General features: G+C 37.1%; 4 protein-coding genes across 6 annotated transcripts in view; 3 read left to right on the forward strand and 1 right to left on the reverse strand.

Moving 5' to 3' along the window:
- Window positions 1–3,621, forward strand: part of LOC113359273 — a 4,127-nt gene extending 506 nt beyond the window's left edge. The window contains exons 1-5 of the mRNA XM_026602937.1: window positions 1–46; window positions 200–298; window positions 563–793; window positions 2,653–2,764; window positions 3,254–3,621. The exon at window positions 1–46 is cut by the window's left edge and continues 506 nt beyond it. Coding sequence (XP_026458722.1) covers window positions 1–46; window positions 200–298; window positions 563–793; window positions 2,653–2,764; window positions 3,254–3,621 — 856 coding nt within the window. The remainder of the gene's footprint in view (window positions 47–199; window positions 299–562; window positions 794–2,652; window positions 2,765–3,253) is intronic.
- A 22,198-nt stretch (window positions 3,622–25,819) lies between these two features.
- LOC113355810 lies at window positions 25,820–28,870 on the forward strand. 3 transcript variants are annotated; one of them, XM_026598760.1, is made up of 5 exons: window positions 25,820–26,827; window positions 27,591–27,852; window positions 27,951–28,041; window positions 28,284–28,350; window positions 28,595–28,870. In XM_026598760.1, exons 1-5 carry the CDS (start codon window positions 26,819–26,821, stop codon window positions 28,646–28,648), a joined length of 483 nt encoding a protein of 160 aa, XP_026454545.1. In that variant the 5' UTR covers window positions 25,820–26,818; the 3' UTR covers window positions 28,649–28,870. The 3 variants fall into 3 exon arrangements, with proteins under 3 accessions (XP_026454545.1, XP_026454543.1, XP_026454544.1); XM_026598758.1 differs by having other exon boundaries at window positions 25,828–26,827; window positions 27,596–27,852; XM_026598759.1 differs by lacking the exon at window positions 25,820–26,827 and adding an exon at window positions 27,017–27,154.
- A 4,441-nt stretch (window positions 28,871–33,311) lies between these two features.
- On the forward strand, window positions 33,312–36,309 carry LOC113355811 (EIN3-binding F-box protein 1-like). Its single transcript, XM_026598761.1, has 2 exons — window positions 33,312–33,719; window positions 33,833–36,309. Exons 1-2 carry the CDS (start codon window positions 33,695–33,697, stop codon window positions 35,662–35,664), a joined length of 1,857 nt encoding a protein of 618 aa, XP_026454546.1. The 5' UTR covers window positions 33,312–33,694; the 3' UTR covers window positions 35,665–36,309.
- Window positions 36,310–38,075: 1,766 nt separating this feature from the next.
- LOC113361129 (60S ribosomal protein L30-like) lies at window positions 38,076–40,733 on the reverse strand. The gene is made up of 5 exons (XM_026604479.1): window positions 40,599–40,733; window positions 40,388–40,493; window positions 40,167–40,268; window positions 38,497–38,565; window positions 38,076–38,405 (listed from the first exon to the last, which is right to left on the reverse strand). Exons 1-5 carry the CDS (start codon window positions 40,617–40,619, stop codon window positions 38,365–38,367), a joined length of 339 nt encoding a protein of 112 aa, XP_026460264.1. The 5' UTR covers window positions 40,620–40,733; the 3' UTR covers window positions 38,076–38,364.
- Window positions 40,734–72,089: the final 31,356 nt, after the last annotated feature.

The raw sequence follows: 72,089 nt of genomic DNA on the forward strand, positions 1-72,089 counted from the left end.
AAAGCGAAAGCTTAATGTGCATAAGCGTGCCTTTCTTGCTGAACATGTGAGTTTTGTCATTCAAAATAAGACTCCACCTAAGTTTAGAGACCCTGGTTGTCCCACAATCACTTGCATGATAGGTGACCATACGGTCAATAAGGCGTTACTGGACTTAGGGGCAAGTGTTAACCTACTGCCATATTCGGTGTATGTGCAGTTGGGTCTTGGAGAGTTAAAACCAACACCTATAACTCTGCAATTAGCCGACAGATCCATCAAAGTGCCACGTGGTGTGGTAGAAGATGTTCTAATCAAGGTTGATAAGTTCTATTTTCCTGTGGACTTCATTGTATTAGATACTCAGCCTGTGCAGAACCCAGACTGTCACATTCCTGTCATTTTAGGACGTCCTTTCTTGGCGACGTCCAATGCAATCATTAACTGTCGTAATGGAGTGTTGAAATTATCGTTTGGTAACATGACTGTGGAGTTGAATGTTTTTAATGCTATCCAACAACATTTAGATCTTGATGATGATAATGATGTGCATGAAATCAACATGATTGAAAGTTTGATTCAGGGTTCGCTGTCTAGTAGCATGTTTGTTGACCCTTTGCATGCTTGTTTGAATAATTTTAACTTGGATCTATTTGATGATGAATACATAAGTGAAGTGAATTCTTTGCTTGAATATGCACCTCTCATGGACACCATCAAATGGAAAGTTATAGTGGAGCCACTTCCACTCTCTGAATCCATGTCTGTCCCGTCTCTTGTTGAGCCACCAAAGCTCGAACTGAAAACATTGCATGTACTCTTAAATATGCATTTTTGGGATCTTCTAATACTTTTCCTATAATCATTTCATCTGCCTTAGATACAGAACAGGAGAGTAATCTTTTAGAAGTACTTAAGGAGCATAAAGAAGCATTAGGATGGACCATCTCAGACCTTAAAGGCATAAGTCCCATTGTGTGCATGCATCATATAAATATTGAAGAAAATGCTAAACCATCTAGGGAAATGCAGAGGAGACTCAACCCTAACATGAAAGAAGTTGTTAAGGTTGAGATTCTAAAACTTCTTGATGCATGTATCATATACCCGATCTCAGATAGCAAATTGGTTAGTCCCATTCAGGTTGTGCCGAAAAAATCAGGTGTTACCGTAGTTCAAAATGATAAAGATGAGTTAGTTCCTACTCGAGTAACCACGGGGTGGCGAGTTTGCATTGATTATAGGAAGTTTAACACAGTAACAAGGAAAGACCACTTCCCTCTTCCATTCATAGACCAAATGCTAGAACGGTTGTCTAGGCATAAATACTATTGTTTCTAAGATGGTTTTTCTGGTTACAACCAGATTCATATTGCACCTGAAGATCAGGAAAAGACTACATTTACATGTCCTTTTGGAACATTTTCTTATTGTTGCATGCCCTTTGGGTTGTGTAATGCACCCGCCACATTTCAACGTTGTATGATGAGCATTTTTTCTGATATGATAGATAATTTCCTTGAGATCTTTATGGATGATTTCTCTGTGTTTGGATCTTCTTTTGATGAATGTTTGAACCATCTCACTCATGTGTTGATTAGATGTAAAAAAGAAAAATTTGGTTTTGAATTGGGAAAAGTGTCATATATGGTGAACTCAGGCATAGTTCTAGGACACATCATCTCTGAAAAAGGCATAGAAGTAGATAAAGCTAAAGTTGACCTCATTCAACACTTGCCGCAACCTCGCTCTGTGAGGGAGGTTAGATCATTTTTAGGCCATGCTGGTTTCTACCGTAGATTCAATAAGGATTTCAGTAAGATCTCAAGGCCACTGTATAATCTACTTGGTAAAGATGTTGCATTTGTATTTGATGATGCTTGTGTGCGTGCATGGGAAGTACACAAAACTCTTCCAATTTCAACCCCTATAGTCCGACCACCTGACTGGAAATTGCCATTTGAAATCATGTGTGACGCGTCTGATTTTGTTGTTGGTGTTGTTTTAGGACAGCGCGTTGATAGACTTCCATATGTGATATACTATGCTTGCAAGACTTTTGATGATGCTCAACTTAATTATACAACTACTGAGAAAGAGTTGCTTGCTGTTGTTTTTGCATTGGACAAGTTCAGGTCATACTTGATAGGGTCTAAAGTCATTATATACACTGATCATGCTGCCCTGAAATTCCTTCTTTCTAAGAAGGATGCTAAAGCTCGTCTCATCCGATGGATATTGTTATTGCAGGAATTTAATCTCGAAATTCGAGATAAGAAAGGTTCTGAGAATGTGGTTGCTGATCACTTGTCTAGATTAAATATTGAGTCTTTTGATGAGTACGTGCGGACTAGAGAGTCTTTTCCTGATGAAAAATTAATGCTTGTGTCTGAGTATCCTTGGTTTGCTGACATTGTGAACTATCTTGCCACGGGAAGAATGCCTTCGCATTGGTCTAGACAAGACCTGTTTAAGTACTGCCCTGACCAAATCATTAGGAAATGTGTCCCCAACAGTGAACAAAAAGATGTGATATCTTTTTGTCACGACCAAGCATGTGGTGGACATTTCAGTACCAAGAAAACTGCTGCAAAAGTCTTGTAGAGTGGGTTTTATTGGCCACCGTTATTCAAAGACTTCCATGCTTATTGTATTTCTTGTGAACGTTGTCAGAAACTAGGAAGTATTTCCAAGAGAAACATGATGCCATTGCACCCTATTTTGATTGTTGAACTGTTTGATGTTTGGGGAATTGATTTCATGGGTCTGTTTCCCAATTCTGAAGGTAAGCTATACATCCTTGTTGTTGTTGATTATGTTTCTAAGTGGGTAGAAGCAGTTGCGACCAAAACAAATGACTATAGGGTGGTTATGGCCTTCTTAAAAGAAAACATATTTTCTCATTTTGGGATACCTAAAGCTATAATTAGTGACGGTGGTTCACACTTTTGTAATAGGTCTTTTGAGTCATTAGTTCGCAAGTATGGCATAACTCATAAAGTCGCAACCTCATACCATCTACAGACCAGCGGCCAAGTAGAGGTTTCTAATAGGAAAATTAAGCATATTCTAGAAAAGACTGTTAACACGTCTAGGAAAGATTGTTCATTACGATTGAATGATGCTTTATGGGCCTATAAAACAGCATATTAAACCCCTATTGGCATGTCTCCGTACAGACTTGTGTATGGAAAACCTTGTCATTTACCTGTTGAACTAGAACATCGAGCATATTAGGAAGTTAAGAAACTTAACTTTTCTCTTGATAAGGCAGGTACCCAACGGAAACTCCACCTCAACGAGTTGGAAGAATTAAGGAGTGATGCTTATGACAGTGCAAAGATGTACAAAGATAGAATGAAGGTGTTCCATGACAAGCGCATTTTGCGCAAGTCATTCACACCTGGCCAGAAAGTTTTATTGTACAACTCACGTTTGCATATTTTTCTAGGTAAATTGCATTATAGATGGACAGGCCCATTCATGGTGCGAACAATATTCCCTCATGGAGCTGTAGAAATCGAAGATGTAGCAGCTAAGAACGTCTTCAAGGTCAATGGGAAGAGACTGAAGCCATTCCTTGAACCAATCCCACCTGAAATTGAGACAACTGATCTGGAGGATCCTGTCTATCTGGATTGAAGTGGTTCACCCTTGTACATACCAGGTTTAAAATTCTATTTTTTGTCTTTTGCTTTCTTTAGGTTTCAGTTTGATAGGCTAGTTTTTGTTGTATATAATCTCTGTTTTGTTTTTGTGATATCTACCTTGCTGCTCGACTATCTGGTTTGGCAAACACTTTTTGGATCTGGTACTTTCTAACCTTTCTTTATCTTCATAAACTTCATGGAATGTTATAACTTTGTGAATCCTTGGAAACATTGAGGACTCTGTTTAACATAGGTTTGGGGGTACAAGTAGATATCACATGATCTTTGTAGAAATTTGGTATGTTTGAATCTTGTGAATTGATAACATCTTAGAAAAAAAAATGAAAAATGGATCTCATTTACCTTGAATTGTGATACCTGTGCATGTATGAAATCTTAGGATTCTTAGTATAGATGATGAGGCACCCCTGATTCTAGCACAATTCACATGTGATTTAGAAATTTGCACATGCACGATCAACCAAGCGTGTATAGCCTCGATGTTTCATAGGTTAAGTAGGCTGCCAAATCTAGAATACTTAATGAGACTCGACTAGCTTGTTCTTTGGTTGGCTGGGATAGAAGATGGAGGATGCGTTAAGAAAAGCAACCATTGAATTTGACCGGGTGCATCGAAAAGGGCCACCTCTTGCTAAAAGTGTTATGTATTTTTCTGTTCTTGTAAATTTGTTGTGTCATCTTATGTTTGTATCTATGTTATTCCAAAATCAGTTCAAAAGAAAGAAAGAAAAAAAAAGTACTCATTCTCTGTTATTATGCTCTACATCAGTAAAAATGTCAAAGTGTCTCTCTTGCCTCAAAATGAGAGTAGTCAATTGATGAGTGCCAAATATTGTATATATTTATCCCTTTTTGTTGGCATTTAACTCATCCTTTGCGCATTAATTCTACATTTTATCCCATATTCTGTATTTTCATTGTTTTCAAGAATAAATATTTTTCTTACTTAATTTTGCATTTTTAGGTAATAAATAAAGTCTGGATGACTTGCGGAGCGGAAAAGAGCTGAAGAGTAGTGAAAAGCCGGGAGGAATTACGCAAGGAAGCCGCAAAGAATGGAGCGCACGTCCAAAAAGCTGGAAATGGGCTCAAGAAGGAAGAATTGTTCTTAAAGAAGATATGGGCTTGGCATACCCAAAGCCCAAAACCCTTACCCAAACCCATTTTCTATATCCAAACCCGCCTCCATTCTCAGCCGTTAGATTGGATCCATCTCATCATCCAATGGTCGCATCTTCATCGTGCATCAAAATCTGAAGTCCCTGCAAAACACCACAGTGCCTAAATTCCAAGCCTTCAGATTAGATCACATTTAGATCCTACGGTCGCTTCTTTGCCTGCGCATCAAACCTCGATACTTCCGCTTAACACTACAACACCTAACTCCATCTTGCACCGTTAATTTTGATGTATTAAACATCTAACGATCGATACATGCTCCGTTCAATCAAGCCGTTGGATCTATCTACCATCTTCACATCCCACGGCTTCGTATTGCTAGACATCAAAACTCTATGAACCCGCATCACACCGAAATAACCCTAGGATATATAACCCAAAAAAACAAAAGAAACCCTAATCATTTCTTCTCCTCTTTCTTCACCTCTACCCGCACCACCACCTTCTCCACCTGCTCTGACCTCGCCACCACCACTCCCTACGCCATCAAACCAACCCTAAACCTAAGCCCATCATCACCATCACGTGCTATCTCTTTATCAACCACTAATTTCTCCAATTTCTCATCTCTCTTCTCACTGAAACCCTAGGTGAGAAATTGGGGATATAAGTGATGTTAAAGCAACAATTGGAGGCGTGGGGAGCATGAGAATACGAATAAGAAGCATGGGTAGACGATTGATTCGTCTCATCACAGTTGGTGAGTAAAAAAATCAAAACCCTAATTTTACTGTTAATTTGGGGATTTTTGGGATTGAGCTTGCATGTACAAATTGAAGGCATGGGTTGCATCAGGAGAAGAATAAGAGGCATGGGTTGACGTATATTAGGGATGCTATCAGTAGGTTAGGTGAGTCAATTTCACTTTTTTGGTGAAACCCTAATTCTCTGATATTTTGGGGATTTTTAGTTTTTTTGCTTGCTTGTATAAATAGAAGGTGTGGGTGTGAAATTGGCTTATGCTGGACTAGCCAGTGTCCAGAACTTAGTTCTGTTAAATGTTCATTTTGCTGTTCACTGTTTATCCATTTTAATGTTTTGATTTTCTCCATTTTATGTCACTGTGATGTTGTTATGTGTTGTTCCTGTTATGAACTCCATTGTGTTATGTTGTTCTTTGCTGTCACTCCCATACCCCTGTTATGCTATGTTTCTGTAAGCTTGTATCATGTTTCTGTATATGTTCTACTTTAATTTCCTGTTGATGTTTGTGTTCCATGTAATGTTAATGTACCTGTTATGTGATGCATGTTTAGTGGAATGTTAGGCTAGAAACCTCAGTGCACTGATTTGATTGAGCAATGGGAGAAATTAGTGCTCATAGCAAGCTAATTCTCTTTCCATTCCATTTGTATGCTTAGGATGCATTGTTTTGATTGAGCAATGGGAGAAATTAGTGCTCATAGCAAGCTAATTCTCTTTCCATTCCATTTGTATGCCTAGAGCCACTGCCTTGGCCTTGCATTGTCATCACTGTTAGCTTCACCATCTCCCCTGCCCTTGGCTTAGGCCTTGGTTCACTTCCATTGTTGTTGTTTAGTTCTTTGCTGTTTAGTCATTGTCTTGTTTAATTTTTTTCATTGTCGTTGCTTCTTTACATTTTATTTATTGCATTGTCTTTGCTTCACTGCCATCTCTTCTTTCTTCCTTGCCTTGTTCTGCTGCCTTGTATTCCCCTTGGCTTGCTGCCCCCCTTCCACTGCTTGTGCAGCTGTGTGCACCACTGCTTCTGATGCTGCAGAAGTCACCACTGCTGCTGCTGCTTCCTCTCCTAGGCCCAGACCACAGTTCAGGTTAAGACCTAAAGCCTAGCTAATCTAAAGGCCCAGCCAACTGAGCCCAAAGCTCAGTTCACTCCAAAAAGCTAAGGCCCAATTCACTGTGAAAGCCCAGCTCAACCCAAGGCTCAAATCACATCACAAGCCCAGTCCAATTCAGTCAACTTTGGGCTTAATCAAAAGCCTAATTCAGAGACCAAAGCCCAGTTCACAGTTCATCATTCAAAGGCCCAAAGCCTAGTGCACTTCAAGACCAACTGAGCCCAAGCTCAGTTCATTTCATTGTTAAAAACAAACCCATTAGACCCAATTTACTCAAAGGGTATTCAAAGCCCAACAATAGCCATTTAGAGCCCAAAATAGCTAAACACTACAAAACACACCCAGTCTCTGTGGATCGACCCGTACTTGCACGAGCTACAACCGACGACCGTGCACTTGCGGTATTACTGTAGGCCCGCGTTTCTTCGCTTCATTTTTATACACTCCTCCGGGCCCACCAAGTTTTTGGCGCCGCTGCCGGGGATTGGTGCTGTGTTTTTCTTGTTGTTTTATTAGCTATTTTTGCATTTCACTGCATAGCATTTGCATCTGCATCTGCTTCACTTCATTTGCTGTTGGACCTGCTGTTCTGAACCTGTTTTTCCTCTGCTGGGACGCCACCAAGGAAAAGAACCAAAGCCCAACTGGGTTTTTGCAACAATATCAGAGCAGCTGGGCTGTGCTTAAAAGGTAACCCATTTAAGAGAACCCGAATTGTGGGCTTCCAATTTTTTAATTGTGGGCTTGTAATATTAAAGCCAATTTTTGGGCTTCTCTTATTTTCTGTTGGGTTTGTAATAATTTATTTGTGGGCTTGTTTGTTTAATTTGTGGGCTTGTTTAAATTCTTTCATTGGACTTGTATTTTGGACTCTGGGTTTAAACCCAGCTGAGCTTGTAACCGATTGTGGGCTTGTTTCCACTCAAGAGTGGACCTCGAAACCAAAGTTTTAAAACAAACGTCGGGCCTTAACCAACTGGGCCAAATTAAATTTTCAAAATTAAAACTTAGTGTTTCGTGGGCCGCAGCCTTCCATTCCATTAGAGGACAAACAGTGGGCTTGCTCCCATTCAAAAACCAAATTTTATTTTCTTTTAAAAAAAATAAAAAAAAAAAAAAAAACCAAAATTTTTCTTGCTCCCATTTTAAACCAAATTTTTTCTTTATCCCATCTTAAACCAAAGTTTTATTTTTTCTCCCATTTCAAAACCAAATTTTCAAATGTCTCCCACCAAAACCAAATTTTTCCCAAAAATCCAAACCCATTAAAACCAAATAGTGGGCTTTGTGTCTTTTCAATATGGGCCAACCTCGTGCTCTCCATGAATACATGTATCCATAATAAAAATTCCATTATCATGTATTGTATTACCTCAAACCAATAACCCTTTTAAAATAAATGCAAGCATGATACAAATACTTCCTATATTTCGAGGGTTCGATTCTGAGAACCCCTATACTCATGTAAAGAGTTTGAACAAATTTGTCGGACTATGCAACCTGATCATATGTCCGAAGACTCTCTGAAATTGTGTTTGTTTACATTTTCTTTAAAGGAAAGGGCCAAAACATGGTTTTACGGTTTGAGACCACAATCAATCAACACTTGGGACCAACTCACAGATCTATTTTTCAAAAAATTCTTTCCACATCATAGGACCATCGCTATTCGTCAAAGTATCAATTGTTTTGTCCAATTGGATGAGGAAACTGTTTTTCACTATTTTGAACGTTTTAATGATTTGTTGAGTGAATGTCCGCACCATGGATTTGAGAAGTGGAGACTTGTCGTCATCCTCTATGAGGGACTAGACTTTAAATCTCGAACCATGGTTGAGTCTATGTGTAATGGTGAGTTTATTGATAAATCTGTGGATGATGCATGGAATTTTTTAGCCGAGATTGCAGAGAAAACCCATCAATGGGAATCCGTTAGGGAAACAGGAACAACACCACATGATATGAGTCACCCCCATGAATTAGAGTTTTATTCTTGTAATAGCTCCGACCTTAGGATTGAAAATTATCCTAGATTGCAAAATCCCTATCATGATGATGATGATGATATGATGTTATGTTAGAAGAACATGTCTATACTGAAAATATTATGGAACCTTTGGGTTCAAATACATTAGGCTTCTCTGCCCCGACCTTAATGCATGATATTTCTTCTAGTATTCCATGTGATGTTTCCCCTGATGTGCCGATACACGAGAATAAATCTGTTGATGATGTTGATGATTCTGATTGTGATCTTGCCAATTTGATTGATGATTGTGAGCATGATGTGACATGTGTAGATGAGTTAGGAGATTTTGATTTGATTGATAATAATATACCTATTCTTCTACCTAAGTCACAATCTGATGGCCTTCCACCCAACCTAGATTTGGTTTGTACCCATATTGTCAAACCGATTTTTCTGAAAATTCCTAATCTAGGATTGGAACTGTATGCTTCCCAAGTCCTTTTGGACTATTTTGCTTCTAAGTATAATATCTTTGAGGAACCACAGTTGGAAATTGCATGTTTGCCCGTCCCTAGCACAGTTCACTTTGAGCTAGACCTTGTGCATGATGAACCCCCAAAACTGCGAGATTTTGTTTCCAAAATTTTATCCGTTGAAAAATCCAGGTTTGGGGGTAGCTCATTTTGTTTCACAGTTTCACTTGCGTTTATTTCCTGTTATTTTGTGTGAAGCTGTTGAAACCTCTACACTTTGTCTTTTGGGTTGATCCTCAACTCTTTAGATTGTTGGTGTATGGTGAATTTTTTGTATATAATCCAGTAGATAAATTTCTTAAAACCCTTTTTATTCCTTTTGTATATATTTTGCTAATCCAATATGATCTCGGCTGAAATATGTTGGATTCTTGCCTTGAATAACGGAGAGTTCTAATATTGCTTTCGCCGAAATCGGGTATTCTCTTTCCTTTTTCTCTACTCAACATGATCCTCTTCATATGTTGTATTATAATTTTGTTCATATTTTGAAACATTGAGGACAATGTTTAGTTTAGGTTTGGGGGTATAGAGTAGATACCACGATAATATGCCATAATTGAAAACAAAACTCCATCTTTTTGAAAAAAATTGAAAAATTCCAAAAAAATTAGAAAAATGATAAAAACATAAAAATGGAGCTCATTTACCTTGAAATGTTGACTCTTGTGCAAATATGTAATTATTAGGAGTCTTAGTCTAGATATTTAGGCACCCTGATTCTAGCACAATTCACATAGTGATAAGAAATTTGCACGCGCACGATCTACCAATACATGTATGGCCTCGATCTTCAAGGTGTTTGATAGGAAGTTACGATTGCCAATCACTTTAGAATACTGAACGAAACTTGACTAGCTTGTTCTTTGGTTGGTTGGGATAGAAGGTGGAGGTTACATTAAGAAAGACAACCATCGAATTTAACTGGGTGCATCAAAAGGGCTACCTCTTGCAAAGTGTCATGTAATCTTTTGTTTCCTTTTGTATATGTATCAAAAGTGTTTCCTTCTCAAAAAAAAAAAAAAAAAAAAAAAAAAAACGATGTATATATTCAGAAAAAAAAAAATCAAGTATTTATCAATTCCATCATCTCTTGTTCCAAAAATAAAAGAGAATAGTCAATGTAAATAAGAGTCATGTAAATAGTCATTTTGTTGTTTCATTGTAATAAGCAAGGAGGGTGTATGCCATTGATGTACAACGCGAGTAATTGTGAAATACCTCCAACTCATTCACAATTCTCGTAAAGTCCGGACAGCTAGCTAGATTTCGACCTTGGTTCTTAGCCTGAGAAACTATCTCTTGGTGATTAGTAGTCATAACTTCAGATCTTTCTTTACACATGTGTAGATACACTTTACACTCTTATCACATGTCTTTTTTGTTATCAGTGCTAGGATTGTGCCTTGATAGCTAGATTGACATCTCCATTTTGCTGTGAGCTTAACTGACTTGCACATGTCACATTTGATGGAATCTGAGCTTATATTTTGACCTAGAACTTTGTAGGTACGTTCTAAGCAAACCTTCACGACTTCAACTCGTCCACTAGGGACACTTAGTGGTTTAAAAGGCTTAGTGCATACGCTAAATGCATTCGAGAGACCAGCGACAGTGGTATAGTTAGGATTTCCTTAGTTTTGTTTTACTTGAGGACAAGTAAAATTCAGGTTTGGGGGTATTTGATGAGTGCCAAATATTGTATATATTTATCCCTTTTTGTTGGCATTTAACTCATCCTTTGCGCATTAATTCTACATTTATCCCATATTCTGTATTTTCATTGTTTTCAAGAATAAATATTTTTCTTACTTAATTTTGCATTTTTAGGTAATAAATAAAGTCTGGATGACTTGCGGAGCGGAAAAGAGCTGAAGAGTAGTGAAAAGCCGGGAGGAATTACGCAAGGAAGCCGCAAAGAATGGAGCGCACGTCCAAAAAGCTGGAAATGGGCTCAAGAAGGAAGAATTGTTCTTAAAGAAGATATGGGCTTGGCATACCCAAAGCCCAAACCTTACCCAAACCCATTTTCTATATCCAAACCCGCCTCCATTCTCAGCCGTTAGATTGGATCCATCTCATCATCCAATGGTCGCATCTTCATCGTGCATCAAAATCTGAAGTCCCTGCAAAACACCACAGTGCCTAAATTCCAAGCCTTCAGATTAGATCACATTTAGATCCTACGGTCGCTTCTTTGCCTGCGCATCAAACCTCGATACTTCCGCTTAACACTACAACACCTAACTCCATCTTGCACCGTTAATTTTGATGTATTAAACATCTAACGATCGATACATGCTCCGTTCAATCAAGCCGTTGGATCTATCTACCATCTTCACATCCCACGGCTTCGTATTGCTAGACATCAAAACTCTATGAACCCGCATCACACCGAAATAACCCTAGGATATATAACCCAAAAAAACAAAAGAAACCCTAATCATTTCTTCTCCTCTTTCTTCACCTCTACCCGCACCACCACCTTCTCCACCTGCTCTGACCTCGCCACCACCACTCCCTACGCCATCAAACCAACCCTAAACCTAAGCCCATCATCACCATCACGTGCTATCTCTTTATCAACCACTAATTTCTCCAATTTCTCATCTCTCTTCTCACTGAAACCCTAGGTGAGAAATTGGGGATATAAGTGATGTTAAAGCAACAATTGGAGGCGTGGGGAGCATGAGAATACGAATAAGAAGCATGGGTAGACGATTGATTCGTCTCATCACAGTTGGTGAGTAAAAAAATCAAAACCCTAATTTTACTGTTAATTTGGGGATTTTTGGGATTGAGCTTGCATGTACAAATTGAAGGCATGGGTTGCATCAGGAGAAGAATAAGAGGCATGGGTTGACGTATTAGGGATGCTATCAGTAGGTTAGGTGAGTCAATTTCACTTTTTGGTGAAACCCTAATTCTCTGATATTTTGGGGATTTTTAGTTTTTTTGCTTGCTTGTATAAATAGAAGGTGTTGGGTGTGAAATTGGCTTATGCTGGACTAGCCAGTGTCCAGAACTTAGTTCTGTTAAATGTTCATTTTGCTGTTCACTGTTTATCCATTTTAATGTTTTGATTTTCTCCATTTTATGTCACTGTGATGTTGTTATGTGTTGTTCCTGTTATGAACTCCATTGTGTTATGTTTGTTCTTTGCTGTCACTCCCATACCCCTGTTATGCTATGTTTCTGTAAGCTTGTATCATGTTTCTGTATATGTTCTACTTTTAATTTCCTGTTGATGTTTGTGTTCCATGTAATGTTAATGTACCTGTTATGTGATGCATGTTTAGTGGAATGTTAGGCTAGAAACCTCAGTGCACTGATTTGATTGAGCAATGGGAGAAATTAGTGCTCATAGCAAGCTAATTCTCTTTCCATTCCATTTGTATGCTTAGGATGCATTGTTTTGATTGAGCAATGGGAGAAATTAGTGCTCATAGCAAGCTAATTCTCTTTCCATTCCATTTGTATGCCTAGAGCCACTGCCTTGGCCTTGCATTGTCATCACTGTTAGCTTCACCATCTCCCCTGCCCTTGGCTTAGGCCTTGGTTCACTTCCATTGTTGTTGTTTAGTTCTTTGCTGTTTAGTCATTGTCTTGTTTAATTTTTTTCATTGTCGTTGCTTCTTTACATTTTATTTATTGCATTGTCTTTGCTTCACTGCCATCTCTTCTTTCTTCCTTGCCTTGTTCTGCTGCCTTGTATTCCCCTTGGCTTGCTGCCCCCCTTCCACTGCTTGTGCAGCTGTTGTGCACCACTGCTTCTGATGCTGCAGAAGTCACCACTGCTGCTGCTGCTTCCTCTCCTAGGCCCAGACCACAGTTCAGGTTAAGACCTAAAGCCTAGCTAATCTAAAGGCCCAGCCAACTGAGCCCAAAGCTCAGTTCACTCCAAAAAGCTAAGGCCCAATTCACTGTGAAAGCCCAGCTCAACCCAAGGCTCAAATCACATCACAAGCCCAGTCCAATTCAGTCAACTTTGGGCTTAATCAAAAGCCTAATTCAGAGACCAAAGCCCAAGTTCACAGTTCATCATTCAAAGGCCCAAAGCCTAGTGCACTTCAAGACCAACTGAGCCCAAGCTCAGTTCATTTCATTGTTAAAAACAAACCCATTAGACCCAATTTACTCAAAGGGTATTCAAAGCCCAACAATAGCCATTTAGAGCCCAAAATAGCTAAACACTACAAAACACACCCAGTCTCTGTGGATCGACCCGTACTTGCACGAGCTACAACCGACGACCGTGCACTTGCGGTATTACTGTAGGCCCGCGTTTCTTCGCTTCATTTTTATACACTCCTCCGGGCCCACCAAGTTTTTGGCGCCGCTGCCGGGGATTGGTGCTGTGTTTTTCTTGTTGTTTTATTAGCTATTTTTGCATTTCACTGCATAGCATTTGCATCTGCATCTGCTTCACTTCATTTGCTGTTGGACCTGCTGTTCTGAACCTGTTTTTCCTCTGCTGGGACGCCACCAAGGAAAAGAACCAAAGCCCAACTGGGTTTTTGCAACAATATCAGAGCAGCTGGGCTGTGCTTAAAAGGTAACCCATTTAAGAGAACCCGAATTGTGGGCTTCCAATTTTTTAATTGTGGGCTTGTAATATTAAAGCCAATTTTTGGGCTTCTCTTATTTTCTGTTGGGTTTGTAATAATTTATTTGTGGGCTTGTTTGTTTAATTTGTGGGCTTGTTTAAATTCTTTCATTGGACTTGTATTTTGGACTCTGGGTTTAAACCCAGCTGAGCTTGTAACCGATTGTGGGCTTGTTTCCACTCAAGAGTGGACCTCGAAACCAAAGTTTTAAAACAAACGTCGGGCCTTAACCAACTGGGCCAAATTAAATTTTCAAAATTAAAACTTAGTGTTTCGTGGGCCGCAGCCTTCCATTCCATTAGAGGACAAACAGTGGGCTTGCTCCCATTCAAAAACCAAATTTTATTTTCTTTTAAAAAAAATAAAAAAAAAAAAAAAAAACCAAAATTTTTTCTTGCTCCCATTTTAAACCAAATTTTTTCTTTATCCCATCTTAAACCAAAAGTTTTATTTTTTCTCCCATTTCAAAACCAAATTTTCAAATGTCTCCCACCAAAACCAAATTTTTCCCAAAAATCCAAACCCATTAAAACCAAATAGTGGGCTTTGTGTCTTTTCAATATGGGCCAACCTCGTGCTCTCCATGAATACATGTATCCATTAATAAAAATTCCATTATCATGTATTGTATTATCTCAAACCAATAACCCTTTTAAAATAAATGCAAGCATGATACAAATACTTCCTATATTTCGAGGGTTCGATTCTGAGAACCCCTATACTCATGTAAAAGAGTTTGAACAAATTTGTCGGACTATGCAACCTGATCATATGTCCGAAGACTCTCTGAAATTGTGTTTGTTTACATTTTCTTTAAAGGAAAGGGCCAAAACATGGTTTTACGGTTTGAGACCACAATCAATCAACACTTGGGACCAACTCACAGATCTATTTTTCAAAAAATTCTTTCCACATCATAGGACCATCGCTATTCGTCAAAGTATCAATTGTTTTGTCCAATTGGATGAGGAAACTGTTTTTCACTATTTTGAACGTTTTAATGATTTGTTGAGTGAATGTCCGCACCATGGATTTGAGAAGTGGAGACTTGTCGTCATCCTCTATGAGGGACTAGACTTTAAATCTCGAACCATGGTTGAGTCTATGTGTAATGGTGAGTTTATTGATAAATCTGTGGATGATGCATGGAATTTTTTAGCCGAGATTGCAGAGAAAACCCATCAATGGGAATCCGTTAGGGAAACAGGAACAACACCACATGATATGAGTCACCCCCATGAATTAGAGTTTTATTCTTGTAATAGCTCCGACCTTAGGATTGAAAATTATCCTAGATTGCAAAATCCCTATCATGATGATGATGATGATTATGATGTTATGTTAGAAGAACATGTCTATACTGAAAATGTTATGGAACCTTTGGGTTCAAATACATTAGGCGTCTCTGCCCCGACCTTAATGCATGATATTTCTTCTAGTATTCCATGTGATGTTTCCCCTGATGTGCCGATACACGAGAATAAATCTGTTGATGATGTTGATGATTCTGATTGTGATCTTGCCAATTTGATTGATGATTGTGAGCATGATGTGACATGTGTAGATGAGTTAGGAGATTTTGATTTGATTGATAATAATATACCTATTCTTCTACCTAAGTCACAATCTGATGGCCTTCCACCCAACCTAGATTTGGTTTGTACCCATATTGTCAAACCGATTTTTCTGAAAATTCCTAATCTAGGATTGGAACTGTATGCTTCCCAAGTCCTTTTGGACTATTTTGCTTCTAAGTATAATATCTTTGAGGAACCACAGTTGGAAATTGCATGTTTGCCCGTCCCTAGCACAGTTCACTTTGAGCTAGACCTTGTGCATGATGAACCCCCAAAACTGCGAGATTTTGTTTCCAAAATTTTATCCGTTGAAAAATCCAGGTTTGGGGGTAGCTCATTTTGTTTCACAGTTTCACTTGCGTTTATTTCCTGTTATTTTTGTGTGAAGCTGTTGAAACCTCTACACTTTGTCTTTTGGGTTGATCCTCAACTCTTTAGATTGTTGGTGTATGGTGAATTTTTTTATATAATCCAGTAGATACAATTTCTTAAAACCCTTTTTATTCCTTTTGTATATATTTTGCTAATCCAATATGATCTCGGCTGAAATATGTTGGATTCTTGCCTTGAATAACGGAGTTCTAATATTGCTTTCGCCGAAATCGGGTATTCTCTTTCCTTTTTCTCTACTCAACATGATCCTCTTCATATGTTGTATTATAATTTTGTTCATATTTTGAAACATTGAGGACAATGTTTAGTTCAGGTTTGGGGGTATAGAGTAGATACCACGATAATATGCCATAATTGAAAACAAAACTCCATCTTTTTGAAAAAATTGAAAAATTCCAAAAAAATTAGAAAAATGATAAAAACATAAAAATGGAGCTCATTTACCTTGAAATGTTGACTCTTGTGCAAATATGTAATTATTAGGAGTCTTAGTCTAGATATTTAGGCACCCTGATTCTAGCACAATTCACATAGTGATAAGAAATTTGCACGCGCACGATCTACCAATACATGTATGGCCTCGATCTTCAAGGTGTTTGATAGGAAGTTACGATTGCCAATCACTTTAGAATACTGAACGAAACTTGACTAGCTTGTTCTTTGGTTGGTTGGGATAGAAGGTGGAGGTTACATTAAGAAAGACAACCATCGAATTTAACTGGGTGCATCAAAAAGGGCTACCTCTTGCAAAGTGTCATGTAATCTTTTGTTTCCTTTTGTATATGTATCAAAAGTGTTTCCTTCTCAAAAAAAAAAAAAAAAAAAAAAAAAAAACGATGTATATATTCAGAAAAAAAAAAATCAAGTATTTATCAATTCCATCATCTCTTGTTCCAAAAATAAAAAGAGAATAGTCAATGTAAATAAGAGTCATGTAAAGAGTCATTTTGTTGTTTCATTGTAATAAGCAAGGAGGGTGTATGCCATTGATGTACAACGCGAGTAATTGTGAAATACCTCCAACTCATTCACAATTCTCGTAAAGTCCGGACAGCTAGCTAGATTTCGACCTCAGTTCTTAGCCTGAGAAACTATCTCTTGGTGATTAGTAGTCATAACTTACACATGTGTAGATACACTTTACACTCTTATCACATGTCTTTTTTTTGTTATCAGTGCTAGGATTGTGCCTTCGATAGCTAGATTGACATCTCCATTTTGTTGTGAGCTTAAACTGTTTTGCACATGTCACATTTGATGGAATCTGAGCTTATATTTTGACCTAGAACTTTGTAGGTACGTTCTAAGCAAACCTTCACGAGACTTCAACTCGTCCACTAGGGACACTTAGTGGTTTAAAAGGCTTAGTGCATACGCTAAATGCATTCGAGAGACCAGCGACAGTGGTATAGTTAGGATTTCCTTAGTTCTGTTTTACTTGAGGACAAGTAAAATTCAGGTTTGGGGGTATTTGATGAGTGCCAAATATTATATATATCTATCCCTTTTTGTTGGCATTTAACTCATCTTTTGTGCATTAATTCTACATTTTATCCCATATTCTGTATTTTCATTGTTTTCAAGAATAAATATTTTTCTTACTTAATTTTGCATTTTTAGGTAATAAATAAAGTCTGGATAACTGGCGGAGCGGAAAAGAGCTGAAGAGTGGTGAAAAGCCGGAAGAAATTACGCAAGGAAGCCGCAAAAAATGGAGCGCACGTCCAAAAAGCTGGAAATGGGCTCAAGAAGGAAGAATTGTTCTTAAAGAAGATATGGGCTTGGCATACCCAAAGCCCAAAACCCTTACCCAAACCCATTTTCTATATCCATACCCGCCTCCATTCTCAGCCGTCGGATTGGATCCATCTCATCATCCGATGGTCGCTCCTTCATCGCGCATCAAAATCTGAAGCTCCTGCAAAACACCATAGTGCCTAAATTCCAAGCCTTCAGATTAGATCACATTTAGATCCTACGGTCGCTTCTTTGCCTGCGCATCAAACCTCGATACTTCCGCTTAACACTACAACACCTAACTCCATCTTGCACCGTTAATTTTGATGTATTATACATCTAACGGTCGATACATGCTCCGTTCAATCAAGCCGTTGGATCTATCTACCATCTTCACATCCCACGGCTTCGTATTGCTAGACATCAAAACTCTATGAACCCGCATCACACCGAAATAACCCTAGGATATATAACCCAAAAAAACAAAAGAAACCCTAATCATTTCTTCTCCTCTTTCTTCACCTCTACCCGCACCACCACCTTCTCCACCTGCTCTGACCTCGCCACCACCACTCCCTACGCCATCAAACCAACCCTAAACCTAAGCCCATCATCACCATCACGTGCTATCTCTTTATCAACCACTAATTTCTCCAATTTCTCATCTCTCTTCTCACTGAAACCCTAGGTGAGAAATTGGGGATATAAGTGATGTTAAAGCAACAATTGGAGGCGTGGGGAGCATGAGAATATGAATAAGAAGCATGGGTAGACGATTGATTCGTCTCATCACAGTTGGTGAGTAAAAAAATCAAAACCCTAATTTTACTGTTAATTTGGGGATTTTTGGGATTGAGCTTGCATGTACAAATTGAAGGCATGGGTTGCATCAGGAGAAGAATAAGAGGCATGGGTTGACGTATTAGGGCTGCTATCAGTAGGTTAGGTGAGTCAATTTCACTTTTTGGTGAAACCCTAATTCTCTGATATTTTGGGGATTTTTAGTTTTTTTGCTTGCTTGTATAAATAGAAGGTGTTGGGTGTGAAATTGGCTTATGCTGGACTAGCCAGTGTCCAGAACTTAGTTCTGTTAAATGTTCATTTTGTTGTTCACTGTTTATCCATTTTAATGTTTTGATTTTCTCCATTTTATGTCACTGTGATGTTGTTATGTGTTGTTCCTGTTATGAACTCCATTGTGTTATGTTTGTTCTTTGCTGTCACTCCCATACCCCTGTTATGCTATGTTTCTGTAAGCTTGTATCATGTTTCTGTATATGTTCTACTTTTAATTTCCTGTTGATGTTTGTGTTCCATGTAATGTTAATGTACCTGTTATGTGATGCATGTTTAGTGGAATGTTAGGCTAGAAACCTCAGTGCACTGATTTGATTGAGCAATGGGAGAAATTAGTGCTCATAGCAAGCTAATTCTCTTTCCATTCCATTTGTATGCTTAGGATGCATTGTTTTGATTGAGCAATGGGAGAAATTAGTGCTCATAGCAAGCTAATTCTCTTTCCATTCCATTTGTATGCCTAGAGCCACTGCCTTGGCCTTGCATTGTCATCACTGTTAGCTTCACCATCTCCCCTGCCCTTGGCTTAGGCCTTGGTTCACTTCCATTGTTGTTGTTTAGTTCTTTGCTGTTTAGTCATTGTCTTGTTTAATTTTTTTCATTGTCGTTGCTTCTTTACATTTTATTTATTGCATTGTCTTTGCTTCACTGCCATCTCTTCTTTCTTCCTTGCCTTGTTCTGCTGCCTTGTATTCCCCTTGGCTTGCTGCCCCCCTTCCACTGCTGTGCAGCTGCTGTGCACCACTGCTTCTGATGCTGCAGAAGTCACCACTGCTGCTGCTGCTTCCTCTCCTAGGCCCAGACCACAGTTCAGGTTAAGACCTAAAGCCTAGCTAATCTAAAGGCCCAGCCAACTGAGCCCAAAGCTCAGTTCACTCCAAAAAGCTAAGGCCCAATTCACTGTGAAAGCCCAGCTCAACCCAAGGCTCAAATCACATCACAAGCCCAGTCCAATTCAGTCAACTGTGGGCTTAATCAAAAGCCTAATTCAGAGACCAAAGCCCAAGTTCACAGTTCATCATTCAAAGGCCCAAAGCCTAGTGCACTTCAAGACCAACTGAGCCCAAGCTCAGTTCATTTCATTGTTAAAAACAAACCCATTAGACCCAATTTACTCAAAGGGTATTCAAAGCCCAACAATAGCCATTTAGAGCCCAAAATAGCTAAACACTACAAAACACACCCAGTCTCTGTGGATCGACCCGTACTTGCACGAGCTACAACCGACGACCGTGCACTTGCGGTATTACTGTAGGCCCGCGTTTCTTCGCTTCATTTTTATACACTCCTCCGGGCCCACCATCAATGTAAATATTGCAGTCAATGTTCTTTGTTGTTATGTGTTGTAAATGGTATTGTAATATGCAAGGAGGGTGTATCCATCGATGTACAACGCGAGTAAACTGAAATATCACCAACTCTTAGGTGAACATTCACAATTCTCGTAAAGCTGGACAACTAGCTTGGCTTCGAATTCAGTTCTTAGCCTAAAAACTATCTCTTAGCGATTGGCAGTCATAACTTCCTAGAGTAAATCATTCTCTATGCATGTCCCAGGAAGATACACTTTACACTCTTATCGCATGTCCTTAGTTGACATATCCATTTGTTGTGAGCTAAAACTGAATGCAGGTATCACTTTCATGGAATCTGAGCTTATATTTTGTCTTAGAACTTTTTGGGTATATTTTGTCCAGCAACAATAGTGTAGGTAGGACTTTTCTTTTAGTTTTGTGTTTTACTCAAGGACGAGTAAAAGGCAGGTTTGGGGGTATTTGATAAGCACCTAATATTGTATATAATATTATCATTTTGTAGGTGTTTATGGTATCTTGTGCATTAATTGCTTATATTTATGCCAAGTGATATGTATTTTGTTTTTCTTGTTCATTGCGTGTAAAAATGTGGTAATAGTCTGATTTTTGTAATGGCAGGAGACTAAATAGAGTCAGCAAAGAAATGTTGAGCAATGGGAAGTTGTCGCACCATGAGCAGCAACAGGAAGGGATCAGAGTTGAGGTGGTGGCTAACAATTGATAGTGGACAACTTAATGGACCTAAATTCAAGTAACAGATGATGCATGTTTGGGAGTTAATGGGCATGAGTTCAAATGCTAAAAGCAATTTGGGAAACAAATAAACCAAGTCCAAGTTTCACTCTCAAACACCAAAAACAGGGTATTCATGAACAACACCTAAACCGACCACCTCTGTCCCCATCTCTTTCAATCTGTCAAACCCAATCTCTCTTTCACACCCGACACCACCTCCCTGAGAAACATCACCATCCTTATCCAAAGCCTAACCCTAAAGGGATGTATCCTCTCCATCTCTCTGTCGAACCCATACCTAGTTCTATCTCTCCTTTATCAATCAGATGACCAGTTTGTACTCCTTCTGTGATACTCAAATCTCAACCTAACCCTAGACTCTATGAACTGGACGAGAACATGTCGGCCAAGTTGTCTTCAACATCAGCAAGCAGTAAGTAGAATTTGTCTAATTTTAAATTCTCTACAACATCAACATCATCAGACAACTAGCTAGTGGAAGAAATAGGCTGGCTGTGATGATTACGCAAATGGCAATTAGGTCTGAATTCAAACAGCAACAACATCAGTCAAATGGATGAGGATAAGTGCAGTGGCGATGCATGAATGAAGATTTTTCCATAGTGGTGAGTTTCGATAACAAAATCCCCAAATATTATAATGTTTCTTTTGAGAATATGGATTGAAAATTGGGGGGAGAAATCTGTGTATAAATAGGGGGTTATGTTGTGTAAAGGAGGAGGCAGTGAGGAAGGAGAGGAGAACTTAGTTTTATCTCTTGCTTTTGTTGTTGAGTTATTTGGTAGAAATCAGTTGAAAAGGGAAGAGCTTACATTTTATGAATATCAAAACTTCATCTGTTTCTATAAAATCCATGTTCTAACTTCTTTAGCTAGGGTTTAGATGAAGCCCTTAGATTACTGCTAGTTGCTTATGTTAATGAAAATGCTCTTGTAGAGATTTATAAAATAGGATTCAGTTTAGTCTTCTTGTTGCAACTCATAACTTTCACCTAGTATGTCTTGCATCCTAGGTTGTTAGATCAATTATTTGTTGTTGCATCAACTCATGCCTCATTGACTATTTTCAATTTGTGATTAGTTGTGCTATAGTAAGACAACTAATGCTAGGAATTGATACCTTAGTTGTGACTAACTATCCATTTAAAGATTACTTCAGATACACGGCAGACTCGAATCTTCACCGTTATATGTTACAAGGTCAAGAGTATTTTCATTAGCTGAAATATCTAGTGTAGGTTATGTGGTAGATTCAATTTCCCTAGTGCCTCCTACTTGATTATTTTCTACTCTCATTGCATCCTTATTTCTGTTTCTTTTATAGTTTCATAAGTTCTTTTTAGCAATCATCTCGTCGTACCGACAAAAAGCCCTTGTTTGATATGATTTAGTATGTAAAGACCTTAGAATCAACTCTACATCGCCCTAGTCTCTGTGGGATCGACTTGTATTTGCTTCTGTTTTACATAGTAGACACTGTTCACTTGCAGTTTATAATATTGTAGGCATCTTCTAGTCCTACCAGTAGCTCTATCCACGGCGAAAGCGGAGTACATTTCGGCATCAATAGCTACATCTCATGTTGTATGGCTAAGAAGAATCATGGAAGATATTCAAGAGAAACAAGAAGAGTGCACCGAAATTTTTTGTGACAACAAATCCGCAATTGCTATGTCCAAAAATTCGGTTGAGCATTGTAGAGCAAGGTACATCAAACTCAAGTATCACTTCGTTAGAGAAGTCGTTGAAGATGGTGAAATAGAAATCAAGTATTACAAGACGGAAGACCAATTGACGGACATATTCACCAAGGCACTTCCCAAAGGCAAGTTTCAAACTTTTAGAGAATTAATTGGAGTTGTAGAACATCACATTAAGGAGGAGATTGTTAAGTGTTAATGTAATGTTCAAATGTAATAGGAGTGTAAGAATATAAGTAGTAGTAGAATTGTATGGACAATAGATGTATGTATGTCATCTTATCTCTATGGTCTTATATTGACCATGTGTAGAGAGAGAAATTATGATTAAGAAAGAAATCAAAGAAAATAGAATGAGTAGAAACTATTAGTTTCTCCTCCGCCCTACACGTGGAGGGGGAGCATGTTGGAGAAACTATAAGATAGTCCCACATTGCTAACTCCTTATCCTGGATCTTAATATATAAGGTGTGGATCCACTCCACTCATTGCCAATTGGTTTTGAGTTGGAAGCCCACACACTTCTATCAGCTAGATTAGTTAACCTCTTGTCAGTGGCTAGCCATGCGCGCGTATTCTAGTAGTTCCTGTAGAGATATGTAACGATAACACATCAAAAAGAAATGAATAACACATCACTGTAATTGAATTTATAACAACTACTTGAAATGAATACAGTTGATCTGATTGCCACAGAGTCACCGGTTCCATAACTTGTTCAATAGTACGCCGGTATGGCTTAAGAATGAATGCTGCTATTATCCAAGTCCAACAACGCAAATATATCAAGGAAAAAGAAAAGGTAATAACCGATAGTGGGTCGGTAAGTAAGCACAGCACAAACTACTCGATTTGTGAAATTAGTTGCAAGAAAAAGAAAGAAATACGCAAGAAATAGTAAGAAAAAATAGATAAAGCTAAGATAGTAGTTATTCTTTTGTGATTTGAAATGAGAATTTTGTTTTGCTTTTATAGGAAAATAGGAAAATCAGAAAACGTTGGAATCAATGTACTAATAATCGAAGAAAACATTATGATCTTAATAAATAACGTAATTTTTTAAAGAAAAGTTCAAAACCTCAAAAGTATTTTGACCAAAAATATACAATTTTAATGGACTCGTGCCCGCTCTTAATATGTTTCTTAATTCCACATACATACATCGTTTTGAAAATAAATTAATTAATTTTGACAAAGCAATGCAAAGCTATGAACAAAAAATGTATTTTGAGCAAGAATGCATTTTTAGTGGATATGTAGAATGTTAATTGTTTACTGGCTCAAGGAAAGAATACCAACCTCCCAATGATCATATTGTTTTATCAAAATAAGATATCTGCAAAAATAAGCCAGTGACAAGTTCTATCCATGAATTGAACATCAACAGACTTTGTTTAACAATGGATTTTCCTATTAAATTTGAGTAGGCTATCACTGAAATCTCTGGTGAGGTTCAAGTGTGTTTGTACACATTGGGAATGATCTTTAATTTGTAAAGACTCGTGGCTGATTGAATTACATCTTGGTCACTTTAAAAAGAATTGTAAAGAATCTTTGTGGTACTGAATAGATTAAAATGAAATCCATGTAAAGAAAATACAGTGTTACGACACGACCATGTTATTCATTGAACACACCAATGAAAGCAATGCACATTTTACCATAGGAGGAATCAGATTTTATGATTTTTAACGATATTATGGGACCAATAAACAGGTTGTTCGATTTATTTGAGTGTTATACTTCAGTTGTTACAATAGAAAATTTTAGTTGGAGTGTTTGACCCATTTTTTGAAGTACGTGAAGTAAACCCTAAAATTATATATCCTAACAACTAAAATGTAATTTTCAACTAAACCGAACAACCCATTTACTGGTCCAATGATATTGTCATGAATCATAAAATCCGATTCCTTCTGTGATAAAGTGTGTTGTTTTCATTGGTGTACTCAACCAATAATATGGTCTTCAAGTAACACTACCACTTATGGATGTCGTCTTAAGCTGTTCAGATACCACAAAGAGTGACTAACATGCAGTTCGATCAACCATGGATCTTCACAGATTAAGGATTCCTAGTGTGTATATACGCACTTGAATCTCATCAGTGATTTCACTGGTAATGAACTCAAATTTAACGAGAAAATAAATTGTTGAAGAAAGTTTTTCGATGTTAAGTAAATGGATAAGACTTTTAAACATAGAAGAAAATTGAAGTAATTCATTAAAAAGTAGAAACACGATAAGACTATCAAAAATTGAAGTAATTCATTAAAAAGTAGAAACACGATCGTATGACCTTCTTAGATTTTATAATTTTTTAACTTCATCTTCTCTAAACTAAATTAGTAGTAAAAAGTTGACAGTATTACCCATGAATTGATTATCAATAGACTTTGTTCAACAATGGATTTTCCAATTAAATTTGAGTAAACTATCAGTGAAATCACTTGTGAGGTTCAAATGTGTTTGTACATATTTGGAATGATCTTTAATCTGTAAAGATTCGTGGATGATTAAATTACATCTTGGCCACTCTAAAAATAATTGACCACGACTCTTTGTGGTACCTGAAAAGATTAAAACGAGATCCACGTAAAGAAACTATATTGTTACTTCACGGCTATACTATTCGTTAAACATACCAATTAAAGTGATACGCATTTTACCATGGGAGGAATCATATTTATGATTTTTAACGATATCATGGTACTAATAAAACAAGTTATTCTGTTTATTTGAATCTTCAGTTGTTACCACATAAAATTTTATATCTTCAGTTGGAATACTAGAGTACGTGAAGTAACCCCTAAAATTATATATGGTAACAACTGAAATGTAATTTTCAACTAAACCGAATAACCCGTTTACTGGTACTATGATATCGTCGTAAATCATAAAATTTGATTCCTTCCGTGATAAAGTGTGCGTTCCTTCTGTTACCGATAATATGACCATTAACTAACACTCCCACTTATAACTTTCTTATGTGGATCTCGACTTAAGTTGTTTAGGTATCACAGAGAGGCATGATCGTTCTTTTTTAGAGTGACTAAGCTGCAATTCGATCACCCATGGATCTTCACAGATTAAGGATTCCCAACGCGTATATACACATTTAAATTAAATCTCATTAGTGATTTCACTGGTAATACACTCAAATTTATCTGGAAAATAAATTTTTGAATGAAGTTTGTTAATGTTCAGTAAATAGATAACACTATCAAACATAGAACAATATTTATTAAAAAGTAGAGACACAATCATACTAAAAGTAGAGACACTATCAAACTTAGATTTTATAATTTTGAAATTCATATTCTCTAAACCAAAATTAGCTGTAGGAGCTACTAAACCATCGTCATTGTTGTTAATATTTATGTCTTCATTATCTTCTGACTTGATTTAGAGATTCCAAACATAGTATTTCTTCATTTTTTTTTAATTTATTTAACTTCGTTTTTTTTCTTCCTTTAGTGATAATAGTTTTCTTCTTTTTTAATGGACCAATACATCTCTTACTTAGATTTATTAGTATTTTAGTTATTTTCTTATTCATCTATGGCACATAAGAATTAACAACTGCTTTCCCTTTAAGCTTTTATGTTTTGTTAGCTAATTCTCGAATTTTTTCAAAATCATCTTTATTCTCGAAGGAGATTCAAAGATCCTGCAAATTCGTTTGGTGCATGAGATTAACTTCATCACATCACCCCTTGATTTAACTTCATTTTTGATCTTTTAAGTGCTTTTTTACTCTTTTCTGGTTCTGGTTGTGCATGATCTTTTGATTTCCGATTCTACGAACATTATTATTGCTGGTAAGTCATTTGGTCATGATTATTAATTCAAACTTTCGATTTCTAGAATTCAAGAAGCGAGAAGTTAGTTTGGTTATATCAAAACGACACTACAGAAACAAGAAAAATCTATTTTTCTGCTTCTAATATCCTCAAAATCAAAAGATGAAATTTAACTCGTCTATATACGTATATTAGAAAATGAACATAAAATCCAGTTCCAGCGCAAGCACAAGGTAGGAGGAGTATATCATCTACGGGCCGACAGCATCAGTGCCCATAATAATGGAATAATCTATCTCACCTTTATCCATTTATTATTAATTCTTTTTCAAGTTATTTCCATTTTCCGAAAAATAAAATAAAAAATAGAGAGAGCCAAACCGTTAATTTTCTCTCTCCTCTAAAAGGGGCAAATCGAAAAGAGGAGAGGATACTACTGAACTATATTAGTGAGAATAGAGAGAAAATAGATTACAAAACCCTAGAAGAAAAAAAAAATAATTAGGGTTTTAATTCGATTTACTTCAGTTTGATTTAATTTTTGTAACTAAAGATTGAAATTAAAGAAGTGTAAATTTAATGGATTTGATATTTAGAAGTGGATATTGTTTGTACATTGATGGTTGATTTTGTTTTTATATTTTTGAGAGTATAAATGCTTCTTGGGAGATCTTTCTCATCTTGGTTCCATCAGATTCTTGCATGCATGGGGTAAGTCATTTGATTTTCTGAACAAATCCCAGATTCTATTATGCTTAATTTTTAGAGTTTTAAAAAGTTTGATTAGGATCTTATTTTAGCTTGTTTTGTAAGCAATACTTTGATTTGAGTAATTTCAATTCTTTCCTTGACGAATAGAGTGAGGATCTGGTTTAGGTTTCAGATTCTACTTTTTCTTTTTTTGTTTTTTTTTAATCAATTGGGTCTGTGTACTTTTAGGAAGAACTGTTGAGATGTGATTTAGGATTTTGTGTGATCAATTTTAGTTGTATGAAGTGTTTATCAATGGAGAAATTTAGAGAAAGATGGAGATTTATTGTAAGTTTTGAAAGAGAAATGGAAATTTTTGTATGTTAGTATTTCAGCTCACTGAATTGTAGATTGTAATTTTGGTCATTTTCGATATTATTGAATAACTTTTGTGTATTCAGAAATGCTATATTTCATTTGATACATGAGACCCATGTTATGACACTGAATTTTTTCTGTAGGATCCGAAGTCTAGTTCTTGGTTATTCATTTTGTCTAGACATGAGACCCAGATTATGACACTGAATTTCTTTCTGTAGGATTTAAAATTTAGTTTTATGGTTATTCATTTCGTTTAAATGTTGTGTTCGGATAGGAATTATCGTTTGTTTTGAGAATTAAGATCACTTTTTGTTACCTGCAACGTAGATGTTGGATTTTGAGGTGTACGGTTCTGGTGGGTAGGTTCTAATCGTCTTTGTGGTAAAAACCTGATTTGCAACAGAGCAGAGGTTGTCTTGGATGTTGTACAAAGCCCGCACCAATTATTGCTGTGGATGAGCCATCAAAGGGACTGAGAATTCAAGGGAGAACTGTGAAGAAACCCAGTATATCAGAGGATTTTTGGAGCACTAGCACATGTGAGATGGACAACAGTGCAATTCAGTCTCAACGTAGCGTCTCATCAATCAGCACATCAAACCAAACTCTAGATTCCCAGAGTGGAGCTGGCAGCACAAGCAATCCACCCGAATTTGTGAATCATGGTAAGTTTTAGCTCACTGTGCTTTCTTATTGTGATGGCTCAGAATTTGCAAAATTCTTGTGTTATTAGTTTCTAAGAAATGGAAATATTTGATTGCAGGTCTTCTTCTCTGGAATCAAACTAGGCAGCAGTGGATAGGAAACAGAAATTCTGGTAACCCAACACCACAGGTTCAAGAGCCGAGGTTAAGGTGTGTTAACTTTCTCTTCCTTAGATTAGCATAGGCTACCAAAGCATGAACCTTTGATCTTGGTCCTCAAATTGGAATTATTGAACTCAACCTTTCCGCAGCTTTGTGTCAAACCTGAATTTAATTCAATCTCCCATCCATGTGTCTTTTCATATCTAAGTTAGAATATTTGTGATCTTGGTACATTCTTTTCTGGCCTTTATATTCTAGTAGTACATACTCTAACAATCGTGTTTATGCAGCTGGAATGCAACCTACGATAGTTTACTTGGAACCAACAAGCTTTTTCCACAGCCCATCCCTCTCTCTGTAAGTCAACTTCTAGTCTACAAATATGAGAACGGCTACTTTCCTGAACACAATTGCTGACCATATGTATCGGCCGGCTGATATGAAAAGAAGTTTTTGTTAATCATTTCGCCCCCGCATCATGGTTTTCTGCGATTATATGTGGTCAGAAAAGTGTCCGTCCTAGCTTATATTTCTTATTTTTGGGCAACACTACTGTCTGCCGTAGTTGGTGCTCATGCAAAACTTGTTTATTTGGGGGCAGGAAATGGTAGACTTTCTTGTGGATGTGTGGGAGCAAGAGGGGATGTACGACTAAAGTGTTAAAGACGCTAGGTTGGGAATAAGTTTCCTTGTGTTTATTCTGAAAGGTTTCCTCGTGTTTATGTATACTTTCAGGGTATAGGGTAAGAACGATAACAAAAAAAGAAGAAATTATTGGAGGAAATAGGGTAATTTATACCTGATCAACTGTAATATTCACATATGTTTCCCACTGGTCAACATTATTTTAGTTAGTGATACATACTACATTTGTCTATTTGGTTTGCTCTCTATTGTGTTTGTTCGTTTTGTTTTAACAAGTTCTGCAGGGTTAAAGGGACCCTGACCCTAATACAGAAGTAACTAATTACAGTGAAATTGTTTTGGTTTTAGTAGTTAAGAGTCGAACTAAGAAAAGAGGTACTGATTAATCTGGAGCGAGAAAAAAGTAACAGTAATGGTCATATTGGAATTTAAACATCAGAAGTGAAAACTATCAGGAGAGCACAGATGAATTTCAGATCAAGCAGGACAGTTTGGAATGTCTACAAGCTTAGAAGTGGATTATCAGGCACTCTGCAATACAGTAGCTATCATCAGGCACTCTGCAATACAGTAGCTATCAACAATAGGTCTACCAGGAGATGTGAAACCGCGAAAGACATCTGAGAAGGGAATACAGCAACACTGGGGTGTCATGAATCATAAACCCTACCTATCTAAATCGAGTTTCTGTTTGGGAAATTCTTGAACTTGAAAGTGCTCATGTTTTGGAAGTGTTAGGGTACCATTATGTCGACCAGTTTCTTGTCTGAAGAGCAGAGGGTAGCATTGGCCTACTCCACATAACACTTAAATTGCATAACCTGGATACTACAAAAAAGATAGTAAAATGCAGTAAATTGTGGTTGATGCCAACTTCAGAAACTGGGCCGCCATCATTCAAATATTTAAATAGCTCTTACTTTTATCATATTCTGAAACTGGAACCTGTTTGTGCTAGTCATGAATCACTAAAATATGTGTATATCAACTAAATTCAGAGTTCCATAGGAACTTGCCATTGAATCTATGAGTATGTGCAGATACATCTATGTGGTTGCACATTTAGGAAGGAAAAAAAGTTGTAACATTTGGTCAAGGGACTCGGCCAAATTTGAATAATGCATGTGGGAGGCCAAAATGAGCACAAACCATAAAACTCTGGCTGGTTCTATGATTGAAAGTCTGTCATGGCATGGATCACACGTTCACTAGGGTCCCTGACTCTCTGTTCAACTGGTGGGATAGGCAGCTAATCACAAACCTAAAAGGCACACAAAAGTGACACAACACCCACTTGGCAACTCTACCATACTTGATGGTATCTTCTGGCTTTCTTCCAAATTAAGAATATCCACCTCAACCTGGTGAGGTGTGTGTATCAGTGCATGTACCCTTTTTTTTTTTTTTCCAATTGTTATATATAATTCCCTCCCCACTTGGATCACAATCCCCAACTTGGTATAAATCTAATCCAAGATGGGTGTCCATTTCTTCTAGATTTAATATTCTACAACTTGGAAGATAGAAAAACAAAGGGTATTGGGAGAAGTTATCTTTCTATTCCAATTCCAAGTATCTATACCAATGTGGTTGTTTTTGGACAAAAAAACAAGGCAGAAAAGTCTTTATTTGGCCAACCTATTTCATCCCAGAATAGAACCAGTTAAGTTGGTTCATTGTACATGGCATCTTGCCATTGCGTATATGGAGTAATAGTCGTTGTCCATGACCAGAAAAACAGTGTCCTCTGTGGCCGAGCCAGGATTAAGAAAAAATAATGGATGGTGAAGTTTTTCTCAAACATATCTTCAGACTGTTTAATGGCTTTGGCCATAGTCCTTTGTTTTCGAAGATAGTGTTCCTTTTTAAAAAAAAAAAAACTTTGGTAATTATGGACCAACAAAACTTTCAGTGGTTTTCAAGCAAATTCTGTTTCATAAGATTGTGACCGTAAAACTTTTTTTTACATAGTGTCCAAGTGCGGAGAAAAGGAACTAGTCTATATGAGTAGTGGAGTACAAGCAAGAGCACAAACGAAAGATGTGAAAACATATTAAAAAGTTAAAAAAAAAAAAAAAAAAAAACGAATGTGGTCGGGTTTTCCGGTTCCAAATGATCACACTTTTGGAGCTGTCAAAGCTGAGTTTTACACTTCACCTTATAACGTATACCACAAAATTCAACTTGTCATTCGAATCAAAGTGGACTCGTTCATATTTGGGCAAAGTAGAAATAAAACAAACCAGTGTTAGTTTACTTTCCTTCCGAACAATAGAAGCTAAAAATGGTAGCTAGATCCTAGTGCTAGAAGGCTGGTACAACCCTTGTGACCTTGTCCTTATGGCATCTCAAATCAGTGGTTCGCCGACAACACTAGTAACTTTGGACATACCAAAAATATTACTGAAAGTTGGGCATTTCTAATAATATGGTAAATTCGTTGAGTAAAACAGTAAAATCAAAAAAAAAGTTTGATAATTTTCCGTAGAATTTGGCAATCTCCCGTAGCAGTCTTCAAAAAAAATTTTGCAAACTAATAGCGTGTTTAGATACCAGAAGCAGAAATGCTTATGTTTCTCCAGAAGTAGAAGTCAGAAGCAAAAGTCAGAAACACAACTATTTTGCTTCACAAAAAAGTTGACTATTTGGCAAAGTTGATTATTTTGCCAACGAACTACTGACTTTTCGATTTCCAGAAGTCGAAAAGCAACTTATGAGTGTATATCCAAACACCCTGCTAGATTTGTGAAACCAAATCCGGGCATTTGGTTTTGGATTTTACATTTCCGATAAAATGGTAAATTGTTAAGTAATACAATAATATTTAAAAGATATGAAGTTAGATAAGCTTCCGTAGAATTTGGCAATCTTCTACGGCAGTCTTTGAAAAAAAATTGCAAACTTACAGTGTGTTTCCATGAGTAACAATCAGATGGAAAAGCTATCAACAAAACTGTTTTGCTTCAAAGAAAATTGATTTTTCTACTTGTAGAAGTCATTTTAAAATAATATTACAAAATTGACTTTTAACTTCTGTCTTTTAGACTTCTAGAAATGGAAAAACAATTTTTGAACGTATGTCCATACGCCCCATTAATTATTACGGTAGCTAAGAACCGGTGTGCTGACACAATAATTGTAAGCAATCTATGTGCCATTTCCCTTATTAATCAAAAATTCAATTCGTAATCAATATGATGAACACAATGAATTCGCTTTTCGGTACAAAAAAAAAGGATATACGAACAGCTAATTAAACACAAGCTATGACAATAATATGATGTGGTAATGAAATCTCTTTCCTAATCCGCATTAATAATTGACCATCTTTCCCCTGAAAAATTAAATTAAACCATTAATTTGGACTAAAACAGTAAGTATCATAATTAAATTAAATTAATCCAAAACCAAAAGCCCAGATTTGGTCTCACAGCTCATCATCCAAATAGAACAGGTTGACCAAAAAAGTTAAAAAAGTAGTATCATTGATGGTAAATATTAAATGAGTGGGAGGCTAATAAAAGTAAAAAGATTACAGCAGTAGAGATTTTCAGGAACAGAAAAGGAAAAAGGAGAGAAACAGGAGGACAGTCAAGGTGAAGTGAACCTGACTACCTGAGAAGGACAAAGGCTAAGAACCTAAGACCTAAATAAAGGTTTCAAATTTTATAGGGGACCATACTCCCATACGGTCAGACATAAAAGCGGTTTGTTTATGAGGTTCTGGTTTTTCCACTGTTCCACATACTAAGTTAAATTCAATGCTTTAAAAGAAACGATTTAAACGCCCTCACCGGCCATCTGACATGACCGTTACAATCGAGTTGAATCGGTTTAAAAAAACAGTTGATTTTAAAACGTTTTAGTAACTATTTTAAGAACCTTGATAGAGTCGGGTACATTGGCACACTCTGATGCGTGGATATTCTAATCACTATTGAACAAAAATCATTAAACCGTAGATTATATGTTGTTTTTATTTTATAATCCTAGACTACATAGTGTAATCGTTAAGTGTCTGGTCAACTCAACTGTTGGACATCTACGTTTTGTCTCGGCTTTTGTTACAATTTTAGGCAAGAAAATAGAAGATCTTTTTCCAATGTCTCTTTATAATCCATCTCAATTGTTAAAGAGTGAAATGTCCATGGAATAGGGAAATCAATTCATCAAGCTTTTACTAATGAAAGTAGGCTCAATGGCTCAGGGATCTAAGTAGGCAACATGGTATTTTCATCGTACATTTCGTTTTGATAGATATCGAACACAACACAATCTTTATCATTCCGCCGAAGAAAAATGCAGATTTGTAAAGAAAATAAAAGATGAAAACATATTATATTGATATGCGCAGCCGATATCACTACAGTATAGTGGTAAAGTCATCGGTGATCTGTGTTTTAAATTCGTCAGCATCAAATTCTTTACTGGCCAAAAAAAAAAAGAAACACACACCATGCTACTAACGATTTTTAGTCGGATCTTGAGATTTCTACAAGTTTTCAATAAACCCGTTAATAATTTCGGTTCACCGATAAGACGTTTTTTAAGAAAGTTGGAAACGGTGATAAGGCGCGTGACCGTTTTCACGGTCTTCCCTTTTAAAAATTGAATACTAGTACTAGTTGCAGTTAAATGAATGTAGAAAGAAAAAGCGGTATTCCAAGAAAAGATCGGTATTCATTGATTGGATTCATTGCATTTGGGTTGGAGTTGGCTCTCTTGTCAAAACATAACGTACCTGGAATAACCTATTATTATTTCCTTCCAGAAACTTCAAAATATATAAATCAGCAAACCCAACAGATTCAGTAGAAACTCAACAACTTCTCCTCCTCCTCCTCCTTCCTCAATCACACACGGACCTCCTTCTCCATTCCATTTTTGCCCACCTTTTTGGGTTCCATTTTTTCAATCAATTGTTTCTTCTTCTTCTACAAATTTCAACAAGAAATTCAAATCTGGTGATGCAAAGTACTATTGAAGCTCTTAATTTCTTCGTTTTGCTTGCTCTTTTCTTCGTTACATTCGTTTTTCTATCTTCATCATCATCATCATGCCTACTCTCGTCAATTACAGTGGTAAGCTTCTTCTTCTTCTTTTTTCTATCTTTTCAAATTCTTGCGGTGTTCTCTTTTTTTTTTAGGTTAAATGAATTTTGAAATTGATATGGATTTTGTTTTTTCTTTTTCAGGAGAAGATGAATTCTTCACAGGGACACCATTTGTATACTACACACCAAGTAAGAGGTCAAGAATCAGTGCTCCATTTGTATTCAGTGGAGAAGAGTTTGTTCAGAAGAAACAACACCAGCAGCCATCTATTGATATTCTACCTGATGAGTGTTTATTTGAGATCTTCAGAAGGTTACCTGCTGGAGGTGAAGAGAAAAGCTCATGTGCTTCAGTTTCTAAGAGATGGCTTAACCTTTTGAGTACTATTCGCGGTGAGGAATCAATTGAACTGGTTTCTGAGGATGTTGAGAGTAGTGATGGATATCTTACTAGGTGTTTGGAAGGGAAGAAAGCTACAGACAACAGACTAGCTGCAATTGCTGTTGGAAATGGTAACCGTGGTGGTTTGGGTAAGCTTATGATCCGTGGGAGCAACGCAGTTCGCGGTGTTACTGATGCTGGTATGTCATCAATTGCTCGTGGATGCCCTTCACTGAAGGTGCTTTCAGTATGGAATGTTTCTACTATTGGGGATGAAGGTCTTGTTGAGATTGCAAATGGTTGCCGCATGTTAGAAACACTCGACCTTTGCGAGTGCCCGTCGGTTTCCAATAAGGCTTTGATTGCTATTGCTGAGAACTGCCACAATTTGACTACATTGAGTTTGGAATCATGTTCAAGAATTGGGAATGATGGTCTACAGGCAATTGCAAGATGCTGCCCAAAACTACAATCCATTACTATCAAAGATTGCCCAATGGTTGGGGACCAAGGGATTTCAAGTTTGATATCTTCTTCTCAAGCTTTGATGAAGTTGAAGCTCCAGAATTTGAACATCACTGATGTTTCCCTCGCCGTTGTCGGTCATTATGGCAGAAATGTTACAGATCTTGTTCTTACTGGTCTACAAAGTGTTAGTGAAAGAGGCTTTTGGGTCATGGGTAATGCTCAAGGATTGCAGAAGTTGAATATGTTTGCAATTACCTCTTGCCGTGGGGTTACCGATCTTGCTCTTGGGGCAGTTGCTAAGGGTTGCCCAAATTTGAAGAATTTGTTTCTCTGCAAGTGTTCTTTTGTTTCAGACAATGGATTGGTAGCTTTCACAAAGAACTCTGCATCTATTGAAAGCCTCCAGCTAGAGGAGTGCAACAGGATTTCGCAATACGGGGTTCTTGCTGCCATTTCTAACTGTGGTTTGAAACTGAAGGCTCTTTCCCTTGTTAAGTGTATGGGTATTAAGGATATAGTTTCAGAATTGGATTTCGTCACTCCCTGCAAGTCTCTACGATCTCTTACCATTCGCAACTGCCCCGGTTTCGGCAGTATTAGCTTGGCTGTGGTGGGAAGGCTATGCCCACAATTACAACACATCGATCTCAGTGGTCTTTCCGGAGTTACTGATGCTGGGTTTCTCTCAGTAGTTGAGAACTGTGAAGCCGGTTTGGTGAAGGTTAATCTAAGTGGATGCATGAATATCACAGATGCTTCAGTTACTTCCTTGGCTAGGCTTCATGAAGAGACCCTCCAAGTGCTAAACCTTGGGGAGTGCAGTAAGGTTACCGATGAAAGTTTGGCCTCAATTGCTGTAAACTGCAGCATGCTTAAAGAACTTGATGTTTCAAGGTGTGCCATCACAGACTTCGCAATTGCTTCACTTTCTTGTTCAAAGAAGCTCGAATTGGAGATCCTATCTTTGTTCGGTTGCTCACAGGTATCAGACAAGAGCTTGCCTTATCTGGCTGACATGGGCCAAACCTTGGTGGGATTAAATCTACAATATTGCAATTCGATCAGCAGCAGCGCTATCGAGCTACTCGTGGAGCGTCTTTGGAGATGCGATATCCTTTCCTGATTAGGGGAAGGAAACTGAGATCCGAATATGTGCATAAACTGACACGGGCAAGGTTTTGGACCTTGAACATCATTCCACTGATAGCCGTAGCAGCAACACTATAGCCAGCTAATAGTCAGCTTTTGGATATTAGACGTAGTTTTTCTTCCCTACTCGTACCAGGGTGCTTGGTTATTTCCACGGAGTTTCGGTCAATCACTTCGCCATTTTTTGCAGCTTTCCTACGATAGGAAGCTGTTGTTCGGGGAAGTTTTTTTTGGTACCCTTTATTGGGCAACCTCTTCATGGCCATTACTCATTGAGATTACCTAGTCCTGGTTATAGGGTTTCGTCGAGCTTTCTCATTTTCAGCCTTTGTTTTGGGTTCTACTGGTTCAGCGTGCCTAGTGTTTTAACTTAGCCTCTACCTTTCGGCTAACGCTGTTGTCCGGTCAGTCATGGTCGACTATTGTGTTCTTGTTATTGCGGTCGTTGCATTTTTAAGTTTGGTGTCTGAGATTCATGGGCTTTGGCAGTGGCATGTCTGCCATCACAACCCTTGTGGTTGTTTTTTTTTTTACCAAGCTCTGGATTTACTGGCTTCTATATTAATCTGTATTCGGTAACTTCATAATGGAATGCAATACTGGATTTGTGCTGTCAAGATATCTGTCTTCTGGTACCACTGAGATGGGAAGAGTTATGACATCATTCATGACAATGTGTATTTTCTGTCAAAATCTGGTTCACAAGATCCTAAATGTGATTGTGGTTGAAAAAAGTATAGATGAAGAGATATTTTCCTTGACATATAAATCTTTTAGAATCATCTGTAATCTATGAAATTACACAAAAGTAGATACACTAGTGTGGACTGTGGAGAATGGATATCCTAATAAAAACCAAATCCCAATCAAAAAAAGGATATTATCAAATCTGTAATTAATCTCGGGAAATCTACCTTGTGATTTGTCATGTGGGGTCAGTTGTCCCACTTGACAACCCAAACTAAAGCTTGATAACGCGTTCTGATACCAGAAACAATAGTCGAAGTAAAATATTTTGCTTCACAAGAAAAATAATTACTTTGCTTCATGAAAAAAATATTTTGAATTTATCCACAGACTCTTTCAAACTATCTTTTTATTATGTCTTGCTGCGGCCTGTCAAGTTCACTTGTGATTATCATGCTTAGCAAGAAGAATGAAACATGTCATTGTTTTGGTGGTGGTGGTTGTTGTCATGACTCATGGTTTCTCTAAGTATGGAGAAACTTTTCCTTAATGCATTTAATAATGAAGAAAAATTAGAGAAATGAATGAATGCAATGTACATAATAAACATGTAGAACCCACAAACAAAGACATGCTTCTACTCATAATATTTTGAATTCAATGAATCTAAAAATGATGCATCACACCACCAAATGCTCTGAACAAGACCCTAAAATAAAAAATAAGATTGGTCCCAAGTAACAACTACCTGCCACATGACTAATATTCTTATAATATTAGTAGATTTAATCACAATTGTGAATATTATAAAGCCACGTCGATCCGGCAACTCCATATTAGACCACAAGATAATGCCATCTTTCCTAACCACCATGGCTGTGCAAAGCAACAGGCTGTATCAGGTAGAAGGCTATCCACTCCCCCATCTGGTTTTTTACTCATCCAAAAGGGAGCTAGGATCGAAAGTAGGAAGAAACAAAAAAAAAGAAAAAGAAAAAAAAAACTATATATAGGCAGCTAATGCAATCTAAATACAAATAGACTTTGGGAGTCTGCGGGGCAACTGGCCCCTTGCCCGTACCAGGCTCCTATAAAAAAAGCTACATATGGGCAGCAAATTCTGATGTTAGTCTTCCTTCCTAGAAGAAAATGGCAGTCAAAAAGTTTTCCAGAACATCTTTTTCTCTCTTCCAACATTCTCCTTCTCCAACTTGCCATGAACAATCTATCTTCCTCTTCTTATATGGGTTTTCTGACTTTCTTACCATGTCCTTGAGTCCTAGACAGATCAAGCAAAAAGGTACTCATGAAATGCACCTTATTCTAGACCCAATTTGCCTGATGATGCTACCAGAGACTTTAAAAGAACTAGTGTTGCAGTTCTTCAGCCTAATATTTTCTATTTTCTAGTAATTGACATTATCCTCCATATTTTTGTGACAATCATCCATAATATAATAGCTTATTGACAGAACTAAAAACTGCCTACGAACTTCGTTTTTCTTATAGTTAAGCATCAACTATACCTTGGCTTGTAATTTCCAAGGCTCAAACAACTCCCATCAAACAAATGTAACTTCATTGATACATATTGTAGGCAAAGTTAAATCATTAGCTCAAGTGGTGTAAGTTAAATCTTGAGTAAAATACTAAATTCATGATTAAAAAACGACTACGAGTGCACAACAAATGTGAAGCTACATGCAAATGTTTCACAATAACAGGTAGGCAATGTTGTGGAAACTTTTAGGCTAAGATGGAGAAAATAAAACACAGTACGACATTCATAAAGTGCGAAGGCATACTTTCATTTACCTAAACATTAAGTATTTATGCATCCTTCTGACCTTACAAATTTGATATAAACCTCTAAAGTTTGATCCATTTAAACTATAACTCAACTTAAACTAGATATAGTAGAGATACAAAAGAGACGGTGCAACAAGGAAAATCTGATTTAGTGATTGGATACACTAGCTTTCTGCACTTACTGGTCACCAGGAAGGGTTTTGATGATATCAGAATCACCTGGAAAACAAAATTGGAGAAGAAATATCAGGCAAAAGAAGCAGATCCAATAAACAGATAAAGTTGAATAAACAGGATATCCCTGTCTCACCTGGATCAATGATACTAAGGCATGAAACACGGTAGTATCGTCCACAAGCTGTTCCCAAGTCGACATTGTCTGAAACAAACGAGAAAGATACAAATATAACATCGGTGAAAAGATGTAATATAATAATAACCTCAAGACAATTACGATAGCACTAACAAAAAGGATAAAGTCGGGAAAATATAAAGGACACATTCATCGGTGATTTAAATCTGTTATGAGGAACATCTACTATATTCAAACACTAGATGTCCATCAAAAAGGTCCCGTACTGACTCAAGAAGAATGGAAATTAAATCCAAACAATTTTGAAAAACAAAAATTCCACAAGAATAGAAGCCACAGGAGTAGAAAAACTTCAGCGTGCAGTAGATATGATGATTGATAATGACTGGACTCATAAACAACCTAGCACAGTACACACTGAGAATGAAGGCAAAATGTATCTCTGCTAAAAAAAAATGTATAGCTACAGGGCAAAAGATTGATAACTTTTAACTGATTGTTGTAAAATGCCAATATAAGCCTCTTTGTTGCTGATTTGTGATATTTTCTCAAATAATAAAGAACCCACATTTGAGGGATACCCAGACAAATTGGGGATACTTTTTGTTGCAGTAGGCATAGTTTTTCAATGCCGATTGTTAAAGTCGGCATGGTTTTACAGCGCAGGCTGCGAAAAAAAGTATCCCCCAATTTGTGGGGGTATCCCTCAAATGTGGAATCAAAATAAAGCTTAGTTGTTTAGATGTAACATTTCACTATAAGAATATTTATCTATCATACCTGATTATGATATTTAAGCATATTCTTATATGATTTTCAGCATGAAAGAGAATTCGAAGTTTAATTCTCTGCTACAAAAGTATAGTTACAGCAGCTCTAACTGATTGTTGTAAAGAAAAGGCTCTATTTTGCTGATGACATTTTCTCATAAACTAAAGCTTAGTTATTTTAGACGAAACATATCACCAAAAGGATATTTATGTACCATACTTTATTAAGAAATAAAGTTACGCATTCTTACTGATCGGACGCATGAATGAGAATCTAAATAACAGAAACATGTCAAGCTTATGGATGTAAACAAGACATTCGTATTGTAAATCACAAACACATACGAGCCAGACAACACTAGATAAACAATCAACCAAAACGAAAACTTTAAAAGATAAAAGCAACAGAATTAGAAAAACTTCAGAGTGTACTAGATTAGGATATGACCGTACTCAAACAACAACTTAGCATAGTACACCCTGAGAATGAATGCAACATATCTCTGCTAAAAACAATACATTTACAGGGAGAAAGATTGTTAACTCTAACCGATTTTGTCAAATGCAAATAAGGCTCTTTTTGCTGATTCATGACATGTTTCTTAAAAAACTAAAGCTTAGATGTTCAAATGTAAGTTGTAACATTTCACCAAGGGGATATTTATCTACCATACTTGATTACAAAATAAACTTAAGCATATTCTTATTGATTGTCATTATGAAAGGGAATTTAAACGACATATATCCAACCGAAACATGCCAGGCTTCGCCATGTAAACTAGATATTCTCATTGTACATTACAAACACATACTAGATAAACAATCACCAAAAGTAGCTCAAATAATACCAAAAGAAAGGGTACATTAAACTATAGTAAGATGAAATAGAGTACTTACTTCCATTGAAATGGTGAACTCCAACCTTGGCAAGCATAGCATAGTACTCAATCTCAGATTTCCTCAAAGGTGGACAATTGTTTGAGATAATAATGAGCTTCGCTGCAACAAAATCACAATCAAATCAGTAATAACCCTAACCCTAATCCTCAAAAACACATTCAATAAAACCCCAAAAAATCACATTTAAAAGAGACCAACAAAGGGATGATAATTCTTACATTTGGAGCTTCTGAGAGTCCTAAGGACAGTTTTGTAACCAAGGGTGTACTTCCCACTCTTCATCACAAGAGCAAGTCTGTTGTTAATACTCTCATGAGTCTTCTTCTGCAAAAAGAAAAAAAAAAAGAAAAAAAGAAGATGATGAGATCCAAATCAATCAAACCGTGAAACATAAACAGGAAAACCGAAAATAAATACTTGTCTATGTACCATTTTCTTTGCCATCACCATCTTTGCTGCTTGCTTCTAGAGAATCGGAGTTAGTTCTCTCTGAAGACGGCAGCAAAACGAAGAGTGAAAACCTAGACTATGGTTGAGAGATGAGGGAACTTACGGATGTATTAGGGTTTGAGGGCCTTATTGTTGAGTCCTGATTTCGGGACCCAAAATCAGTCTGGGCCGTTTGGATATTACCCGGTTAGGCCGGTTCCTATGGGATTTAGGCTTACGCTAAGTTTTATGGGCTAGATTTGGATTCTAGATTAGATAAAAACGTTGCAATTTCTTCTCAAGGCGATGTTTATTTGTTCAACACTATTTCTCTTTTCAGATATATATCTCAAATGTCAACTAGTAGCGAGATAGTTTCGCTGAATGGTTATGCACAGCCAAAATTCTACTTTTCGCGGAATGGTTCAGCGAAATTGTTTTTTTTATCCGACGGTTGAGATGGTTGCGCCGTCCATTCAGCGCGACCTAATTCTACTTTTCGTTGTTCCATTTAGCGCATCGAGATTCTAGATTAGAATGACCATAAGACTTAGATGGGTATTCTCGCTGACGTGGACTTCCATTCTAGATGCTAGATTGGAAGACCATAAGACTAAGCCATAGTTTGGTTATTTTTTTAATTTTTTTTTTTAGTTGTGCTTTGTTGTGCTGTGTAAAAAAAATAGTTGAACGTTTGGTAAATTCAAACCTTTAAAATCCTGAGTCATACGAGCCTCCACGTCACAGTGGCGAAAACTCCCCCCTTAAGTTAAAAGTGTAATACCTTCCCCTCCATTTTTCTCTCTCTCCTCTAATTATGCTCCGAAACCAAATCCCTCAAACAAATTTATGCAGAAGAATTTAAAAAAAAAAAAATACATAAAAATAAAAATAAAATAAACAAACTCCCGAGAGAGAGAAAAAAACTAAAACCAAACCATCAATGGTTGCTCAAACATGATGATTGAGAGAGAAAAAAATAACTTGCTAGAAGTCTTAGGCTTTCTCTTTTACTAGACAAGAGATTTTATATGCAATTGGGATCTTTCAGACTTCAAACAAGAGATGATATGCTTCACGTCCAGAAAACAATAGTACAAATAAAAACCCATGAGCTAGAAGCTTTAGATTTTTTCTTTTACTCACTAAGCCATTTTATGTCCAGTTGAGGTCTATTAGACTTCAGCACGAACCAGCAAATCATGTCCATGATATTGTCCAAGAACCCTATTTTGAACTCCCAAAATATCCCACTTATGCAAGAAGATTTAAGTTTGCTAAGCCGTTATTTGTCCAGTTGAGGTCTATCATACTTCAGTGCATTAACCATGAAACAAATAGTAATAATCTTGATGGGATAATGTCCCCAAAACCCCCACAATTGTTAGAAGATTTAGGCTTGCTTGGTTGCTCTGCAGGCCATTTTATCAGCAGTTTAGATCTCGCAGTAATCAGCACAATCATGCATTGAGACCTGCAGCTCGCAGAAAAAAAAAACCGCAAATACAATGGAGCAGAGATGCACGACGCACGGGAAAAAGTTGATAAGACGATTACGTAATAAAAACAAAAGAAAAGGTACAAACATCAATTATTTAACTGATATATTGAATTATGTGAAAGTGTACATATTACCCGAAAGTGTACTGATATACAATTTCTTACCATCATTAGCACAAGATACATCTTCGCTGCCAGATACATGGATGGTAGCTTATCTAGATCAACAAATATATTGTGCACTCAACATATTGTATAATTTGTCATGATAATTTGGAATTTATGATGTTTTAATCATTAGGCCAAAATGAAATTAACATCAGCGAAGACTGGCCTGAAGATTATGAATCAGAAGAAGAATTCTCATATACATGTAACTATTTTCTATTTAATCTAAAAAATATGTTGAACTAATGTCTATAGACGCTTACCAATCTAACAAATCTTCTATGTTCATCAGTGATGGAGTTTACAAAGCATGATATCGGAGGACCAACCGCAGTATGCCTTCATTGTCAAGCAATAATGTGGGATGATGAGAGGGTCAACAAAAGCCAAAAGAATATGCCAGAAAAATTTGTCGTTTTTTGTGGAAAGGAGTTGTCAAATTGCCTATGTTTAAAGAGGCACCAGAATTTCTAAGAAATCTATTGCAATATACAGGTGGTGGGCCACAAGCAAAAAAATTCAGGATAAACCTCAAGGCTTATAATTCAATGTTTGTATTTACCTCGAGAGGTGCCAAAGTGAAAAAAAGGTCAGAACAACGGTTCGGCGCCATGGGTATTTAGATGCATGGGCTTAATTATTATTTTATGGGATCTTTGCTGCCGGTTGATGTTGGATTACCCACTTTTTGTCAGTTGTATGTTATAGATACTGAAAAAAGAGGTGAAAAAGAGGATGACTGCACTTACTAGGGAAAAAAGGGAGGAAAACAAGTTGAAAATTCAGAAGCTGAATCTTAAATGGCATCCATAGAATGGAGAGAAACCCACCAGCCAGGCCCGGTTCTGAAGGGGGCAAGGTGTGCTCCGGCACAGGGCGGGAAATCTTTTCGCGGAGAAAAAAGTTTTCACTTTCGTATATCGGTCCGCGGGTTATAACCCCAAAGGGGTTATAACCCATCTACAAAAAACCCATCCAAACAAAAGTGATAAAAAAACCCCAAATATCATAAACTGTCTAAACTACCCTCCCCTAATTCAACCCAAAAGAAACTGAGAAAGAAAACGACCCACTAACGGAAAAAGTTTCTTAAAACCTCCGCTCCTGTTCGTTCAAAATCATTCTGTTCGTTCAAAAATCAATCCGCTCCTGTATTCATTCAAAATCAATCTGCTCATCCCTAAGCCAAAATCGTTCAAAATCAATCTGTATTCGTCATCATCTTCTCGATTTTACCTTCTTCTCTTATTCTAAGGTTGCGTATTTCAACCACTGCTACAAAATCTGACCTAATTTTTCAACCACAAATGGTGAAGAAACAAAATCAACAGGCGAAAAAGAAAGATGAAAAGCTAAAGAAAATAGCGAAACCATCTCCTAAAGGTAAGAAATCGAACTTGCTTTCAAGTTGATTTCGAGTTTGAATTCAAAAGATTATTAGGTTTCATTTGATTTATGGGTTGGTTTTCTGTTTGCTTTTAGGTTTCATTTCTTAGGTTAGGTTTTGTTTTCATTTGGTTACATCGTTTCTTTGGTTTAGGTTTAGGTTTCAGTTTGTTTGATGTAACCAAATGAAAACAGATTTCAATTGTTTGTATACTTGATGCAACCAGATATTTTTTTTTCTATTTGATGAAACCATATTTCATTTGTTGTTTATTTGATGAAACCAAAGTATAATCTGTTTTTTTTATGAAACAATTCTGGGTTTCATCACTTTTCATTTGTTAGGTTTAGGTCTGCAAGAATGATGTAACAGATTTGCGATGAAACCAGATATCATTTTCTGTTTCTTAATGAAACCCAAAATTGGTTTCATCATTTTTAGTTATTGGTTTACTTCTAGAGTTGTTATTGGCTGTTGATTTGAATTCAAACTGTGGAGATTGGCGATATGTTACGTAATCTTATGGTTTCATACAAGTTTCAATTATGCTTATGGTTTCATCACTTTGTTCGTGCTTATGGTTTCATCATTACAAGTTTATGTCTTATGGTTTCATCATTATTATTTATTATTCTCTTATGGTTTAATTTTGGTTTCACAATAGGTAAAAAAAGAGATAAGGAACCATACAGGTGCTCGTTGCATCATTTGTGCGAGCTAGCAGTGAAAATTAAGGAGTTGATAAAAAATAAGCAACTGCATTTGAAAGCTCTTAAATCATGTCCTTTCTGGCGTTTCTTTGAACCGTTCTATGATGGCGTAATGAGCAAAGATGAGCTCATCAAAAAGACAAAAGCAGTAATAATGTTTTTAAGTACAATTGAAAACAGACTTGATGGTAAGCTCCCGTATTGTTTCAAATTAGCAAGATCAAGGAAAATGATTTTGCGGACAATTCCAGAACATTTTGCTGTGACTTTTGGTTTCCAAATGGTGAATTATGTAGAAGCAGACGACATTGATGAAGATCTGGTTAAAAGGTTAACGTCTTTGTGGCTAATTATTTTGCTGGAAATAAAAAGACAAAAAAACCGATATTGAAAAGCGTATGCTGGAAGCCGCAAATGATGAAACCAGAGCGGATGACTTTGTCAAGTTTTTCGTAATGTTTCTGTTGGTTTCAGTATTTGTCCCTAACAAATGTGGGCAGACTCTCGCAGCAAAGTACTTGTATATGGTGTTTGATATGAACAAGGTGTGATGGACGGAAGTCTTCCATGACTATGTACTTGATTCGATAATGACAAACAGAACAGACGTAGAAAATGTTGTTGGTTGTGTAATATACCCTCTGGTAAGTTAAGATTTGTTCTTTTTTTTCATAAGTTCAGTATTTTTTTCAATAATGGTTGTTGAATATTAAGCGACTTGTTTTTGATGATTAATTTAAATATTGGTTGTTTTTTTTTTTTTGCAGTATTGGTTGGCAGAGATGACAAAGATCGCACAAAGAAAGCATGGGCTAGACAAGTTTCCGAGGTTTGCTAGATGGAACCTTAGCAACATCTGTCAACAAGTATTGTCTAACTTTGAGAATCTTGAAGAAAAACAGAACTTTGGTCTAAGGTAAATATTTACTTAGAAGATTTACTTTTCTGATGGAACCAATTTTGGTTTCATCAAAAATTCTAGCTGAATTTTTGTTTCTTAGATAACTTCGAGGGTTTTATTTGATATTTTTGTTAGACAATATTCGAAATCTTCGAGGGTTTTATTAGATTATTGCTATGAGTTGTTACCATTACTTGTTACCATTAAAAATGCTATGCTTGGTATGTCGTCTGTTTTATTTTAAACGAATTTTGGTAATATTTTCTTGTTCAGATTTACTTTTTTGATGAAACCAGTTTTGGATTCATCAAATTTTTTAGCTGAAACCAATTTTTCTTGTGTACTGCAGGAGAATATTGGTCACCGAAAGGGATCATTCTTGCTTCAGTATGACGAATCAGAAATGCGCTTGGCTGATCCGTAGATGAAGTGGAAATTGTTGTGCCAGATGAAGAAAATGAAGTGCCGGTCAAGTGCAAGATGAAGAAAATGTTGGTGCTAGCAGTGAAGCAACTCCTTCAAAGCCAAATACCAATTTGCGCGATCATTGATTGAAAAGCTTAGGACCAATGCTACATATGTTCTTTCTGAAGAAGAAGAATCACTGCTAGCAAAATATGATGCCGAGGACAGGGAACAACAACTGGTACAAAGATAGATTTGATTTTTCTTAGTAACAATTGAATTACTCGCATATATTACAATTTTCTTATACATTTCATCATTTTTTTGATGAAACCAGATTTGGTTTCATCATTTCAAGTTAATGTTTGTTTGATGAATTGGCCAGTTCTTTTTATATCTTTCAGAAGTTTTTGATTTTTACAGCATTAGGTTTTGACACAGGAATGAAAAGTAAAATAACTTAGGTATCTTAATATTGCAGGTGATAACAAGGGATGTTTAACATGATAATCAACAAGAATCTGAACAAGAGCAGTCATATCTCTTCGTCGAAGACAGTCACCGATGATGAACAAGAAGGAGATGGTACTGAGTTGACTCCAATAAATATCGAGGATATCAAGGTGGCAGAGCGGTTGAATCTGAAATGGAGAAGCTACTTCATCGATGCCATCACCAATGAAAAAGAAGGAGATGGTACTGAGTTGACTCCAAATACCGTTGAGGATATCAAGGTGGCAGAGCGGGTTGAATCTGAAATGGAGAAAGCTACTTCATCGATGCCAGTCACCAATGATGAACAAGAAGGAGAGGGTACTGAGTTGACTCCAAATACCATTGAGGATATAAGGTGGCAGAGCGGGTGGAATCTGAAATGAGCAAAGCTTCTTCGTCGATGCCAGTCACCAATGATGAACAAGAAGGAGAGGGTAATGAGTGACTCCAAATACCGTTGAGGATATCAAGGTGGCAGAGCGGGTAGAATCTGAAATGAAGCAAATTATTGAACAAGAAGAAAACGAAACTCAATTTGTAATTGATGAAGATGTTATCAGGAAAATGGAATATGAATACAATAAGAAAGGTTGTTCGTCGTCAAAGCCAAATGTTGGAAGCGTATACTACTACTCAGCTGTAAAGATGGCGAATGAATTTACTTGAGTTGGAGATGGGTTTTGTTATGTTTGGATTTGATGGTTAGAGAATGAACAACCTGGATTTGATTTAGGACTGTCGCAGTGTGACAGTCAAGAGAAAGGACATGGAGAACTCAGTGCTGCGCAAAGGATGAGTAACATGGTTACAAGAATGAGGGAAGACAGAAGGAATTTGGTTCCACCTATCAGAATGCAGGATTACAACACCAGTGTGAAAAAAAAAGAAAGGTTACAGCTCGTAAGTGCAAGGAGAACAAGAAGGTGCAGGAAGTACAGGGGGTGAAGTTGAAACCAGTTGATAACTTGAAGATCTTGAAAGTACTCAACAGAAATGAGAAACCCCTCGTGACCACTTTTTTCAGAAAGAAATGAAAGGTAATTGGGAAATAACTGATGTAACCAAGACTGGTTTCATCAAAATTTTGTTCCAAGTTATGCATTGTTTCTCCTTTTTTTATCCATCATTGACTAGCTTTTTAAAAAATAAAATTAACAGGTCAACGGCGTGGGAGCATTTAAATCTTCAATTACATATATCGGGGAAGATGATGGATAATTTGATGAGAGAGGGTGACGTCGCAGGAGACATTATAGAGTTCTACATTTTGAAGCTGCAAAACAACATCAAAAAAAATAGTTGAAACAAGATGGTTCTCCAAAGTACCAGAGAGCTGTGTTTATAAGCACATTTGCCTATGTAAGTTTACTGCCGAAATTGTTTAATGTAAATTTTTTGGCATAAAAAATAGTTGTGGAAAACAAAAAATGATGTTGTTTATATGGTTAATTTTGATGGAACAAAGTTTGGTTTCATCAAACTTGCATGTCTGTAACTAATTAAGGAGCTTTTATCTGGTATTTTGTTTCAGACATGTCACTCATTAGGAAAGAAATGTGGTGCTGTAATAGAAGGCTTCATCGACAAAATGGATTATAGCGTGCGGTTTTTGTTCGTTCCGTTGCTGACATCACTTGGAGATGTAAACCATTGGACATTGCTTACTTTTGATTTTGAAACCGGGGAATTTTATCACTACAACTCCTTGGCTTCCACGGGAGAGGAATGCAGAAAAAGTGCTGAAAGCATGAAACAACGTATAGTATCAGCATTTGCACAGCACGACGCAAAGCTCCCCTGTGATCAGCAGGCAAGTCAGCCAACAACATACTCTTTGCACAACCCTACATGTTGTGAACAAATAGGGTAAGTTGTTTGGAAGTTTATATTCACATATGCATATGCTTGAAATCATTACATCACTTGTAACCGAATGCTTTACATATAGATACTAATATCAGAACACTCTCAGCTAGTCACTTTGTAACAATTGAGACATTGTTTTGGTTTTTCAGGAACGATTGTGGCCTGCATGTTTGCTATTACATGAAGAGCCTCTTGAAAGGAAACATGTCTACAGATGATATACGAGAAAAGGTGCATAATATGAGACCAAAGTTGGCGTTGAAGATACTCCTTGACAATATAGAATAATACTCGCATGTCGTGCCAGTCCTATTGAACATTCAGTTTTAGTTGAATTTTAAATTACTTTTGAAATGGTTATTGTAATGATGATACTCCTTGACATACAGTTCTCCTTGCAGATTCAAGTTTTAGTTGAAGTTTAATGTACTTGTGAAATGGTTACAGTTTTATAAAAAACGATTTCGTGCTATTTCAGTTGTATTTCCTTAAAAGCTTATGTCTACAAAATATGATGTCTCATTTTTATAAAAACTATCCATAAATGATGTGTCATATATTTGCGGCACCAATAAACAGTAGACAAAACATCATCTACTGTGTTGTCAAAAAATATAGAAGAAAAAGTGACAGTAAAACAATGGTTCCACCAAAAATAAGATAAACCCTTTCTGGTTTCATCAAAAAAATGATGAAACCCTTTGGTTTCATCAAAAAAATGATGAAACCTGATTCGGTTACACCAAACTATAAAGGCCTGTAAAAATTCTGAAAAACTTAAACTTAATCAAAATTATTATTCTTAGTCAAAATATAAAATGAAAACACCTGCAGCATATTAACTTCTAAAACAAAAAATATGAAATAGTAAATGAAACACATATTGTAGTCTAGCAAACGAAACTAAGAGTAAAATTCGATGACTTGCAGGAACCACATATTGTAGTCTAGTCGAAATGACCAAGTTCTCATGAAATCTGACGAGAAGGGCATGTCCGTTTATTATGGGTGGTCAAAACCTTGCAGGAACCACAGGTTCTCATCTTCTTATTGGCAACTGAACCTGTATTAGGAATCCTCTTCTTCTTCGATGGACGTCCTGGTTGTGGTCCATTATTCGGACCAAAAACCATCGATTTCGGCGACACTGTCACGGGCTTTTCGACTGTGGGAACAGGATTGATTGCATGTTTATACGATTCTCGGTAGAACTTTACTGTAAAGTAGTGCTCAACATAATTGTAAGGATCTTCTCCATTCACCATGATGCAACGGACAGCATGGGCACACGGGAAACCGTCAATACGCCAACGGTTGCAAGAACATGTTCTTCTTTTCAAATCGACAGTCTGTGTTAATGAAGCATGAACTTCAAACACATATTCCGACGACTTGGTGACTTGGTAGTTACATCCATGCATCTTGTTGTCGTGGAGTAGAGCTTCATATTCTGGACATAGAGTTTGACGCCATTTCATTAAGTTAGCAGAGTCCTCACGACGTTTACACATTTGGTCCATTAGCTTCACCCTGATCTCATCAACCATGATGGCTATAGGCTTCTCTCTCTCTTCAACGACCGAACCATTGAAACTCTCAGCAATATTTGAACACAACCTACCATATCGTCGACCCTTGAAGAAAAAACTTGCCCATTTATCAAGAGGAGCTCTACTTAGATAGTCTTGTAACTTCTGATTTTGAACCTTCCTCAACTTATCCCAATTCTCTGAAAATTCTTTATGAGTAGAAGCATACGCACATTTCTTAAACAGTCCCAACTATTTGTTATAAACTTTGCAACTCTTTGGTAAGCATGTATTGATATTGCATTCCATATGCCAGTAGCACCAACCATGAAAAGCCTCAGGAAAAACAATAGGAATTTGTGTTACCAATCCAATACCTCGATCACTCACAAAAGTAAGCTTTGGTCGCAAAGGAGAAAGGACTTTCTTCAAATTATCCAAAAACCATTTCCAGTTCGCTTCATTCTCCGATGAAACACACCATAAGCAAGAGGGAAGATTTCTGTAACATGAACAGAAAGCATAACACAAGCATAAGATGGGATGAAAACCAAACATAAAAAATGATGAAACCAACATAAAAAAATGATGAAACCAACATAAAAAATGAAAAAAATATAAAAACCAAAAATAAAAAAAAAAAAACAACATCATTTCCGGTTAGACCTGTTGCTGCCATCATATGACCAAGGTACTTGCTTTTCAAGTGAGCCGCATCAACGAATAATACAGGACGACAGAAATTGAATCCACGACTACAAGCTTCAAAACAGATAAACATCCTCTGAAATTTATGGGTCCCTTCTTCAACTTCCAAAACCACGTGAGAACCAGGATTAGTTTCAATCAACTTGTTTTTATACCAGTTCAAGAACATAAAAGATTTCTCGTTCTCTCCCCATGAAGCATTCAGTGCATGCTTCTTACCTGCGTATGCATAATAACGACTAATGTCAAAGCCGAAGTCTCTCGTAAAAGATTCCATAATATGCTTAGTTTTCTTATTAGGATCCTGTTTAATTTCATCAATAATCAAGCTACTAACTAGTTTCTTCGATATCCGTGGCATGTTAACAAATCCACCAACACAAGTATGCTGATTATTTAGTTCCTTGATAATAAAAGGACTTCCTACAACACCATCAACAGACACAGCATATAAATGCCAGTCACATTTCTCCTCTTTGTTCTTATTAGCACAACGTGCACCAATCCTCAACTTCTCATTCCTATATACCATGTATTCATAACCAGCTGCTGCGTGATACTTCTGTAAATCACAACGAACTTGTTCAACACCTCCCGGAAACAACTGTTCAACTCCTTGAAAGAGATGTAACCAGTGAGCAGACTTCAACGGTTCCTTAATTTTATCTGGAACATCATAATCAATCCGTGGCTTCTCAAAAGGTATAATTCCAGAACTTTGAGGTTGGTCATCAAAAGCTATAATTCCTGAACTTATTGAACCAGAAATCTCAGTTTTATGACTAACGAGTAACTCCATAATCCCTTCTTTATTATACATACTAAATAGAGCCAAACATTGAAGATCAAAATCAGAATGAATGACCTTTTGCTGATCATCAACCATGTGAAAAATTTCCATAGAAGGAGGAGAGAATTCACACCAACTTGAGCATATACTAGTCTTCAAATTAGCAAAAGACTCTTGGAGGCCAATACGAAGAGTTAAACAATCTTCTTTGTGACATACAAGTGCGAGAACAGAATCCATAATCTACAGAACAAAATGATGAAACCAAAAACAGTTTCACCAGATGTGAATATCAACAACAATTTTTTTTTTTTGAAAAACAGTTCCAAAGAGATGGAATCCTTCATAAGAACATCAACACAAACATAAAAAATCATATGCTAACATCAATTCAGTTTATTCGACAAGAGTGACTAGAAAATTCACACAAACAAAATCAAAAATCAACACAAAAAAGAGAATTGAATACCTGAAAAGTTGATTTATTCATTGAAGACGAAGATTTATACGAAAACGAAGATGATCAACACGAAGTTGATTGATTGTTCAGCTGGATTCTTCAATTCGAGATTCAATTTCAACTTGAAAAGCGGAAATATGATTTCAGCTAAATTGAATTGCAACCAGATCTCGAATAAACAACTGAATTTGATTCTTCTACGTATCTCGAATAAACAGATCTCAAAACTTGTAGCTTCTCTTCCGGTTCTTCAATCAAACCTAAAATTGCCCTCTGAATCTTTGAATTGAAATTGGGAGAAGACGATGACGAATCTTTGAATTTGAAACGAAGAAATTGGGAGAAGACAATGACGATGACGAATCTTTGAGATATGGAACTGAAAAAAACGAAGAAAACTAGGAAAGAAGAATCGTAATTAGACTAGTATCAGATTTGTTTGGATTCAGAGAGAACAAATATTGTTTTTACTGTTTTCTTTTGGCCAAACTTTCCTTTGAAAAATGTTTTTATATAGGGAAGGTCAGTTTTGGAATTTATAAATCAAATAAAAACTAAATTTTAAATTTTTTATTTGAATTGGGGTTTTTGTCCCAGTTTTGTTTGAAATGGTTTTTATTTGTTAAAAATAATATGACCGGTTTTTTCTTATCACTAGTTTGTTCACCTAGGGGTTTTGTCACTAGTTTTGTTCGTATATAAGTTTAGTTATAAATGGGCTTACAATAAATAACTTTCTTTCGGCCCAAAATAAGGATCCGAGCTCTTATTAATTCACGATTTAAGAAGTATAAACTAGAGAGCACTTATTTTGATTAGTTTGCATCTACATGATCTAGCAAGTGATTTATGTCTTCAAATATGTATATCTAACTGTTATGTTATGTTTTGATTTTTCTTTTTTTAAATTTCTTAAGCTTGTCTAGCTAGTTGACTAGTTTAATTAATTGAGTCTCATTTTGTAATTCGTTGTTGTATGGTCTTTTGATATTTTCTTTAAATCGTGAATTAGTTTTCAATATGATTATGAATTTAGGAATGTCAATAAATTTTAAAAGTGATTTCCCAGAGAGTAGAGATCCAATGGCTGGTGTATATCTTCTGATAGAGGCATGAAGAATAACTACTTAAATCAATAGGTGAACAGTGAAGGCTTGGAACCAAATTCATTCGCCATAATTTAAATCATATTAAGATTGGATATTCTAGACGCAAAAGGAAAAAAAAATCATGCTACGAGTGGATATTCTAGACGCAAAAGGAAAGAAAAAAAATGATGCAGAGTCTTGGTTAAGAAAAACATGATCTATAAGCTTGCAAAAAAATTGCATCAAAGGGCACTCAAGCTATTTTCACACAAGGTCATCTGAATGTCAGAGACGGCCCTGCTACCAGCTCATTCATTGTTTCTGACTTACTTAGAATGCTCGACAACCACAATTGGCTTTGGAAGAATTTCAGGATGTGGAGGGACAAGTATAAGCAAGATGAGCTAAGTAAGGTTGGGAAACGTCTTATTGATGCCTAGAGAAGGGATGCAAAGCAATACAACTTGCCAACTAAATTTGAAATTGCTGGAATTGTAGTTGACGACCCAAAGTCAGATGGAAAAAGGGATATAATTATTCAAAAAAAAAAGGTGGTTGGTTGAAAGATATATCCGAGTTGCATCCAAGTTACATGGCATTGCAATATCCACTGTTGTTTCCTTATGGTGAAGATGGTTTTCATATTGATAAATCATATGATAAGGAAACTAATATCGTGTGTGACGATGAAATAGGTGTTGAAAAGAAGAGAAAAACGTAATTATGAGGGAATACTATGCATTTAGATTACAACAAAGAGCAAATGAATGACATACCCTTCTGCGGAGGCCTGCTATTCAAGCAGTATGTAGTTGATGCTTATGCTACAATACAACAAAGTAGATTGCAGTGGGTTAAATGCCATCAGAAAGAAATACGTTGTGACTTATACGAAGGCATAAAAGAAGCGGTGAGAGATGGAGACATCACTCCCGGTAGGCCTGTCAATATCTATCCGATATCCGGAATTCGTTTCCGAGTATTCGAGATCCTATATGATTTTATCCGTTTTATCGGATATCGGATTGGATATTCTATTGGATATTTCTTCCTTAATATATTGGAATCGGATTAAGCTCTATCCGAATTGTTAATATCTGATAGAACATTGACTTATTTGTAATTTACCCTCATCATATTAGAGACGAGTAGATGAGCAAGGAAAAATATCCGATATTCAATATGATATGTTTGAGAAATTAAACTTAAATTTCAAATATGAACATGTTTTACAGGGTTTTTAACATTTTCTATCAGAAGCGGATATTATCTAATACATATCCGATATCCGATAGCTTAACCTATCGGAATCGAAATCTAATTTTTGATATCCTACAGGATATTATCGGATATCGAATATCCGATAGCGCTTATGAAAATGCGGGGGTACAACAACCACACCCAATATTTCGATTAGCAATCTGTATGGACTAACTCCAATATACTTTCTAGAGAATCAACTAGACATTCAGACTCAATCTAGAGAAAAGTATATCGAGGAGTTAATATCTCTCTCACTTGATTTAATCTTTACTCAAGCAAATAAAAATATGCGAGTCTTTATCAAATACAAGGATAATAACTTGGATGGTACAAAGACCAGTATCCAAGTGTCAATCAATTTAAATCAACAACCAAAGGTTGGATATTCTAATTGATTGATCTTAACGCATAACCTCTGATATTTCAATTATATAACAAAATATAATGCGGAATAGAAATAACACAGACACCAGAAATTTTGTTAACGAGGAAACCGCAAATACAGAAAAACCCCGGGACCTAGTCCAGATTGAACACCACACTGTATTAAGCCGCTACAGACACTAGCCTACTGCAAACTAACTTCGATCTGGACTTAGTTGAACCCTAATCAATATCACATTGATTCAAGGTACAGTTACGCTCCTTACGTCTCTGATCCCAGCAGGATACTACGCACTTGATTCCCCTTGCTGATCTCACCCACAACCAAGAGTTGCTACGACCTAAAGTCGAAGACTTGATAGACAAATCTGTCTCACACAGAAAAGTCTATAGGATTGAATAAATTTGTCTCCCACAGAAATACCTAAGATTTTTTGTTCCGTATTTTGATAAATCAAGGTAAACAGGAACCAATTGATAATCCAGACTTATATTCCCGAAGAACAGCCTAATATTATCAATCACCTCACAACAATCTTAATCATATGGTAACGAAACAAGATGTTGCGGAATCACAAACGATGAGACAAAGATGTTTGTGATTTCTTTTTATCTTGCCCTATCGGAGATATAATCTCAAGTCAATTATTCAATTGAACTCGTACGACAGAAAATGTAAAGATCAGATCGCTCAACTACAAGAGAAGTAGTTTCGTCTGGCTTCACAATCCCAACGAAGTCTTTCAGTCGTTAACCGACAGGGTCTCGGGAAGAAACCTAAGGTTAAAGTAGAATCGACTCTAGCAAACTAACTAGTATCACACAGGAGGTGTGGGGATTAGTTTTTCCAATTGCTAGATGTCTCCTTTATATAGTTTTCAAATCAGGGTTTGCAATCTAAGTTACCTTGTTAACAAAGGATTCAATATTCACCGTTAGATGAAAAACCTGATTTCTCCAAGCTAATATCTTTCAACCGTTAGATCGAAACTTAGCTTGTCATACACAAATGAAATGTGTTTCATTTAGGTTTGAGTAACCGTACCTAAACGTGTACACTTGGTTGTTTCACAAATAGTTAACCGAGGTTAGCCATATGAGTACTTTCATATCAACCATATTTATCTTTCTCATAACTAGTTCAAATGACTCATAAGAACTAGTTGATAGAGTTGTTCAATTGCTTAGGTCTTTATTCATAGACACAATTGAAACAAAATCGGTTTGATTCACTTGAATCAATTCATGAATAATATAGCCATGGTTTGCAAAGATTTCATTCCTTATTGATTTATTTTTTTAAGTTCATGAACTTCCTATTTGAGAAATAACCAGACTGGGTACGCGTACGGGTACGTGTACCTTAGCTAACCAGATTTGAGTTTGGAAACTCAGCAGAACTTTTTGGATCGAAAACTTCCATGAGTACGCGTACGGGTACGCGTACCTAAGGTGATTTGTTTTCCAGTTTGTAAACTACAAACTCCAGCAGAAATTTTCTGTTAGAAAACTTCCGCTAGTACGCATACGGGTATGCGTACCCAACCTATCTCCTTTACCAATATCGCATGCACAAGTGCACACAATTGGTTTCCGGCACATGGATTTATACACTAATGTGTGAACACACTATATATGCTTATATCCATAGTTGGTTACATAATCCCAACTCTACATTTCAATCATTGAAACATTCTTCTATAATGTTATAACAATCGTTATTCACGACTATCGTCATCAAAGCCATTTTCAAGATTGAAACGTCATCACGACATAAAGATGAAGAGTGGTTAAAGCGAAAGATTACCAACACATATTTCAAGAAAAAGATAGGCGAGTAAACTTGGCTCAAAATAGCAAATGTGTATGTATGAAAACTATCATACTTATACGACTTTGTCTCAAGAGTAGGAGATAGAGAGATGGACTTTTGAGTGATAGATAAGTTCAAGTCTCCACATACCTTTTAGTTGGATGAAGTTCCACTGGTTCCTCGAGTAGTTCTTCATCTTCGTAAGATGATTGCCATGGAGTCTGGATCTCAACTACACTAATCTGTCCTAAACCGAGACTTAGCTATAAGTAGTCTAGAAATCAAGACATACATTTTTGACAACTAAACTTGAAAAACATGCTTGAGATAGCAACAAATGCGAGTTCGACCGAGCAGTGCTCTAACAATCTCCCCCTTTGTCAATTTTAGTGGCAAAACTATCAATACATATAGATTACAAAATAAATAAAACTTTGTAGCTTCTCATCCACATGCTTGATCTCCTTGGTGTTTTAACGTTACTTAAAACTTCGTCTTTTCCAAGTACTCCCATGATTCCATAGATGTTCAATTCAGCATCATAGTTGTTGAAGTTCCGTAGCCATAACAATGAGAAAACAAAAGCTCTCGATCATTGTTATACAGTGTCATAGTATTATTACACATTATCAAAGTTCTTATATCACAACTTCGACAACAATATTATGGTGATATGTATCTGAAAAAGCGGGGGTCTAACAACCTCACCCAATATTTTGATTAGCAATCTATATGGACAACCTTCAATATATTTTTATGAGAATCAACTAGACAGTTAGACTCAATCAATAGAAAAGTATATCAAAGAGTTTTATATCTCTATCTCTTGATTTAATTCTTACTCAAGCAAATCTGCAAGTCTTGATTAAATACAAGAGATATAAACTTGGATAGTACCAAAGACCAATATCTAAGGATCAATCAATTTTCAATCAACAACCAAAGGTTGGATTTCACAATTGATCGATACAACGCACAAATGAAATGTGTTTCATTTAGGTTTGAGTAACCGTACCTAAACGTGTACACTTGGTTGGTTCACAAATAGTTAACCGAGGTTAGCCATATGAGTACTTTCATATCAACCATATTCATCTTTCTCATAACTAGTTCAAATGACTCATAAGAACTAGTTGATAGAGTTGTTCAATTGCTTAGGTCTTTATTCATAGACACAATTGAAACAAAATTGGTTTGATTCACTTGAATCAATTCATGAACAATATAGCCATGGTTTGCAAAGATTGCATTCCTTATTGATTTATTGTTTTAAGTTCATGAACTTCCGATTTGAGAAATAACCAGCTTGGGTACGCGTACGGGTACATGTACCTTAGCTAACCGAATTTGAGTTTGGAAACTCAGCAGAAATTTTCGGTTCAAAAACTTTCGTGTACGGGTACGCGTACCTAAGGTGACTGGTTTTCCAGTTTGTAAACTACAAACTCCAGCAGAATTTTTCGATTACATAAATTTCTCCAGTACCGAACGGGTACGCGTACCCAACCTGTCTCCTTTACCAATATCGCATGCCCAAGTGCACACAATTGGTTTCCGGCACACGGATTTATGCACTAATGTACGAACACACTATATATGCTTATATCCATAGTTGGTTACATAATCTCAACTCTACATTTGAATCATTGAAACATTCTTCTATAATGTTATACCAATCGTTATTCACAACTATCATCAGCAAAGCTATTTTCAACATTGAGACATCATCATGACTTTCATCACAGATAAAGATGAAGAGTGGTTAAAGCAAAATCTTACCAACACGTATTTCTAGAAAAAGATAGGCGAGTAAACTCGGCTCGAAATAGCAAATGTGTATGTATGAAAACTATCATACTTATACGACTTTGTCTCAAGAGTAGGAGATACAGAGATAGAATTTTGAGTGATAGATAAGTTCAAGTCTCCACATACCTTTTAGTCAGATGAAGTTCCACTGGTTCCTCAAGTAGTTCTTCGTCTTCGTAAGATGATCGCCATGGAGTCTGGATCTCAACTACACTAATCTGTCCTAAACCGAGACTTAGCTATAAGTAGTCTAGACATCAAGGAATATATTTTTGACAACTAAACTTGAAAAACATGCTTGAGATAGCAACGCAAGCGAGTTCGTCCGAGCAGTGCTCTAACAATCTCTCGCTTTGTCAATTTTAGTAGCAAAACTATCAATACACATGGATTACAAAATAAATAAAACTTTGTAGCTTCTCGTCCACATGCTTGATCTCCTTTGTGCTTCAACGTTACTTGAAAACTTCGTCTTTTTAAAAACCAAGTACTCCCATGATTCCATAGATGTTCAATTCAGCATCATAGTTGTTGAAGTTCCGTAGCCATAACAATGGGAAAACAAAAGATCTCGATCATTTTCATACAGTGTCATAGTATTATTACATAGTATCAAAGTTCTTATTTCACAACTTCGACAACAATACTATGGTGATATGTATATGAAAAAGGGGGGGGGGGGGGGGTCTAACAACCTCACCCAATATTACGATTAGCAATCTGTATGGACAAACTCCAATATACTTTTATGAGAATCAACTAGATAGTTAGAATCAATCAATAGAAAAGTATATCAAAGAGTTTTATATCTCTATCTCTTGATTTAATTCTTACTCAAGCAAATATGCGAGTCTTGATTAAATATAAGAGATATAAACTTGGATGGTACCAAAGACCAATATCTAAGGATCAATCAATTTCCAATCAACAACCAAAGGTTGGATTTCACAATTTATCGATACAACGCACAAATGAAATATGTTTCATTTAGGTTTGAGTAACCGTGCCTAAACCTGTACACTTGGTTGGTTCACAAATAGTTAACCGAGGTTAGCCATATGAGTACTTTCATATCAACCATATTCATCTTTCTCATAACTAGTTCAAATGACTCATAATAACTAGTTGATAGAGTTGTTCAATTGCTTAGGTCTTTATTCATAGACACAATTGAAACAAAATCGGTTTGATTCATTTGAATCAATTCATGAACAATATAACCATGGTTTGCAAAGATTGCATTCCTTATTGATTTATTTTTTTAAGTTCATGAACTTTCGATTTGAGAAATAACCAGCTTGGGTACGCGTACGGGTACGTGTACCTTAGCTAACCGGATTTGATTTTGGAAACTCAACAGAAATTTTCAGTTCGAAAACTTCCGTTAGTACGCGTACGGGTACGCGTACCTAAGGCGACTGGTTTTCCAGTTTGTAAACTACAAACTCCAGCAGAATTTTTTGGTTAGAAAACTTCCGCCAGTACGCGTACGGGTACGCGTACACAACCTGACTCCTTTACCAATATCGCATGTACAAATGCACATAATTGGTTTCCGACACATGGATTTATACACTAATGTGCGAACACACTATATATGCGTATATCCGTAGTTGGTTACATAATCTCAACTCTACATTTCAATCAGTTCTTCTATAATGTTATAACAATCATTATTCACGACTATCGTCATCAAAGCTATTTTCAAGATTGAAACGTCATCATGACTTTCGTCACGGATAAAGATGAAGAGTGGTTAAAGCAAAATCTTACCAACACGTATTTCGAGAAAAAGATAGGCGAGTAAACTCGGCTCGAAATAACAAATGTGTATGTATGAAAATTATCATACTTATACGAATTTGTCTCAAGAGTAGGAGATACAGAGATAGAATTTTGAGTGATAGATAAGTTCAAGTCTCCACATAACTTTTAGTCAGATGAAGTTCCACTGGTTCCTCAAGTAGTTCTTCGTCTTCGTAAGATGATCGCCATGGAGTCTGGATCTCAACTACACTAATCTGTATAAGTAGTCTAGACATCAAGGCATATAGTTTTGACAACTAAACTTGACAAGCATGCTTGAGATAGCAACGCATGCGAGTTCGACCGAGCAGTGCTCTAATATCTTAACTTATCAGATAAGGATTCCTAAATATCCGACAGATATGCATCCACTGACAACCCTAATCCCCAGTACCGTGGGTCAAGTAATCTTCCCATCATCTTTCACCGACGGACCTAGATATATGATTCAGCATTACCAGGATGCAATAGCCATATGCAGATATTTAGGTCCCCAAGACTTATTTATTACGTTCACGTGTAATCCAAACTAGATAGTAACTCGTGCTTTACACCGGGAAAAATATTTAGTTTACATCGGTAGCTTTGATGGGCATCATGAGAATGATTCAATAAATTTAGTTGCACAGGATAACAAATAAACAACGCAAGAAATAATTTTATTGTGCAAAGAAAATTTGTCCTCATATTATTTTGATAAGCAACCTTTATTTAATATTCAAGTACACCATATATATATAAACCAACATTTTGTTATATATGATGCGGTCCCATGATGTATATCTCCATCACTGAAGCTTTCCAATGTTCACATGGAAGATGATACAGATGTTGTGGTTAAATCCATTACAGAAGACTTCTCTAGTTTGTTGGGAAAATAAGAAATACTTTAGAGACATCCAACTATTGTAAGAAAAATTTAATTCTCTGCTTTCTTATGTCTCTAGAGACGGCAACAGTGTTGCTGATGCTATCTCTAAAGGTTGTAGGAGAGAGATTTAATTTTTAGGAAATACATATTTGAAGACTCCATCTACGATGTAGGATGAGAGATGACAACCAAATTTTAGGGTTGTCGAATACTGGTAGATCGAAGACTGTTAGCCAGAAAAGAATTGGTGCAAGATATTGAAATTGTGGTTTCACTTGGCAGTTCAGTTCACTTCTTGATATATATATTTTGTTGGGATTTTTTAACTTTGGATATCCCTTAACTGTATCTGAAAATAAGCACGTAGTACAAGAAAATGGGAAGCTTCCCTTATGCCATGGTTCTACTAAAGTCACAATTCCTTGTCTAAAATGTTTAAGCAAGAAATCATAAATAGCAACTCTACGAGAGCAGATTTTCATGGAAGTCTGGTTTGTAAAACTGGGATTAAAGCTGCATAATAGGTATCTTGAGGTTTTCAAAAGAGACCCAAGTTTGTCTTTTTCGGCAGGAAAAGATACCGAAAGGAAAATAATATGGAAACCATAATTCTAGTTTTTTTTCTTTGCCAATTGCTAATAAAAGTTATAAACTACCAAATAATTCCCTTGTTGTTTATTTTTTTGTCTCCCCATAATCCAAACTTGCTCCATGGTCCTAATCAACCTAATCCTATAATATATAACACAAAACATGCATTGTTATCTTGGCCTAGACACCATGCAGAAGCCTTCTTAAATGAGAGGAAATCCTAACAAAATTTTTCTCTTGGCTATACCATTTAAATAGAATCCTCTATTCTCCAAATTAATCCTATGCAACACTTTTACAAGTGTTGACATTTTAACAATGTAAGAAGGAGAATACGCAAGCACGATACCCCCACCCACCATGCGAGACATATGGTTTTCCTTGAAATGCCACATTCAATAATTTCTCCTACCACTTTGAGGAGTGTTAACCTAGACCCAGCAACCCATGTAGAACAAAGCGGGTTGTAGTATGCTTAAGTAAAAGAACAAACATATTTTTATCACAACAACCCAAAAAGGAGAAAACGGGAAAGGTTATCAATGCATGGCTAGGTGTCACATGCCCATTTAACGACCTAAAATTTTTATGGGACATGACCGGCAATACTCTATGGTTCAGTGAATCAAGTTCACCCACAATTACTCAGCCTTGCACACTTGCATCAAAGTATGCATCTGTCTTCACTCTTAAAGCAATACGCAACAGAAGTCTTTCTTCTTTCTCTCTAACACTTTATGCCCCCATAAACATAAGAGTTTTACATGCATTAATTCATTTGAAAACCTCACACAAATTAGCAACATAAGAATACAAACATATAATGCAACAAACTCATTTTATTGCATCAAAGGAAGATTAAATACAACAATCCTTCACACAAACTAAACAGGCCATTCACCCTCTTTGGTGAATGCCTAACTCTCTCTACAATCAGTGGTTCTTCTATCAATTAAACAAAACCAACATTATTGATTCCTAGACTATTTATATTAATAAGATCAGATCAAAACGTATGTGCAATCTCCTGCACATCCTATGAACAGACACATGTCCATAGGTAGTTTTCCTAACCGACAATCTGCTTTTCAACTGCCACCTTTTGCATTATCAATCCAAATGATGCTACATCTGTGCTTAATGGTTAGGTTTTTCCAAAATAGGTTATAAATCCATTCCATAACCGTCTCAACCAAATCCTTTGCTATGTCATGCGTGTGATGCATACACCACTTGCAACTGACAGCTTTGGCCTACATCTAGCCAATATCGCGCTACACTCAACTTGGACTGAGCCAATGTACATCCAACTTAACGCTATATTTATCTGTTCCATGCACTTAACTCATTTGATGCCAACATCTGAGTAAAGTCATGCCAATCATGTCTTGATCTGCTTTTTGGCTAAACTTCATATGTTAAGTGCATCACTTGCATTCTTTTTGCCGAGCAATGACCAACAATGTCGCATTTGGCAACGCCACTATTGCATTTGCATTGGCCAGGCCTTATGCCAATGCATAAGTCATCTCATGACTTATCTCTTGCATCCTTAATCCATTCCTTGAGTTGGGCCAACTCTAGATTACGAATATGCAACAGTATCGCATAATATTGCATGTGTCAAGTAACCTTCTTGTCTCGGCCATCTTGGGGCTTCATTGTCGGACTATGCAGCTTCATTGGCCAGGATGACTTCAATATCGTGCCATCTTGGCGCTTCACTGTTGTGGACGCTAACAAACCTCCCCCGCCCAATATGTTCAACGTCCTCGTTGAATGCAACAAAGTATACCCGTTATACTTGTTCTTTGGCATTGTACGCTTCCAAGCCTATCTTAGAAATCAGCAAACTTGCTTGGATTTTTTTCTTGCCAAAACATTCTGCCTAGTACCATATGTCATCACTTAGCTTACTTCCTTGTCATTGATTCTACTGACTTGTATTATCGTTGTCACGTTGGCCTATGCTCCAACTCCCACTACAACACCCAAATGCAACTTGTAAATTCCTCTTGCCAATTCCCTCTTGAATTAGGCTTGAATTTCACTTGAATCATTTGCGCCTAAGTGTATACAAGAAATGATTCTTCCCAACTGATCACATTGATCAATGCCATTGCCTTCATTTTTCGACTTTAGTTTCACCACGCAACATAACATGACTTATGCAAGGCTAGGCCTTATGCTTCAATCATTTTACGCCTTCGACAAACATGCCATGCCTTAAGGTATGTAATCTAAGATTCAATACCACTCTTGTATGCGCCACAACCTATATTCTTTGCGGCACTTTTCCAACATCAAAACTTTTACTAGATTTGGCCTCCAAATCATATTGCAAGCTTTACCTTCTCGGACATGCATCATTTGTATGCCAAAGAACCAACACCTTGTTGTTCTTTGCTTGCACCATCGCAACACCTTGATTGAAATACATGACTTTGCGATAGTCATGACTTAGGATTACCCGGAACATCCCACCATCACTTTGGACAAGGTATCCTCTTCACGTGTCTTTGAAACTATATGCCTCATTTTTTCTTTCAAACTGCTACGCTTTAATGTAATGGAAAAACAACATGTTATTCCAAACAATGAGTCAATCTTAACTCATTTTCTTTTGATGGGCTTACTTCTACATTCTTGCTGCATTACTCCATGCTATCGCTGCTAAATATCGTCGCGCTTTCACATAACTCTCAACAACAAACTCGTTTATGCCACCAACTCTTCTATTTTCTTCTTTCACTCTCAGCGTTTTCTAATGCATATTTTGGCTTAATATGCTATGTAGCATCTTCCACGTAAACTAGCTTTACTTTGAACGAAAGAGACAAGAAATCTTGTCTCAATACCCTCATTCACTACTACCTTACATAGAGATACAATCCAAACACCAAGGTCCACACAACCCAAACTGAAAGCATACTCAAACTTGAGCAAATACTCGCACCAACTGATTGCAACTTGTAAGACCTAACAAGTCATGCAATACTGACTTCATCTTCGCTTCTAAGAAAAAAAACAAGGAAGCGAGACAGCACCTACGGTTGCAAATTACATTGCCACATGCATTCTTCTAACTATCAACGTTCTTATGCGACTCCCATAAAGAAGCACAATATAATTGACACTTAGTTGTATTCCCCTTCAAACTGAGGCTATCATGTTGCTTTATCTTTCATGAAGATTTTTTCAAGAATGACCACATGCCATCCTTATGCATCACCACTACTCTGTCCTTCTTTCTCCATGTATCCACAAATTGTCCTAACTTGCATTTCTGGACATATCACGCAGCTTGGCCATGCCCAAATGCTATTTGGCGTATGATAATGTTGCATATATGCCATGCTTGTTAACACCCAAATTTTGACACAAACTTGTGCGCCTTTTCACAACTGGAATGGACTTAACTTGGTGACTATGAGTATCACCATAGAGCTCAACAAGTCATATTACTCAATGACTTTTGCGGACAAATTCCCTTGAACAAATTAATAAGTCCATAATCGTTGCAAATGAGGCACTCACTGCTACGTCTTTGAAGCAAGCCACATTCTTCAGTTTGGAACTTATTTTTACTGTTCATGCACATCTGGTTATTCTTATCTTTCCCCTTCTCCAAAATCAGCTTAGTAACAATACTGATTTGTAGTTGATAAAAACGAAGATCACTTGCACCAATTCAAAAAAAAAAAAACACAAACAACACACAAAAGAACTAGATAACTAAAGACATCCCACAAAGGGACACACAACCTAACCAGCTATCAACGCCCGACAACGAACAATGTACGCGTCCAAAGCCTCCACCATCAAGCGGCCATCGCCGCATTGCGTAGTAGCCAAACTGAGATCCTGATCAGCTTCATTCACCAATTTAAGGATGTCCTAAATAACATTACTCTCAGCCCCGGCCCCACGGGCGACTGAAAGAGTATATCCATGATCGTCGTATTCCTTGCGTACCTTATCCTGATGAATCAACCTGAGAGTCCACAGTAGACCCGCTTCCTCCTTCAGAATCAATAAACGAGCCAATTCGTTCTCGAGATAAGAGTAAGATACAAGCGTGGATGCAGCTGCTAAGGTCAGGGTATGTCCAAGAAGTGGTAAGCCCCCCTGATGAGAGATCCAAAGATGGCAATTTGAGATGGCGCGATCCATAGTAGCTACCATCATCAGGGAATCCGCGAACAATTGATTGGACGCATCACGAGAAGTAACAACCCTATCCAATGCCCACTGGATCTCCAACGACACCCGACTGGACGATTCGGCTTGCTGAGCAGCTTGGTACACCTCATACTGTGCCTTGAAACTCGCGCGTTTAGCATCCCTATTCACTTTCCTATGGGCCCGAAGCTCTTCAATCTTGGCTTTTACGAGCAAAAGTCATTTCAGCTCGTCCCGCTTAAACGTTTTCGAGACTAACATGGGAATGGGTGCCAAGGCTAGAACATACCCATGAAGAGAATTGGCCATGCTGGCGATTTGTTGATCAGAAAAGCTAGAGATGGATATGATGGATTAAACCAAGAAACAAGAACTACATACGAAGACACATATATAAGAGAGGATGGCGTGGATTACCATGCAATTAATCACCACCACCACCCTTTTTTTGCATGACTAAACATGTGTCGACTCATATTAAGAGGAAGGTGGAAACCCCAATATACACCGGATGTAAATACCGGGGACTCGAGAATTAAAGCTCATGGCCAGCAGAACAATATTCACAAGGTCAAAAGAAAGCAATTAACTAAAGAAGAAAAATCCAATACAAACAACGTAGGGGGGAAACATGAGAATCAAGAAAGAAAAGGACTCAAAAGGAAAGTGCGTAAAAAGAACAATAAACAAGGAAAACTGAAAAAAAAAACACGTAGTTCAATTTCCGTCAACGCGCAACAATGAGCAATGTCCGTATCCAAGGACGTTGTCATGAGCCTACTCTCACCACATTGGATATTGGCTCGAGACAGTCCCAAATCGGCATCACTCAATAGTTTATGGATATCTCGAATGATATTCCCCTTGGCCTTCCCCCCGCGAGCCAATGCAAGAGTGCCTCATGCTCATCACGATCCCGACGAGCCAATGCAAGAGTGCCCTCTTCCTCCTCAATGCTGGCCTTCTGAAGTGCAACAACATGATCAGGGTTATAACGAATATGAGCTGCCCAATGTGGTCATACTGGATGAGTCTTGGAATTGGAACGAATATCAATAGAGGGAAGGTTGCAATCGCCAGGATGAATGGCCATCCGAGGAACAGTTTTGAATGTAAAGGCATCCATGCTCTCCGATTCAGGTTGCATAAGCCATCCATGAGCAGCAGGGTAAGGCAGCACAGAAGGATTTAAGAGACAAGATACTAAAACATCTTCTAGAGGGAAAGCACATTTACCTCCACGAAATTCCCTTAACCTTAGGGCGTGTTTAGAGCAGGGGAATAAACAATAATGTTGAAAAAGGAAGAAGTTGACAGTCATATATATAGGAAGGTCTCAAGGCCGAACATGGCAGTTATGAGTAAGAATGACAACCGTCAGAAACTTAAAGGAAGAAGGGTTTTGAACGATGAGGAGTCGAAACGTCGCCCACGATCACGGGTCCGACGAGATAACAAAGCTCGTTGTGGACACAGGGAGACGCCCCAAAAGATCTTTTGACTATTGGATCATCCAATGATTAATCCAGTAGTCAGGGGACTAATGTTGATACATGAAAAATGACACCCTTAGCGGGATGGGGATGCCCCAAAGAGTAGGGATAAAACTTGGGTCAAGACGTATGAGCTCGGGGACTAAACACAATCCTACATAAAATATACCCATAAAGGGTGGAAGGACAAAGGAGGAATTAACAAAGAAGAAAGAGGTTATGTTAAGGAATAAGTGGTAATTAAGAAGGTTTAGGACATGTGGCATGATGTCATAAAAAGAGGGGTTTTTAGAAAAGCTTATATAAGGAAGGACAAGGTACAATGGAAAGTCAACTCTCTCTCTTACTATTATTGGTATTATGAGGTCATGTGCAATAGCTAGGACGGGTAGGACCTAAACCGAAATTTGGGTATTAACAAGGGGCTTCCATTTTTACTTCTGAGCATGAACCATCTTTAGTTGTGTCAGAAGTACTTGGCATATTAGATTGATTTGAGCATCCTTGAATAGAGAGCTTACTCAAGCGATGTTCAATTTCCAAGGCATCTCTTCTAAGGCTAGCTTCAAGAGACGTACACGAAGAATGAACTTCAGTATTACCTTTGGGTTTGCAATCTCTTATTACACCAAGTAGAACATTGACAAGGTGCTTCAACCGATTGAACCTATCAGCTTGGATTTTAACAAGATTTAGAATCAATTCACTCTCTTCAGGTGAATCTCATTCATTAATGGAGAGGCTCACACTTCAAGGGTAATCGGAAGTACACATGTCAGTGTTAGTCTGTTTCGTCAGTACTGAAGGTTCATCTGTATTCGAGATTGTAGAACCCTTCTTTTTAATAGAGTTAGACGAGATAGAACTTTTATTTCTAGTAAAGCATTTATCAGAGATATTACTCTTGTCCATAGAGTCATATCGCTACAAACACAGACTTGTAAGGTCTTAAACGTGTTTGCCTGCTCTGATACCAATTGAAAAAGCGGGGGTCTAACAACACCACCCAATATTTCGCTTAGCAATCTGTATGGACAAACTCGAATATACTTTTAAGAGAATCAACAAGCCTCAATCAATTAAAAGTATATCAACGAGTTTATATCTCTCTCTTGATTTGATTTACTCAGGAACTATGAGTTCTAATCAAATACAAGGAATAACTTGGATGGTACCAAAGACCAATATCCAAGGATCAATCTAAACGCACAACCTGTATTATTTCAATTATATAAACAAATATAATTCGGAAATAGAAATAACACAGACACCAGAAATTTTGTTAACGAGGAAACCGAAAATGCAGAAAAACCTCGAGACCTAGTCCAGATTGAACACACACTGTATTAAGCCGCTACAGACACTAGCCTACTCCAATATAATGTCGGATTGGATTGTAGTTGAACCCCAATCAGTCTCCCACTGATCCAAGGTACAGTTGTACTCCATGCGCCTCTGATCCCAGAAGGATAATACGCACTTGATTCCCTTAGCTGATCTCACCCACAACTAAGAGTTGCTACGACCCAAAGTCGAAGACTTGACAATAAACAACTCTGTCTCACACAGACAATTCTATCAAAGGATCAATCTGTCTCCCATAGATAAACCCTAAAAGGTTTTGTTCCGTCTTTTGATAATAATCAACGTGAATAATAACCAATTCATAATCCGGTCTTATATTCCCGAAGAACAACCTAGAGTTATTAATCACCTCATAACAATCTTAATCGTATGGTAGCGAAACAAGATGTTGTGGAATCACAAACAATGAGACAAAGATGTTTGTGATTACTTTTTATATCTTTCCTATCGGAGATATCAATCTCAAGCCAATCAATCTGATTGTACTCGTACGACATAATATGCAAGATCAGATCACACAACTATGATAAAAGTAGTATCGGTCTGGCTTCACAATCCCAATGAAGTATTTAAGTCGTTAATCTGGTTTTAGAAGAATAAAACCAAAGGTTAAAGGAGAACCGACTCTAGTATGCAAACTAGTATCACACATGAGGTGTGGGGATTAGTTTTGCACAGATACTAGAGTTCCCCTTATATAGTCTTTCAAATAAGGGTTTGCAATTAAGTTACCTTGCTAACAAAGAAATCAATATCCACCGTTAGATGAAACCTGATTTAGATTCAAGCTAATATTTCTCAACCGTTAGATCGAAAACTTAGCTTGTTACACACACTTGGCAATGCATGCTTCTAAGTTTGTTAACCGTACCCAAACGTATGCACTTGTTGGTTCAACAATAGTTAACCAAAAGTTTAGCCATATGAGCATTCCATATTAACCACGTTCTTCTTCACCATAACTAAATCAAATGATTTCAATTGAACTAGTTAGACAGTTGTTCAATTGCAAGGAAATCTCATGTACTACACAAGACACAATTGAAGCAAAGATGATTTGATTCACTTGAATCGGTTCATGAACTTTTATAGCCATGGTTTGTAAACTGCATTCCTTAGTCTTTTTAAGTTTAAGTTCATAAATCATCTTCAGATATATAACCTTCTCAAGTTCGCAGACTAGGTTCGCGGACTTAAGTTACCGGGCAGAGTTTACAAACTCCAGCAGAAATTCTCGGGTATGAGAACTTCGCCAGTTCGCGGACTTAGTTTCACGCAAGTAGTTTGTCAACTCCAGCAGAAATTCTCGGGTTTGAGAACTTCGGCAGTTCGCGGGCTTGGCTCACGCCATTCTTCCGGTTCTCTTGATCAACAAAGTTCGCAAACTTTGGTTCAAGGAATAAGACTTATACATAAATGTATTTTCACAACAATGCTTATGTCCACCATTGGTTATGTAATCTAAACTCTCATTTAAATCATTGAAACATTCTTAGAGGACGTTATATAGTTGCTACACCATTTCTCGTCAAAGCAATTTTCAAGATGATTGAAACATATCATGACTTTCGACACATGGTAAAGATAAACTTGGTTAAAGCGAAAATCTTACCAACTCATATTTCGAGATATAGATAGGCGAGGTATACTCAGCTCGAAATACCAAATATGTATAATCAAAGTCTATATATATAGCATACGACTTATTGTCTCAAGGATTAGGACATAGAGTAGATAGACTTTTGAGTGATAGATAAGTTCAAGTCTTCACATACCTTTTTGTCGAGAAGTTCTACCGGTTCCTTGAGTAGTTCTTCTACTTGTATGATGAATCGCCATGAAGTCCTTGAGCTCAACTACACTTTCTATCCTAGTCCGAGACTTAGCTATAATAGACTAGAAATCAAGACTTATAGTTTTGATCACTAATATTGACAAACATGCTTGAGATAGCAACACATGCGAGTTCGACCGAGCAATGCTCTAACAAACTCAACCAATACCCGATACTATCATTTGGCCATTCACCAAAAACGGATAATACAATGCAAAAACAGGATACCAAAAGCTAATTTCCACCCAAATTTCTCCAGCAATTCCACCACACAACCCTCAACAACCAAATTAGATCAACTACAACCACAGTTGTAACAGAATGATATCATGAGAATTGATAAGAAAAGAGACTGTGTCAGCGTATACATGAGGGTTTTCATTATCTTTTTTACTAAGAACAGTACAAACCGTTATCGCCTTACATTTTCATCTTATGTGCTGAAGTCCTCTCAACAAACCTAGGAATATTGGATCAACAACGGAAATTGAAAGGTCTAAAAATTTCCAACAATGCAATCACGATCCTACATATACTCTATGCTGACGACCTCCTCATCACTTGTGCTGCTGACCAGAAAAAAGTGGCACTCTGATAATTGTGTTGCACTCCTACTCTACCTCTGCTGCCCAGGTAATCAACAAATCCAAATCCAAATTATCCATCATCCACCACCCAAACCTCCCATCATTCACCATTGCCTGACTCAAAAACAAATTCCAAATACCTTCCACCGCAACCCCACCTACATACCTTGGCATCCAATTTAAACAGGGGAGAAATTCAGCGCACATCTCTATCGAGTTGTTAAACAGATTGGAAAGGAAAACCTCTATTTGGAAAACTAAATGTTTAAACCAAGATGGGAGATGAATGCTCATCAAAACCTATCTCACTCCCACCTTGAACCATATCATGCATACCCAACTGCTCCCAGACCATGTTCACAAAAAAGTTGATCGGGCTGATGAGTGCCAAAAAGTGCATATTTCTATATATTTTTCTTGGCATTTAACTCATCTTTTGTGCATTAATTCTACATTTTATCCCATATTCTGTATTTTCTTTGTTTTCAAGAATAAATATTTTTATTAATTAATTTTGCATTTTTAGGTAATAAATAAAGTTTGGATGAATAGCGGAGCGGAAAAGAGCAGAAAAGCGGTGAAAAGCCGGGAGGAATTACACAAGGAAGCCGCGAAGAATGTTGTGCACAAGATCAAAAGGCTAGAAGTGGGCTTGAAGAGGAAGAATTGTTCTTAAAGAAGATATGGGCTTGGCATACCCAAGGCCCAAAACCCTCACCCAAATCCATTTCATATATCCATGCCCGTTTCCCTTTATAGCCGTCAGATTTGATCATCTCAGCATCTTACGGTCGCAGAATCGCCAGTCATCAAAGTCTGAAGCTCCTGTCTAACACTACAGCACCTAACTCCATCTTGAGCCGTCAGTTTCGTTGTACTTCCGCATCCAACGGTCGCTCCTCGCTTCCTTCTGTCTCGCCGTTAGATCGATCCATCATCTTCGCATCCAACGTCTCATCCTCGCTGTTCATCAACAATTGCTAAACCCGCCTAACACCCAAGTATCGAACACCTATACCCGTCAGCCAAACAGACCTTACCCAATTTTCCATCGACCACCTTCTTCTCCATCTTCTCCCCCATCCCTCTGCAACAGATCCACCTACTCCCTGCCACCACCTTCTCCGCCCTTACCAGCCACCACAGCCACCCTACAACCCTAACAACTAAAACCCATCATCACCACTGACCTCCCCTACTAGCTATCAGTCGAGTTCGTCGATTTCACGCCCCTCTTCTCACTGTTGGCGTGTGAAAGTGACGAACTAGGTTGATGGCTATGAAGCTAGAAACGTAGCAGGAGCAGGAGGAAGAGAAGATAAAGCATGGGTCGACATCAAAATCGCGAGAACAGTAAGGAATTTTTTCAATTAAAAATTTAGGTTTTCGAATTTTAGGGTTTCACAAAATTAGGGCTTTTTGAAAGCTATAAAAGGCAAGTTGCAAGGAATGTAAAAGGTGTTCTTGGTTAGCCGAGATACCCCCA

Source organism: Papaver somniferum, chromosome 3 (genome assembly GCF_003573695.1).
Source record: "Papaver somniferum cultivar HN1 chromosome 3, ASM357369v1, whole genome shotgun sequence".
NCBI lineage: Eukaryota > Viridiplantae > Streptophyta > Magnoliopsida > Ranunculales > Papaveraceae > Papaver > Papaver somniferum.

Excerpts from the sequence above, each read along its gene's own strand:
- LOC113355810 (XM_026598758.1), top strand. The coding sequence starts at position 26,772 with ATGCTTCTTGGGAGATCTTTCTCATCTTGGTTCCATCAGATTCTTGCA. Across the intron at positions 26,828-27,595 it reads CAGATTCTTGCATGCATGGG|AGGTTGTCTTGGATGTTGTA; the intron begins GTAAGTCATTTG and ends GCAACAGAGCAG. Across the intron at positions 28,351-28,594 it reads CACAGCCCATCCCTCTCTCT|GAAATGGTAGACTTTCTTGT; the intron begins GTAAGTCAACTT and ends ATTTGGGGGCAG.
- LOC113355811 (XM_026598761.1), top strand. The coding sequence starts at position 33,695 with ATGCCTACTCTCGTCAATTACAGTG. Across the intron at positions 33,720-33,832 it reads TACTCTCGTCAATTACAGTG|GAGAAGATGAATTCTTCACA; the intron begins GTAAGCTTCTTC and ends TTTCTTTTTCAG.
- LOC113361129 (XM_026604479.1), bottom strand. The coding sequence starts at position 40,619 with ATGGTGATGGCAAAGAAAATG. Across the intron at positions 40,494-40,598 it reads TGGTGATGGCAAAGAAAATG|AAGAAGACTCATGAGAGTAT; the intron begins GTACATAGACAA and ends TTCTTTTTGCAG. Across the intron at positions 38,406-38,496 it reads CCTTAGTATCATTGATCCAG|GTGATTCTGATATCATCAAA; the intron begins GTGAGACAGGGA and ends TTTGTTTTCCAG.